The following is a 72,089-nucleotide window of genomic DNA, read 5'->3' as shown; positions in this document are numbered from 1 at the left end:
ATACTGATCCATAAATCTGTCCCACTACAGAATCCAAATATAGTTAAGGACCCTGCAGGTAGATATATCATGGTCCAGGGCACTTTATTGTCCGAAAGTATACATTTGATAAATGTGTACAATGACGATGACCCTAAATTCTATGATAATTTATTTCTGACTATTTCAAATCTCCCTGGGCGATACATAATAGGTGGCGACTTTAATTGCACGTTGGATTCATTAAGAGACAGATCAACTGGTTTAGATGATACTCATATCAGGTCGAGAAAGACAATACAACATTTTATGAAAGAATTGAATTTATTGGATATTTGGAGACATGGTAGACCAAATGCAATAGAATATTCCTGCTATTCCAGCACTTATAAAACTCATTCACATATAGACTACTTTTTGGTTTCAGCCCTACTTCTTTCCAAAATTGATGAATGTCAATATAGCAGCATAGTTTTATCTGACCATGCAGCCGTATCCTTGACTTATAAAGTGAAAAAATTAGTGAGTGATCCCCAAGATGGCGCTTTCAGTCGGGATGGCTTATGGACCCCACATTCATCGATTTTTTTAGATGAACAAATTGATTTGTATGTTGAATGTAACACTTCCCAAACATCTGCTAGCACGAGATGGGAGGCATTCAAGGCCTTCATTAGGGGTCAAATCATTTCTTTTACTAGTTCAAAGAAAAAGAAGGCACAACTTGAAATGAAGACATTAGATGAGGAAATAAAAAAAATTGAAATGGATATCTACCATAACAAACATATCTCTATAGACAAACATACAAAATTACTCCTACTACTACTTAATATAATGAATTGTCAGCTAATAAAGCAGCTGCCGATTTACTGAGACTCAAGCAGTCCTACTATGACCAGGGGGAAAAGCCCGGAAGACTCCTAGCATGGCGTATTAAACAACAACAAACAGAAAGGTCTATCAACAGTATTGAAGCTCCAAACGGTAAAACTATAGTGGACCCTACAGAGATTAATGAGGCCTTCAGAGTCTTCTATGGGAAATTGTATAGCTCTGAGTGCTCTTCTAACCTGGATATGCAGACGCAATTCCTAAACAACCTTAATATTCCCAGAATCTCTGAAGAGGAAAGTAGAGCATTAGACAGACCTTTTACAAAGTTGGAAATTGTTGAAGCGATTGGCTGTATGCAAGCTGGCAAAACAGCGGGTCCAGATGGTATCCCTATAGATATTTATAAAAAATGTAAATCCAAATTACTTTCACCTCTTATGGTGATATGATGATGGTTTCTCCCCCAATGAATGAATCAATCGAAATCACCAAGGTCGGCTCAGGTTGGACAGTTATTTAAGATATTTATTTATCTGATCAGAGATCCACATCTTCCATGCACCAAATGTGAATGAGTCTTCTCTCCTTCGTGCACAGTTCTTATGGCCCAAATTACTGCTGAGTTAGCCATCAGCTGTTCAGTGTCAATCATGATTCTGCTGTCAACTCACTAACATGAGATTCCCTTTTCTCCCCCTTTACCCCTTAACGGGCTGTTCTCCCTGGCAACCTCAGTCATACGATTCCTACCTTTCCCTAAATATATTGACCTCTTGACCCACTCTCCTCGCTGGCCCCTTGACCCACTTTCCTCGCTGAGCAACAATTCTCCTGACACACACATGGGACAGACTAGCTGGCAGTTTCACAACATATAGCTGACTAGTGAGTTCATGCTTAATGTCTACAATTTATCTATGCACACTTGAAAACACATCATAACATGTGGAGATGTTTCAGGAATCCTTCGAGAATGGTCTTCTCCCCACATCCATGAGGGGCGCCCTAATCACATTACTTCCAAAACCAGGAAAACCAAATACTAAATGTGAAAACACAGAGCTGCCAAGTCTCACGCAATCGCCGTGAGACTCACGCATTTCAACCAGTTCTCACGCTCTCACGCCACACCTCTATTTCTCACGGCGAGAAATAACAATTGTTATACGGGACTTTTATTTTTTAAATTCCTTGAAAGAAAGCTACCGGACATGAGTTTCGTGGCATCTTTCTGCACGCGCGTTAACTTGAGTCTACAATCGAAGCGGCAGGCGAGCGCTGATGGAAGAACCTGTGTTCACTCAAGCTGCAAGAACGTAGCAAGCAGTGTTGCCAGATTGGGCTACTTTTGGTCACACTGGACGGGTGGATTGGATTCGGCAGCTTTTAGACCGGTTGGGCTGGACATTGTCAATTCCGTCTGGCAACCGTGGTAGCAAAATATGTGCATACATTACAACATCGTATCTGGTAGCCTACTGGACTGGGTTGCACCAATTTGGCGTAAGTCATTACTAAATGCAGGCATTTAGTAGTTACTAAACCCCTAGTTGTTACTAGCTAGTTTCAAACTAGTTGTTTACTCATTTCGGTTGCACCACGACAATCTTTTGCCAATCTTAGCTAGTAAATACTCCGTTTTGGTAACTGTTTTTTGTTTCTCTACTGTAACATAACCAGGTACATTAATAATAATAATAAAAGTTAATAATAATTACAATTTACGATACAAATACAACAATTGGGAGTCACTCCCAAAAAATTTGGGCGCGCGCACAACATCAACCAACAAGCCCTTATTCTGACCTAGGAAAAACCCTGGTATGTACTGTATAACATGATAGCCATCTATGAGCAATGCACTGTATATAAGATGATGATCAAGGGTCTTTCTGCTGCTGACCAAGGGGCTGTGTCCTGTTGATGGGGCCCATTTTTCTTTTAGAGTCTGTAGGCTACTGTATTTGTTTATAAAGATTTCATAAATATGATATATTGTCTGAATTTTTTTCTTGTTTTATAACATGTTAATTATTTTAATTTCCTGTGCTGGTTTATTATGAACAACATGTAAAATTGCAGGAAACTAGCACAAATAACTTGATGGGAGAGAGGGGCCGCCGTTGCCAAAACGCGCACAGTTTTGGGTCGCTCCACCGCCAAAAAATCTCACTCCAAACTTTTGGTGAAACTTGGCAGCCCTGTGAAAACATGAGGCCAATTAGTCTTTTAAATTCAGAAACTAAAATTCTCTGTAAAGTTCTTGCAAAATGATTAGAGGGCTTGCTTCCTCGGGTGGTGGGGGAAGATCAAAACGGATTTATTCAAGGTAGACAAGCATTTCATAATGTCAGACGAGTGCTCAATATTTTGCACAGCCAGAAGGGGGCGACATATACGGCATTACTCTCACTTGATGCTGAGAAGGCCTTCGATCGTGTTGAGTGGCCGTATCTGTTTGAGGTGCTTACCCGATTTGGCTTTGGAGATACATTTTGCAAATGGGTTAGATTGCTTTGTACTGGGCTTACTGCAGAAGTCTTGACTAATAGTATGATTTCCAAACCTTTCAACATCTCTAGAAGTTGCCCGCAAGGGAGTCCTTTATCTGTGATAACTGGCCGAAACACCCAATGAGGTCGGGGACCACAACTGAAGATGTGTCGTACTGGTGGCACCACGTGATCATTGCCAAATTCCACTCCAACCAAGAGGACATCTCCAACTCCACTCAATTGTTGTGCTGAATATTTAGGGACTTTAACAACCAGTCCTATTAAGAATCCATTGCTTTTTGTCCTTGCAATAGAACCATTTGCTATAGCGGTGAGGATGCACAGTGACATCTGTGGAATTTGTATAGGTCATTTGGAACATAAAATGGCACTCTTCGCTGATGATGTAATTTTGCTTCTAAAGAATCTACAGAGCTCTGTCCCCGCACTTCTAGGTCTTATTGAAACTTTTGGGAAAATATCCGGGTATAAAGTGAATCATTCAAAATCATCTATAATGTTACTTAATGAATCGGAGAGGAAAAGTAACCATGTTTATGCCTCTACTTTCAACCCTACAGATAACTTCACATATTTGGGAATAAAGATTGTCCCTGAGGTGAATAGGATTGCGCAGATAAATTATGACCCAATTTTGGAGGCTAGTATACCATCAGTAGAACGTTGGACATCTTTACCTATTTCAATGATTGGCAGGATAAATATTCTAAAAATGAACATACTCCCTACATTTCTTTATTTGTTCCAGAATATCCCCCTGCCCCCTCCCTCATCTTTGTTTACTAGAATCAAGAAATTATTTACCAACTTTATTTGGCAAAATAATCGGTCCAGATTGCGTCTAACTTTACTTTATCTACCATATGAACAGAGGTGGCCTTAAATGCCCAAACATCCAATGGTATTACTGGGCAGCTCAATTGCGGTCCATTATGTTTTATTTTTCATCTAGAAGCCCTCCTGCTTGGATGGATTTGGAATCCTGTTCTCTTACACAAAGCTTACCACTGCACTTATATCTGTATTCAGCGGAGCGTAAATATCTGAAGAAAAATACAGACAACCCTATTATATTGAATATGATTGATGTTTGGTTTGATACATGCAAATATTTTAATATAACCTCTTCCATGTCACGTTTCAGTCCTATTTGGGGTAATGCCACTTTTAAACCGGGGACAAGTGATACGGGATTTCGAATATGGGCTGGAAAAGAGTTAAGGAAAGTACAAGACATGTACAGTGAGGAGGAAGTATTTATGTCCTTTGCAGAAATATCAACCAAATATGACATTCCCAAAAATATTTTTTTCAAATATCTTCAAATTAGGAGCTTTATATCCTCATCACAAAATCATTCGTTAGATATACCTGTCCTTTCCACATTGGAGTTAGCAGTCACAAGACATTGTTATGAGAAAATTAATTAATTTCAACTATGTATAACTTGTTTGTGTCTGGATCTGATGAATCGTCAGAATCAAAACTGAGGTTATGGAAGGAAGACATAGAGGAGGAAATATCTGTAGAAGACTGGAGTGAGGCATGTAATAGTCCTTGGGCCAAACCATTTTTCATTACCAAATTCTGGGCAAATTTTAGTGTGATTTTCCCTAGATTATGTTTTGATATGATAGACCTTTTGGTTTGGCAGTTTATTAGTGGTTATCACCTCTTAAAGGTATGGAGTGCTTTTCTTCAAAACCGGAGGTTTTGGTCTCTACTTGTTCAGGAGACCCAGGCGCATAAAGGACATCTGGCTCATGTCTCTATCACAAGCACAGCCCGAGCTACGTGCGACTCACGCGAAGGGGAGCAGAATATGGCAGGGGACTTTTTGATGGGTAAAACATTTTACCTAATAGATATCACCATGAAACTTCCCCAGTTGATTACTTACATTGAGACAATAATTTTTTGTATTACAAGTTTTCAGAAATGTTCTGTTTAAATATGCAAATGATGCATTATCTACTTAAAATATGAGTTAATTTGCATATCTTTAAAGAACATTTGGACCACAGATTGGATAAAGACAGTAATTAATTACTATACATCCCTAGATTATTATTTGATGTGATAGACCTTGTTGGACCTTGTTGTTGGTAGTTTAATACCTTATCCCCTCTTAAAGTATGGACTACTGTCATTTAAAATGTGTGTTAGCCTACGTTCTGTACGGGAGTGGACCCGAATGCAGGACACTGAGGCGGAGGCAGATGAACAGTTACATTTATTTAGCCCACAAGGCAGTGAAAGCTGTAGGTGTATGGAGTCCGGTGGTAGGTGTGGTCCAAAATTGGGAGATGTTTTCTGATTTCTGCCACCCTCAACAAAGTTCTCCATGAGTCCAGGTTTTGGGGTGACACCAGGTTTGAGTTGGAGTCATCATCAGAGCAGTGGATGATGCTGTCCATCATCAGAGCAGTGGATGATGCTGTCCATGATCAGAGCAGTGGATGATGCTGTCCATCATCAGAGCAGTGGATGATGCTGTCCATCATCAGAGCAGTGGATGATGCTGTCCATGCCGCTTTCTTGGCAGGTTGCTGCTGCATTCACCTGAAGTTGGATCCATCATTAGACTTACACTTACTGCTGATGATGTGGGTCTCTGAAATAGAGGAATACATCTAGTTTGACATTAAATTACCAACCTTATTCTAAACTAAAATATTGTAATTGGGGCAGATCTCATTGCAATTTAGAGGGGCTACAAACAAGGAATCTTCTTTTTTGTCTAGTTTTAAGATATATTTTACTTGAATGCTGGTCCTTCCGGTCGCGAGTGAACGCTGGCGCGATTAGCTGCCGCTGCTCCGGTTGTTTTGAATGTTTTTATTATTATTAGTTTGCAGCAGATCATCTACTCCTGGCGAACGTGGTACCATTGGTCTCTACCCTGGGCTTACTGTCAAATCGATCTGTTTGTCAGTATTGTGTTTGTGTTTGCTCAAACGTTACCTAGCGTGTTGACGCGCCACTCACCCAGCCTCTGCTGCCGCTGTTCGGTGAACGTAACGTCTGCCAGTTCATCATGTGGATCTACAATCTCGCTGTGAGCTTTATGCTCCTGTGGACTGTCCTGTCCTTCTTGATATACCCAGCGTCAACTCTGATCCAATACATGAGTGCGGAGCTCCACCAACTCCGTTCCTACCAATCTGCTCCCCCGTCTGTGCTGCATCGTTTTCCGGACGTCGCTCGCCTTCCCCGTCGGAGGTACATCCATCGAGGAGCCGGACGAAGCTACCACATCGACGACTCCACTGCAATAAGCTCCATCTGGTCCTCCACCCGCCGCCACCCTCCGAGAAACACCTGCAGGAGAGTGGACCGTGGCGCGCTGGCTGGCCTGGCCAGGTCGGCTAGCGTCGGCTTCTCCAACCAGCACTCCGATCTCAAATTTGGTTTAATTAACATCCGCTCCCTCACTGGCAAGGGACAACTACTGCAGGACCTCCTCCTCGACCGCAAGTATGACTTTCTTTGTTTAACAGAGACTTGGCAACAACCCAATGACTTCTCTCAGATGAACGAGTCTACTCCACCTGGGTTTGTTTACAACTGCCAGCCCCGTCTCACCGGCAGAGGGGGGGGTCTCGCGATAATCCACCGCGAGTCCTGGAAGGTCTCTCCTGTCACTCTGCCAGTGTCTCATTCTTTTGAGTCTGTGGCTCTACAACTAAATGGACCTACCCCAACTGTTTTAGTTAATATCTACCGCCCACCCAAACCAAACAAGGATTTCTTTGATGAATTCAACACATTTCTCACCCACATCTGTTCACTCTCATCCAACATAATTCTGTTAGGTGATTTAAATATTCACATGGATAATAGTAATCATGCTCTCACTAAGGACTTCATCTCTTGCCTGGACAGTTTTGGTCTCCAACAATATATTGATTTCCCTACCCATTCTAAAGGTCATATTTTGGACTTGGTCTGTTGCTCAGGTGTCACTCCCCTCAACTGTTCTGCTGTTGACCTCCCCATCTCTGACCACATGCTTGTTTCATTTAACTTAAGTTTGTCTCTATCCAAAACCAAACAGTCACGTACTATGTCCTTCCGCAACATCAAACATATTAATTTAGCAGATCTCATAACAGGCATCGACACTTTCCCCATCATCACCCCCCCATGCACCCCTGATCAGCTCGTCTCTCATTACAATGATGGACTCCAAACTCTGCTGGACTCACTCGCGCCCCTCAAAACCCGGACTGTCTCATTCCCCCATTCTGCCCCCTGGTTTTCCCCTCACCTACGTCTGCTGAAAGCCAAAGGACGTCAGCTGGAGCGGCTTTCAAGAAAAACCGGTCTCACTGTTCACAAACAGATGCACCATGCCCACATCCTCCTTTACAAAGACGCCCTCTCCTCAGCCAAATCCCAATATCTTACAGACAAAATCACTGCTGGTGCTGGGAACACCAGGGCCCTGTTCTCAGTGGTCAACAACTCACTCCGCCCCCCCGACTCCCTTCCCCCACACTTCTACTCCACTGACCACTGTAACTCCCTGATGTCATTTTTCAACTCAAAAATAGCCAACATCCACCAGCAACTGACCCCTCTTATGTCCAGTTGTCCATCTCCCCTATCTCCCCATCCCCCCCTCTCTGTACCTCTCTCCTGCTTCCATCTCCCCTCTGCTGCCGATTTATCTAAACTCATCCGGAAATCCAAGCCATCCTCCTGCCAACTTGACCCCCTGCCCTCCTCCCTGGTCATAGCCTCCCTCCCCTCTCTCCTGCCCCTGATAACTACAATCATCCATTCCTCCCTCACCTCTGGTTCTGTCCCATCATCTCTCAAATCCGCAGCCATAACACCTATTCTGAAGAAACCTGGTTCAGACCCCAACATCTTCAATAACCTCCGTCCCTAGGCTAGGCTAACCATTTAGTAGTAACTTTACCCGGCTGCCCTCGAAAAGGCGGTTCAGGACCATGGCCGCAAGGACAAACAGACTGAAGAACAGCTTCTACCCCAGGGCCGTCCAGGCCCTGAACACAGCAAAGACCTAGGTTCTGGGCCCTGGACAGTCTGGACGGATTGATGGCAGCTGCTGGACTGAAAAAATCAGGTGTAGTGCTGAGGCACAAATATGTACATTTCAAGCCTGCAAACTGCGACACTTTAAATAAATGTGCAATAACACTATGTGCAATATGACAACCCTAGTCGTCTATCTGTACAGTATAGTATAGTGGATAGTGTACATAGCCTTTATTTATGTAAACCAGCTCCTTCCCTTCTTGTGTTTTTTTAAAGTTTTTTTTCTTTCCTAACACCAGGGGAGCCACCCCTCCTAAATGTCGTTGTTTGGTACCTGTACTGTAGCAATGACAAATAAAGACCATTCATTCATTCATAACTATAACGTGCATTGAATCTAATGTTTTACAGTTGACAAGAAGGGTACAAGGGACCTTTGTTACATAGGGAATTCCTAATAAATGATGTGCCTGTCTCTAAATCTTGCCACTTAACCTTCTACCAAGAACCATATTTGATCTGTTCCACCACCAGCACACCTGATTCAACTAATCAAGTACAAATCATAAGAGGGTTGAAAACCACTGCTCTAAACCATAACCCGGCCTTGACCAACCCTCTCAGAGGGTCACGGCTACCTTAAACCCTCTCAGAGGGTCATGGCTACCTTAAACCCTCTCAGAGGGTTACCATGGCTACCTTAAACCCTCTCAGAGGGTCATGGCTACCTTAAACCCTCTCAGAGGGTTACCATGGCTACCTTAAACCCTCTCAGAGGGTCAAGGCTACCTTAAACCCTCTCAGAGGGTCATGGTTACCTTAAACTCTCTCAGAGGGTTACCATGGCTACCTTAAACCCTCTCATAGGGCTTTCACACCGGCAAAGAACCGTGCCGGTTCGCGTTCGCGTTCGGAAACCTCTGAACCTTGGTGCTGTCTGGCGAACGAGCCCGCGTTCATACCAGTGTAACCTGAACCATCCGCGTCATCAACGCTGGGTGATGAAGGGGCGGGATAAACAAAACAATTTGATTGATTGATTGAAAACTTTATTAGAAGATTTGCAGAAGTAGGTACATGAAAGTACATATTACATACAAGGTCAACTAACAGGATAAAAACCCAAGAAAGCCACTGGCTTATTTCAATTGGGGTCCTTGATACTCAATTCATCGTTACATGTAAGAATTCACAACTAGATGGCAGCTACTTCACTGGAAAAGAGGATAATATCTTCCACTACTACAGTATCTGAAATAAACACAATTTTCTGTGAAACAAAACAAAAGACACTTTCTATATGCGTTCTTTTACTAATCAGCTGCTCCATTACTGGAATAGAAATGGCTTACGAAATTCGCGTTCGCGCATGTCCGCGCGCGTGTGCGTGTGTGTGTTTGCTGAGCATGTGAGGAAGATAGAGAGAATAATGACACTTTTGATATTGTTTTTGATCACTAATGATTAGATTTAGATTAGATTACATTGTGTCTACTTCCTCCTTGCTGGTCTCTGAAGCCTAGAATAGGACACACCCACTGACGACGTGACTGTTCTACGTTTTGGTTTGCGCTTGAGAACCACTATTTTTTGGTGCCCGCTGCGAACCAACTTTTCAGGTTCCGAACCAATTGAGCTTCGGTCTGAACGCGCCGGCCGGTTCCAGACTTGGTTTGCGAACGCGAACCAGCACGGTTCTTTGCCGGTGTGAAAGCCCTATCAGAGAGTCATCTTAAACCCTCTCAGAGGGTCAAGGCTACCTTAAACCCCCTAACCCTAACCCTAAAACCCTCTCTGGTGATTCTTCAATCCACCCTGATATAGGATTGAATTCACCCTTCTAAATATGTTTTTTTTATTTGTTTTAATTATTTGTAAATATTTTATTCTCCTTGGAATGATACATGCACTCCATACACCGCACAGTCGCATGTAATTCCAAGTTTGTGAATTGTAAAACATCTGGAACATCTGTAATCAAGACACCAGATGTTTCAATTCATAAATACCCTAATAATAATAATCATCCTAATACCTTGTCAAATCATTGAACCCCTCTTGTCAATTGCTCAAGTAATACTTTATTATTCATTAAGTGATGGTAAAAATGCCAGCACATGGATATATAAATATATATCATCCCATAAGTGGGTAAAATGTATAAAAAAAAGAAATTAAAGAAATGAAATAAAATCATCGAGTAATTTAAAAGTCATACTAAATGTTAAAAATAATCATAAAAGGAAATTAAATGAATGACCAACATTGTTCTTCCCATACTCTGCCTATCTGATATACAGTATATACAAAAATAATGGAGAAGTTCGGCTTTGACCGATGCCCTAATTCCTCCTTTCAGCCACCAGCCTGTATCCTCAGAGTTGAAATCGGCCCTCGGCAGAGCCTCGTTTCACTTCCCCAATACAAGTGAAGGCGGTTCCAAAAATAATCCAAGGCTGAGACCAAGTATCATTCAGTACGAAACGTTTTACAGCCCAATTGGCTGGGATCACTCCAAACTATAAGCTACTAGCTAAAAAGAGGAAGTTCTCCTCTCCCGGAGACCATCTGGTCAAGAAGGGGAAAGTTACTTGCTCTTACGCCTAGTGAGCTTATTTTAGTAAAAGGGGAACTCCTTTGTCCTCAAGCTCTGTCCCTAGTTCAACATAAGACATTGTTTTAATCAACATCAAGCACACATCCTATCTCAAGTCTCAGCTACATCACATTGGTCCTATCTCACATTTCTTATACATCTTGCAACACAATCAATCCCATTCTAGTGGGTATCTTGGATATGTTGATTTCTCTCAGAGTGTATGTGTTCAATGTTTCACTTCCTGATTCTATTCCTATGCAAGCAGGTCTACGTTTCATAGCAAATCAGTCTGGCAGATCATGGCAGAAACATTCATCATAATAATAATAATAATACATTTATTTTATAAGGCGCCTTTCATGGCACTCAAGGTCGCCGTACAACATAGTTACAAAAATACAGTAAACAGTTAAAAAATGACAATCAAACAATTACAAATTACAATATAAAAAGCAGCAGCAGCAGGGCATTCAATAGTCGGGAGGGTGGCTCAGAGATAAGCCTGCCTGAAGAGGTGTGTTTTGACGTGTGTTTTGAATGGGTTTATGGTGTCAATGTTCCTAATGTCGGGGGGGGGGGGGAGTTCCAGAGGCGAGGGGCAGAGCGGCTGAAAGCTCTTGCCCCCATGGTGGACAGACGGGCAGGGGGGACAGTGAGGTTGATGGCGGAGGCTGACCTGAGGGACCGGGTGGGAATGTTGAGGTGGAGGAGGTCGGACAGGTAAGGGGGGGCGAGGTTGTGAATGGCTTTGAATGTGTGGAGGAGGATTTTGTAGTCAATGCGTAGTTTAATGGGAAGCCAATGGAGTTGTTGTAGAACGGGGGTGATGTGACTGATGACAGGGGTTCTGGTGATTATACGGGTAGCAGCATTCTGGACCAGTTGGAGCTTGGAGCTTGGAGGAGTTTGTGTGGGAGACCAAAGACAAGGGAGTTGCAGTAGTCTAAGCGGGAGGTGACTAGAGAGTGGACCAGGATAGCAGCGCTGTTGGGAGTGAGTGACGGGCGGAGGCGGTTGATATTTCGAAGGTGAAAGTAGGCGGACCGGATGGTGTTGTTGATATGGGTATGGAAAGATAGGGTGCTGTCGAGGACGACACCCAGACTCTTAACCTGAGGGGAGGGAGAAACTAAGGAGTTGTCAATAGAGAGAGTGAAACTGGGTTGATTGGTGAGGGAGGATTTGGAGCCAATGAGTGCTATCTCGGTTTTGTTGCTGTTAAGTTTGAGAAAGTGGGAGGGGAACCAGGATTTGATTTCCTGTAGGCAGGCACAGAGGGAAGAGGGTGGGAAGGTGGATGAGGGTTTGGAGGAGACATAGAGCTGGGTGTCGTCCGCATAACAGTGAAAATGTATTGCAGAGTCATTGGTGGTAAAGCCAGGTTAATCATGTGGAACAGCTCGATGTCATAGTTCAAGTCCAGACCCAATGCTGGCATTGAATCCTCCTCGGACGGAGGTGGGGTCTGCTCATCGTTGCCCTCTGGTGGTGTTATAATGACCTGTGGCAGGGTGGACTGCTCGATGCCTCCCTCTGGTGGCAAGAACCGTGGAGTGATCTTCAACAACCACTTATCCGGTGTGGTGAACATCACACTCCTGCAGATTCTTCCTCTCTGATGCTTCTTCAGGCTCATGCACATGTGCTCCTAGTGAAAAAGGTTAGCGTAGAGCCCTGGGTGTGGTGAACATCACACACTCCTGCAGATTCTTCCTCTCTGATGCGTCCTTAGGGTATCTGCCCAAGTGAAACTCTTCCCACACTCTGAGCACTGGTATGGTTTCTCTCCTGTGTGTATTCTCTGGTGTGCTTTTAGGTTTCCTGCTTGACACAATTGTTACCTATGAGGAACTACAAACAGAACATACACACAAAGTCAAACCAAGAAATGGAACACGGATGGTGTTCCTAGTGCTATCCAGTTACCCCTAAACGCTGACCTTTCCTCAGTACCAAATCTTAACTCAGTAATGCAATACTGACGGCATCCTCTCGTGTTCCCAGTAGACTTCATATCAATAGGGTTTAGCTTTGTCAACAATACAGGGCAGTTCTACAAACAAGCCAGAGGATATACATACTGTATATGAGTAAATTAACTATACTTCATAAAATGTATTTTTCTTTTCTTTTTGCTCACACAATATATTAACAATATAAAACTCATAAGTAGTCACTGCAGCCGTTATCACAAGCTGCGCTCTTCTGTGTTCACTTACTTTTCCCAAAACTGACTTGTAAATCTAAGTTGCCTAAACCAGATTGTCTACTTTTAAAAGGTCAGAGGACGGAACAGGTTTATTTGTTTATTTCTTTTATTGACAATCCGTGGCAGCTAGGAAGGAGGTAGGGTTGAATAGATAGAGGGATGGATGGAGGGCGGACGAGGGCCCTGGAGGAACAGCTGGGGGACGGCCGTGGTGCTCAGGTATTGACAGGCCTGCTGTCATTATCAGCTGGACTCCTTCCCCTGCAGGAGAGAGAGAGAGAGAGAGAGAGAGAGAGAGACAGAGAGAGAGAAGTTGACAAGACCCTGGCCTGTACCGACGTTAACGGATCCTAACGCACCTGGACTGGTTCATTAAGATTGTGCTCAAGAGTCTGGAGGGGGTCAGGTTTATGTGACTGTGAGGACCAACCGTTTCTCTCTGTCTTACCAGCTGTAGAACGAGGTGGAGGAATGGCTCAACCTGTGTGTGTTATGGGGTACTACCCGGGGGGACCAAAGAGGCGGCACAGAGCGAGAATCCGTTAGCCCGTGGGCGTGTTTATTCACAGGATTTAGGGAGGGGGTATGCGGGAGAATGTGTGGTGTGCTGATAGTCTTGGAGTATGGGATATGTGGATACCTATGTGTAATGCGTAGTCAAGACTATGTGTGTGGTCTACCGTGGGTGCGGGGTGACGTAGGCGGGCAGGGTGTTGTCAGTGTGTGCGTGCGCCTGGCAACAGTACAGTCCGAGAGTCCAAAAGGGGATGTCCAAGGGAGGAGGCGAGGGTGGTACCGGGAGATCCGTCCAAGGGTGTCCAGGGGTTCGGGGGTGGCTCGAGGGGTTCTGAGGGTCCGTGGAGACAGGGCAGGGATCCGCGGGAATGCGAGAGCCGGGGCCGGGGAGACGCGAGGGAGGGTCCGTGGGAATCTTGGGAGAGAACACAAACGGGGTAAGGCAGGGTTTGGAAAGAAGGCAGGTTACTAGAAAAACACAAGGAGCAAGATAGTACCGTGAACATAAGGCTACGATCTGGCGATGAACTGCAGGTCTGGCAGGACCTCACTCTTTTTAGATTTCTCCTTGATCCACGCACCCACTACCATTTTTACCACAGCAAAGCTGGCACCAAAAACCAACCCAAAAAATACCTTTCAATATCTTCCCTTTTGCTTCATTTCTTTGGCAATCTTCCGGTCAAATTCCTCCCTTTCACTGAAATAGTAGACATAAAAATCACAACTTTGTTGACAGAAACGTTGTCAACAGTAAAAAAAAAAAAAAAAGAGTACATCAATAACAATAATCAACATAATTCTTAAGGTATTATGTAACAGTAAATAGGGCGATAAGAGTTCAGGGCATTCTGTAAAAAAAAAAATATTTACTCTCACCTCTGATGTAAACATGGACCATCAAGGAAGAGCTGTTCAGCCTGCCGCAATGTCACATTTTTGAGGAGGGCAAGGCCATGAATGATAGCCTACCAAAAAAAAGTAAGTAATTAAATTTTTACGATTTTTTATATCTGATCCAGTCTACCAATACAAAACACAAAGCCATTATATGGGTCCATACACAATGGCACTATTGCAGGCAACCTCTTTATATGTTTTGAAAGTGCAGGACCAGCAATGATTATCCCTACCTCCGGAAACAGAACATCCAGGATGAACTTCACTTCATCCGTGAATTGCACCAGACATGGTGTTCTGTGTAATATTTCTCCAAGATGGCCGAAGAGGGTTTCCTGGTGTTCCTTGGTGCAGAGGTAGACAGGCACCTTAGGGGACTTCTTTAGAAAGTACTTCGCCTTCCCATTGAGTACATCCTGACAACAATTTTGCGACAGGGGAGAGGAGACAGAGGAGAGGAGACAGGGGAGAGAGGAGACAGAGGAGAGGAGACAGGAGAGAGGAGACAGAGGAGAGGAGACAGAGGAGAGGAGACAGGGGAGAGAGGAGACAGAGGAGAGGAGACAGGAGAGAGGAGACAGGAGAGAGGAGACAGAGGAGAGGAGACAGAGGAGAGGAGACAGAGGAGAGGAGACAGGGGAGAGGAGACAGGGGAGAGGAGACAGAGGAGAGGAGACAGAGGAGAGGAGACAGAGGAGAGGAGACAGAGGAGAGGAGACAGAGGAGAGGAGACAGAGGAGAGGAGACAGGGGAGAGGAGACAGGGGAGAGAGGAGACAGAGGAGAGGAGACAGAGGAGAGGAGACAGAGGAGAGGAGACAGGAGAGAGGAGACAGAGGAGAGGAGACAGGAGAGAGGAGACAGAGGAGAGGAGACAGAGGAGAGGAGACAGGAGAGAGGAGACAGAGGAGAGGAGACAGAGGAGAGGACAGAGGAGAGGAGACAGAGGAGAGGAGACAGAGGAGAGGACAGAGGAGAGGAGACAGAGGAGAGGAGACAGAGGAGAGGAGACAGAGGAGAGGAGACAGAGGAGAGGAGACAGAGGAGAGGAGACAGAGGAGAGGAGACAGGAGAGAGGAGACAGAGGAGAGGAGACAGAGGAGAGGAGACAGAGGAGAGGAGACAGAGGAGAGGACAGAGGAGAGGAGACAGAGGAGAGGAGACAGAGGAGAGGACAGAGGAGAGGAGACAGAGGAGAGGACAGAGGAGAGGAGACAGAGGAGAGGAGAGAGGAGACAGGGGAGAGGAGGAAACCCATTTTGTGGAAATTGGATCAGTGCATTGTGTGGTGGTTATGTGAATCAAAACAGGCATGAAATGTCACTTACATTCATACATTCATTCAAAAGATACAGTACAAGAAATGAGTCATAGTTAAATGATGTAAGTTGATCCTATTCCTAAAGACCCTAGGTGAAGCTTTACTTTGAGATCAAATATGAACATTTGCAAAATACCAACAAATGCTGTTCAGCCGCCTGTGATTGGACAATGAGGTCCACCAGTCTCTTCTCCTCTGCAGAGTGGTCAATGGCTGCCTGTCCTTACATTGTAACCCACATCTGTGAATGGTATACCCTATAACAGAGCATAGAATTGTAATATTACTATTGATTATAATGATCCTTTTTAAAGTGTTACCTTATTATTCTATGATCATTTGTCAATTGAATATGCTACACAACATCTAAATCATATACCTCCCACAAATGTCACAGAAGGGTTAGTTTTGATTCATTGCTCAAATGGAATTGGTCTCTACTGCAACTCCATTTGCATTTCCCAGATAATGTTGGCCAACTTTACCTTCATGGAAAACTGCCCGGTTGAAATGGCCCTCCAAGTGCCTCTTCACCTTACTTAGAAGTGTTGGCTTGAAAACCGTTGCATCGCAGAAAGGACAGTGAAACTGCTGGCAGCAGGTGCTGCATCTTTTCAGCTCTGGCAACGACCTTTCTCTCTGACATGTAATATGCATCTAGAAAAAGAAAGGGCCTAATTGGTCAAATTGAACGTTCTTAGATGATTCCACAGACATAACTTTGACCAGAAGACTCTGGATTACCCCCCTGACAAACCCACATATAGCTCATAGTCATACCTGCATATAGCAGAGTTCATGTACAATACTGTAAAATAGCTTATAGACATAGCCTACCTGCATAGAATATAGTCATGTATAATACTGTATAATATTGCTGTTCATCTCCTATACACATATTTACCCTATACATATATTTATATTCACCATTCCTCTTATTTACCATCTGTACATACCTGCACATACATAGTATATGTTATAATAGTAATAGTTAATATAACATAATAGTTATATTTGCACTCCGGTTACATGCCAAACTTATTTTCGCTGTACTGTACATTGACAATACATTTGAATCGAATCTAATCTAATAACTAAGGCAATTGAAATATAACAGAACTTTAAACTAATGTTGGGCTAACAATTCGTTTTGCAGGGCTGCAAGTGAATACTTAAAATAATGGCACAGTAGCTCAAGTTTACATTGACTATTGCACATTTACACAATTACACAATTGTGTAAATTACACTATTACACAATCCCTTGCGGCTTCATATTGTTAATTTTGTTGTCAAATTCCATAAAGCCTGGGCTAGGGTTAGGGCTAGTCACATGTGCTGCAGACTCAGCTAGCTACGTAGCAACCTCAGCTAACAAAGGCCGTTAGCACACTAACCCAGCTAGCTAGGGATGTTAAACTATGTTTGTCACATGTAATGCAGACTCAGCTAGCTACGTCGCTAACCTCAGCTAACAAAGGCCGTTAGCACGCTAACCCAGCTAGCTAGGGATGTTAAACTATGTTTGACAAAAGCAACAACATTCCCACTGCTGAGCAGTCTGATAACACACCGCCACACAGTCCTAACCCTAACCCTAGTCTCACCTGATCTCCAATTTATATCGCTTTTTAAATGTTAAGTGTTAGTTACGCTACTTACTTTTCTTCCTTCGCGAAGTTTTTCAAACTGGTCTAGCTGGCAAGTGCTGACGCTACAAGTTCGTGCTAAACACGTGAAAGGCACATTCCATTCCGTCCTCGAAGGCACATTCCTTTCCGTCGCACATTCCTTTCCGTCCTGCGCTGCAAGGCTGCAGCGAGACCCTTCTCATCGAGACGGCAAAACAGGGAAATGTTTGTCTCAAAAATACATACGTAAATCCAAGCAGAGCAAAACACGGTTCACAAAACACGGTTCACGAATGGAGAGATATTTGCGGGTCGATAGCAGAAAACGCTTGCGTGGATCTGTTCACGCACGCATGAATTCTTTTTACGGCACACGACTCGAGAGATGTGTGCGGATAGATAGCAAAACACGGTATTATACTTTCGTACGTGTGTATTTATGATATAAATCTATCTCCATACCATTGTATCTAGCAGCTCTGTACTGACCATTGTATCTAGCAGCTCTCTGCTTCATTCATCAATCACTCCAACTCCTACCGTCAGGTCGGCGTCTCCGTTGTTGTTCAAGCTAGTGTCGCTTTCCCAGTCTTTGTGTAATAAGTGAACATGTTGTAATGTTTGCCCTCTAGCACAGTTATAAACTTAACTCATTGACTGCCATAGATAGATTCTAGATTATAGAATAGTAACGTTGACTGCCAAAGACGCCAATTGGCGTCTTATAGATTTTTTTTTCTTTCCCGCGGGGATCGCGTTATTGACATGTTCTACACCTAGCGAGTGAATTTCAGACTTGGGTGTAATGTATTTCGGTCCCAGATGGGGGCAGTAGTTCGATAAAAGCCTGGAGAAGGAAGTGGCTTGCTGTGGGTTGTAGTAATGGCGAAACGGATCAGGGTATGTGCCAAACGCGGCGCGGAGCATTGCGGAGCATCGCGGCCATCGCGCGACTCTTCAAACAGTTCAGAGTCGGATGACACAGAAAAAGTGCAGAAAAAATAAAATAAAATAAAAGTTCTGCAGAAAAAGCTCGTTTTCTCTGTTTATTGGTCAAAATCAGGTGTTTTTGCTGAAACCACCCTATGTTCTACGGCCGATTTCTAAACACTCAAAGAGGCTAGAAACAAACTTTCTTTTTCTGATGAAAGAAGAGAGTCTAAAGTTTTGGTAGATATGTTCAATGTTTATGTAGTCCGAAAAGTCAATATTTGGTGGGTCTTCAAAGTTCAGCGAAAATGCCCCAAAAGTCTGGCAGTGTGGAGCTCTCCGCTCTGAACATGGCTGGCAGTCAATAAATGACTCGTGTTGTCTTCAGTCTCAGCACTGTGTGCGTTTATTGACCCGCCATTTTAGTTTCACGTCCCGTTTCACATCCCGTTCCCTGGTCTCGCGAGAATAGCTGACGTCTATCCTAAGGCCAGTGGTGAGGTATTATGATTTATAGTATATCAGATGCGTCAGATGTTACAACTCCTTTTTTCCCCAAAAAGTGCTGCCATACACAATAATAATTAGTCTAACAGGTGGATCAATAAACCCACACAGTGCTGAGACTGAAGACAACACAAGCCATTTATTGTGTGTGTGTGTGTGTGTGTGAGTGCGTGTGTGTGCGTGCGTGTGTGTATAAGCATATGTTGAGTGTGTATTGTGTGTGTGAATGTGTGCATTGTTGTTATTATCATTATTAATGTGTCTTTCTCCTTTGTTGCCTGTTAGTTCGTTATGTGTCTTCAGTGGTATAGTCTAGTTTTTTCTAGTGGGTATACTGTGATTTTGCCCTCCCAGTCAGAGCGACACCTGTCCCGTAGCGACACCCCATAAGCACCACCACACTCACTTATGCATACAGTATGCATCTACACCAGTGTTTGCTGCCTTGGGGGGGGGGGGTGGCATGGACTGTACTTGTACATCAAGCTGCCTTACGCTACAGAAACAGGAGATAGGCTCCTGCCCCCTAAGGGCCGTTAGTCTCAAGGCTACTTATGTGGTCTTGACTACGGGTGAATCCCAATTCACCCCTCCGGCTCCGTTTTCACCCCTAATCTCCGTTTTGCGCGTTCACGTGTAGCCGTAGTGGCGTCCCAATTCATTACTCATTTAGGGTTAGGTTTAGTGTTAGGGTTATCCATGGCTCCGTTTGGAGAAAATCTTGACCCTCGTTCGATTCGGAGCCATGAGACTCCCTTCCGGCATGCATTGCGAAACAGTGTCCTCTATATGCATTTATTGGTGGCGGGCCGCCACGAATGAATTTCCTCCGCCACTAATTGATTCAGTCCACTAAAAAAAATAATAAAAAAAAAATATCCACCCTCTGAACATTTTAGCTGATTAAAATATATATATCTGATCCTAGATCAGCGCTATAATGGATGTTGACTAAAAGTGCACCTAAATCCATGCCCATCTCTCTCTAACCGCTGATCCAAAATCAGATTAATGACATTAAACATTCAGTTGACGACGTGACACAAGGGCTACTCCTGATTGGTCTAAATGTGAACCATCTAAAAGATACAAAAAGCTGATCTAGCTAGCTAGGTGCACAAATAAGATATCACGTTAAATAACTTCGAAAAATTAAACGAAAACAGCGACAGATGGATGGATTTTTCAAGAAAAAAGATGTCCCAGACACTTCAAACATTGCTGAAGCTAGCAGTGGCTATGAGCGATCCGAAACGGCATGGCTGGCAGGAGCAAAGGAGCTAGTTGGTGGATCAGCTAACAACGTTTATGGCGGGGTACCACCACCACCACCAGCTACAACTACAGCGGGAGAACAAGCAGCAGCTTCTGTGCGCTGTGGTATGTACACCAACATATATTACTTTCGTTTGTTACTTTTATTTGGACTTTGGATTTTAAGACCACTTTAATTCATGAAAAGGTCCAGAGTTTCTTGTTGCAAACGGAGGAAGGACAAACAACAGGTGCGTTGAAACCAACACCCAAGCATGCCAGGACGATGGCTAATTTGATAATTTTGACAGACATGATAGACATGATAGACATGATAGCCATCACATCTAGTTGAAAAACTGTCGCAAGTTGAAGAACTCGCGCAAGTTGGAAATACTCGGAAACTTTCGCCAAGTTGGACATACTTTTCCTGTTGTGTTTGAGACGGAGCCAGACTGCTCGTTTGGAAGGACATTGGATCCGTGAGTAACGTAAACCTTCAGAGCTGATGGATGGAAACCGGTATCACAAGTTTATATTCTGTATATTATTTTATTTTTTTGCCATCCTCCCTCGAGTTTTGGTTGAAATTAGGTCGTTGTTTTGAGCGCGCGTGCGCGTGCACGCGGACAGGGCTCTCCGCCACTAATGTAAAAATTCCTGGAGGAAACACTGGTGGAGCTGCGTTAGTGATACAAGATCATTATTACATACTTATAACTTCTGATCGCCTGTATTTGATTCACACTCTACTGTGTCCCAGATGTTTCTTACAAATAGGAGGTGGCCTGCAGAGATAAAATGCTGGTGGAAACCGTCACTTATTCTTTTTGTATCCATATGATGTTAGACTGTTGTCCATGATGTGGACAGGGAGAGGAACTATTGAGTTTCAGTGATTTAACTGCTTTCCAATATGTAGTTGGATCACCACCAGAATCAGAGATGGTGTTTAAATAGTAACTTGGTTTAGACTCCATAATCATGGCAGAAGGCTACATCTATTTCTGAGCTGAAGGATAGTGTAGTATATTTTACTTAACCACACACGTACATGGACTGTATGGGCCTGTGCTCCTGACAAGGGGGGTTTTATGACACCTTGTAAACACATCCTTTGTCTTAAGGGCCATATGTTTTTGCCTCAGGAAGTGCTGTCCATATATGGGCATGTTAGAATGACTTCCTGTGAATCTGACTTGAACTTTAACCTGGAATGACTTTTAGGCCAGGGTGACATCATATTGGGGTCTCCTACTCTTCACACCTCAAGCATCTATACAGTGAAGGTGATAGGCCTATGTTTACAACTGTTTACATACTATTGTTTATAAATAAGGGAGTGGGCCCGAGCCCGCTCTCTCTCTTCTCTGGACCACGCAGCTCTCTCTCTCCTCTCTCTCTCTCTCAGACGGCCAAGACCAGAAACCAGCTCAACATTTTTGTACCTGTACTTTGTTTCAATAAATAGTCTTAAACTACTCAGAATTATATTCTTCATTTTAGTATCCAACAAGTAACTTAATAAACAACAATAGTCTATCAGTAGATCTGGCTTCAGGACAAGTGTGGTTTCTTCCTGAATTAATTCAGAGAGCTCAGTAAAGTACCATATATTTCTACCTTTTAACTGGAGACAGCTTACCGGAATACACAAAGAGGGGAAAAGTGCTAGCTCAGCATCAGGAATATAGGAAACACTAGGTAGATCACACAGATACTAGGGTTGGGCGATTTTACGGTTGTACCGTAAACCCCGGATTTTGAAAATAGCAACGGTTTTTGTCAATACCACTATAAAACTGTCATAAATCGTTCTATATAAAATAAACACCGTAATAAAAAAGAGCCATGTATTTTACACACGTTGTTCTCATTACCGTAATTCCTAAACAAAATGGGCTATTGTTGTAGAATTAATCGAACCCCATGTAGATATGTAATCAGAATGAGCACAGGATCACTGAACCAGTGTATACCGTCTTGGTTTATTAAAGAAGTTGAGCAGAGTTAGGCCTACATGTTATCAGCCAAGCCAAGCTCCCTCTCTCTATCTCCCTGCATTCCATTATATGTCAAACATCTTCCCCTCCTCCCAGTGACCTTGGTCTTCTTAGGAGACAAAAACAGGAAAGGCCTACTTGCCAGCCATACATAAATAGACCAGGGTTTCCGTTAGAAAAATTTGCCGTCGGACATCGTGTCCGGGAAGAATTCGATTTACCGGACAAACGTGATATATTCCGGTCATCATATTAAAATATAATAAAATTTTTTTTTTTCAAAATCATATTTCTTTTTTTCAAATCTAATATAGCTGTTTGTCGCGGTGATTACTGTTGTGTAGCGGCCTATATATGCCATTTAATGTCTATTTCTCATCCGATACGATTAGATGCGAGCTATATAATATATAATAATATAACATGATTTGACGCATGCGCGCTATGCCATGCGTCAAATCCAGCGCTGAACGGGCGCCTCACTGGGAACTGAACAGACAGCATCGATCAATGAACGGACTCCACATTACGTTAACTGAAGTTTGTTAAATTGTTTGGGATTAATGTGAGTTTTCTATTTTCTCTTTCCAGTTTTACCCTTTTTTTTTTAAATCAATAAAACAACGTCATTTCTATAACCAGGTCTCGCTGGTTGGGAAGGCATTTCGTTTAGCTCGGGAGTATGACAATGGGGAGAACATAACTGTTTATTGAGAAACAATTGATAGGCAGTCTGGGATACGTATATAAAGAAATACCACAATGTCTAGATGTATAACATTTTATTGAACAGTAACAGTGCAAGCATGTAGGCTTCTGGCGTGACACGGCTAGCCTAATTTCCGTTCATATGCCTTTTATCAGATAAAATAAAATAGAATAAAACTCTTTGAAAATAAATAGGCTTTAAATTAACTTGCAATGCGTATAGGCTAATTTCCGTTCGATGTTACAGCCTAGGCTATGCCTTTTCTCAGATAGATAGCAGCCCTGTAAGCTCATACGGGTCTGTATGTCGTCCTGAAGACCGGCTGTTAGATCATATCGCTGAAGTTTGTCTCCATCTTAGTGTAAATGTTGTCCGTTTTGTTTGTTATCCTTGTTATTGTGCGATAAAGTTAAAGCGCTCCGCTTCGGGACACCATTTTCAGCTGAGCACCAAACACACACACACACACTCGTGTAACACTGCCCGAGAGAGAAGGACCCGCCCCCTTTAGTTAGCCTATAGCCTATAGGCTAACTAAAGGGGGCGGGTCCTTCTCTCTCGGGCAGTGTTCTGTGTGTGTGTTTGGTGCTCAGCTGAAAATGGTTAGAGGGAATTATTTTCACCGGACATTTATGTCCGACGAGTTTTCAACTTGTCGGACTTCCACTTATTTTACCGGACAAAGACCGGTAATTACCGGTTAACGGAAACCCTGAAATAGACATTGAAAATGGTTTCATACGTTTTTCTCCAACCTACACTATCAAAACAATTCCCATGGTTCCATGTAGGGTAATACGGTAATTCAAAGCACGTAGGGTATTTTCCTTTTGGTCTCTTGAAAAAGAGGAGGCTACATTAAAGAGCTGTAATTCCTACACCCTTTCTCCAATTTGGATATTAATACCCTCAAATTAAAGACGGTATTTGAGTCTGCACTTAAGGCCATATTCATTCTATAACTGTACGTTTTGAAATATGTATGTTTTACTAAACAGCTTAAATAACAACAATTCTGTCAGAGTCCAAATATATGGACCTAACTGTAGCTTGGCTACTGTTTTCCACTTCTGATGATTACTAATTACATTTCTTCACTCTTGTTTTAATATTTTGATTATCTTTATTCGTAGGATTCCCTGCACTGTGAACTCCCCATCTGGGCAATGATGGATGCTTCTGCTTATTCAGTGTCAGAGAGCCAGAGGACACACCTTGGGTCCCCTGATGCAGAGACAGAAGGACAGAACCACCGGAAGGACAATCTTATTAGGCTCCAGCCACCACCACTACCACCACCTCCCATCCACAGTAGGAACCATCACTCTCCCAGCATTAAAGAAGAGTACGACACACCGTGGGATATGTTTTTACGGAACTACATCAAAAACCAAAAGGCCAAAGATGAGATGCTCAGCACAAATGCATCAGGGCAAGATGCACATGCTCTTAAAGAGGGGCATCGACTATCTGAAGCACCGAATTACATGGATAGTGACAGTAACGCCAGTTCAGCGGTCAAGACTAGAGGTCAAGAGGTCGAAGAGCGCTATGGTAGGAATGACTACATGCGCCAGTGCGGGAAGAAACTAAACATGGCGGATATTGTGAAAATACGGCAGCGAATAAGGAAAGGAGGACGACACCATTGTGGTACAACTGACAAGTAAGTCATACACATGCTGTGAATCCTGTCCACAAGTAGCCTATTGTGTTCACAGGGTTCGACAGTAACGCTTGTCCGGAGCAAGTAAAACATTTGCCGGGTTTGTTTGTGCGAGCCCGATGACGCTGCTGGATCCTGGATACTTTTAACTGTGTGCAGGAAGAACAACAGACGGCATAATAATAATATCTTCACTCCACGATCATCTAGTCTGATCTGGCGCCTGCGCGGTCTGTTGTTCTTCCTGCACACAGGTAAAAATATCCAGGATCCAGCACCGTCATCGGGCTCGCACAAACAAACCCGGCAAATGTTTTACTTGCTCCGGACAAGCGTTACTGTCGAACCCTGGTTCAATAATTCACCATAGGGTGCCAGGTGTACAGTATGCTAATGGTGGTCATTGAATTGATATGATGAATTATACTGCCAGGTGCATAACTATAATCTTAGCCAAGTCATTGTATTAGCTCAGTACATTTCAGCAGTAGCTAAACAGTTGGTAATTAAAGGGCAGAACTATAAGCACATCTAATAGATGAATGTCATGTATGATAACGCAGCAAGCTTGCTTGGAAGGGAGCTGCCAGTCAAGCGTGCAAAGTCCACGCCCATACAGCCCTCTGTCTGACCAGGAAGTTGAGCCTAACTAGAAGGTTATTGTAATTTTTTCTTGGACACAAAATACAATTGGAACCGTTTAATGTCTACTTTCCAGACCCTTTTTTTGGGCTGTCAATTGACCCTGCACTGTTTGTGCCTCCATTTTTTCTAGCTGCAGGTCCTCTTCAGCTCATGTAACCATGTATGAACCAGAGTCCACAGAGTCCCCCGGATCTGGCTGTGGTTCTCCAGCCCTGAAAATCACATGGTGGGGTCCAGAGATAGTGGCAGTGAAGCTGGAGGAAGAAGATGTAGAGGAGAATGGTGTGATGGTGAAAGAAGAAGTGGAGGAGAAGAGAGTGATGGTGAAAGAAGAAGTGGAGGAGAAGAGAGTGATGGTGAAAGAAGAGGACGGAGGAGAAGAAAGTAGGGAGGAGGGAGGGATGGTGAAACAAGAGGACAGAGGAGAAGTGGAGATGGAAGACAGTGAGATGGATGGTAAGTCTTTGTTGTATAGTGGTGAGGGTCATTGCACTGCTGTAAAATCAATGCTGCCAGTGCACTGTAAGTCAGTCAGTACCTCCATTGTGTGACAGTGCTGGTCTCTCCCAAGAACTTTCCACTTTTTGGTCCTTAAAAGTCCCTAGTTTCTATGGCAGCCTTGCATTTCCTTGACACCTCTTTGGTCCTCATGTTGACAGACATCACATATTTTGCACCTGCACATCATTTCTTTATAATGTAGTTTTCCTACTAGACGCATGATTCCCTCTAAACCAACATATGGAATTGGTAAATATAAACCTGTTATGTCAGATAAAAAAGACCGGTTATGATTAAATAAAGATTTAATGGTAAAAAATAAATATATATATATATATGTTACGGTACATGTGGGAATACGGTACATGTGGGAAAACTAGGGCTAGGGTGACTTGGTACATGCTGGCATGTCTAACCCTAACCCTACCCCTAACCGTAGCACCCTAGCACCTAACCCTAGTTTTCCCACATGTACCGTAACATATACAGTATATCCATAATTGCACAAGGGGTTCACATACTTTCAAGCAGCACTGTGTTTGTCACCACCCGGGTGCTCAGTGACATACCTCCAAACACACAAGACAAACAGAATGAATGACGACACCTTTAATTCAGATAACACCCTTTAGGGGACAGGTATACTATTATATATTAAAAGTGACTATGTTATGAATTGTATTGGTCTGAAAGTTAAATTGGAGAAGGTGGATAAATCACCGTACCTGCATGGCTCCAGCAGTGTTTCCAAGTTTGCCAGCCTGTCATATTCAGCTGAGGCTCCAGGGCTCCCTTGGGGGTCTTAAAAGTCTTAAATATGAGTGTGTAAGTCTTAAATATGAGTGGGTAAGTCTTAATAATGTATTCGGATTAGGAAATTGCGATAACCTCTCTCTATCGCTTTTAAATCGCTTTTCCCGTTCTGAAACGTAAGTAGTATGGTAATTAGCAGTATGGTAATTAGCCTATCAGCTCCCCCCCGACGCCCCCAACAATAGAATGGAAATAAACTGGAAACAACACACACTAGTTTGCAGCCCCCGGTGAGAGCTTTTCGGCGAACACATAGGTAGCAAACAAGGTGGTGCTGTGGGCGCTACATACCGCAGCCAAACATCAATCCTACCGCAAAGATGGCATAGGTGAGCTTTTAAAAAACATGTTCCCAGATCCCGATATCACAAAAACGTTTGCGTGCGGTGGTGACAAAACATCATACGAAGGGCACATCAAGAGAGAACTTGGCTGCGTTCGTAAATTCGCTCTGAGAGCGCCGGAGGGCACACTGGGCTCAACGTCATAAAGGGACCAAGTCATTTGATTGGACAAGATGCATTCCAAGACTGCTGATCAGATTTCCAGAGCAAATTTAGGAACACAGCCCTCGCCGTTGTACTGATGATGGACATGCAACAGCGCGGGACTTACAAAGTAAGTAATGATATATTGATAATTAAATATGTATATTTATTTAGCAAGTATTGGTATTAGCATTAACAATGCTGTGTGATCTGTTCTGTTACATATAACAGTTGCATATAGAACAATGACAATGTAAATTAGCCTATTCTATACATTTCTTGATTCATTTCTATTGCTTATCAACACAATACTAGATATAATAGAATACATTACAGAATTCTTTCTCGGGAGTGTGTGAACCAACTTAAGTAAATGTTTATTTATTAGCAAGTATTACTTAATTTTGACTGTCCCATTCATTGATTCTTTTCATTAGCAATGCTATGTCAAAGTAACTAATCAATAGATTATTGGTCATTAAATGTTTATTTAATTGTTTAAACTAGGCCTGCTTGGAGGTGCTCAGCTTGCTGCCGTGGGGAGCTGTGGACTCCACACATTACACAACTCTGCCAAACCTCAAAGTCAATGGGGTACCAGTTCTGTTTACTGTCATGTTTGTTCTTATTTGATCATGAATACATTTACTGTTATGTTCGTTCTTATGCTGAACATTAATAAACTTACTTGGTAAGTAATTCTGGTACTTATTTCTTCTTTCCTTCATACTTATTTTTTTTGCCGGTATGGCTGTGAAATAAGTATACAATTCTATTAAAAGGGGTCTTAAAAAGGAATTTTAAATTTGACTTGTTGAAGCCTGGGTTAGGAACCTTGGGTTAGCATGGCTAAGTTTTGCTTCTGCTGTGCCAGCTTTGCCTTCAGTGGGTCTTTGTTGTGTTGGACCCGCGTTATCATTAGAGAGTTGAGTTCCAGCGTGTTGGTGCATCCTGGACCAGTGACACCACTTCTTGCCTCGCTTGTTGAACTTTCAGCTCTGCTGTATTTGCAGGACTGTGTCGGCCTGTGAGGCCGTGTTCACACGGGACTTCACCGCCTTTTGAGCGCTTCTGCGCGAGTATTCTGTTTAGTTTTTTCCCCAAATATATTTATTGTTTTCCTTGAGAGTAGAACAACACAACATCCAACAAGAATGACAGACACACATTAATACCCACATCACAATCTAGAACAAAAAACAAAAAGCAAAACAAAACGGAACGAAACAAAAAACAACACAAAATGCTGAAAAAACAAACACAAACAAAAAACACAGAGGTGCTACCAGAGGGCAAGACAAACAAAATACATGTTTACAATATTCTGATCAGGTAAAGATAGGGCATAGGTTGGTTGGGATATGTTACAAATAGAGCACCTTGTCAAAAGTGTGAGTGTACATAGAGCTCTCTGTATCACCCAGAGTTCCCCATGTTAGCTAATAAGTTCCCCACATCATTTTGCGTTATCATACATTGTATAACGTATAACGTTATCGTCTACTTGTTCAACAAGTTGTGTATACTGTAGCATTTAATAATGGCGAATAAAATGCAACTACTTCCCTTAGCTTTAGCGTTTGAGGAGGAGGAGGTTGCTCCAGAACAACCAAGGCGCTGTTTATGGATGCATGACATCCTCCGCAATAGGGAGTCGCAGGGGGCTTTCCGCAACCTGGTCCAGACTACGTCGTCATGACTACAAAGATGCCACTTGAAATGCATGAAATCCAAGTTGATGAAATCAAAGTTTATTCATTATACACACATGTTCGCCTAGTATTTGACTGCCTGTAGCCCAGTCGGGTAATTTGTTTTTATACGGTGCCATTTGGACTTCATAACTTGTGAAAAATAAATTGTTGATTTATCTATATTTTAATGTTCTATTATATAATGGACACATCTAGCTTGCTGAAAAACATAGTGGTCGGGCTCAGGCACCTACATTTTATTTTATTTAGAATACCCTCTGTAGTTGAATAGGGTGAGTGTCTCCAGAACAGAGTGGACACATAACAGGGTGGACACTAACAGGGTGGACATTTTGAGTTAAAGTTAGCCTTTAGCCTGCTTGTGTTAGCATAATGCCTAGAATGACCATGAATACTTGATGAGGAATCTAATTTGCACTAAATACTTTTTTTTGAAATTATTCAATTTGATTGATCTCCTCAATATTTAGTAGGGATGTCCCGATCCGATATCGATATCGGATATCGCTGCGATATTGGTCCTGAATGCTGGATCGCAGATCGCACCAGAAAAAAAATAGGCTTCGATCTGCGTGGCCGATCTGGCGTGTCACTCACGTGATGACAACAGTAGAGTTGGCTAGTTGCTACCTGTTTGTAATGAGTCTGACAATGTCATGATGCTAGCTGGTGAAATCATAAACCATTTGCTTTAGTAATTTTTCGGTTATTTACATAGTCTGAAACTACAGATGGTAAGCTTTCAAATGATGCGTCATACATTGAAATCGGAAAAAAATTCAAGGTGACACGAGTATTTGAATGTTGGTGCACCGAATGGGAATGCGACAGGAGAAAAGTGACTCTGACCAAACCACAACAACAAACGCTGCTAGCGGCTAACAGTGGTACATCGCTACAAACGTCTAACTGCGTTTTTATAACATCACAACATACTGAGAGAACATGGACATGCTAAAAACACACACATAACTAGATGAACACACAGCCCTTGCTTTTGAACACGTCCTAAAACGAGAGTATGTTTACAAGTCATTATCACTTACTGGTAGCCTCCGAAAAACGAGAATAGTTAATCCAATCCACAGATTATAACTGTTTTTTATTATATGGACTGGGTACTTAAAACTTGAGTTGAAAAAAAAAGAAAACCAGATATTGTTGACACCCCTTCGATTTCTGGTCTCACCAGCAGCGTCACTAGGCTACACTTTTAAAAAGGGTCCTATAATTGATTTGCCATTTGTAAGAGATAAATAGAATAAAAACCTGAAGGCACTAAAACTAGAAATCAGACAGTAACTAAATTGTTTTAACCAGTTGGTCACTGAGTACTGCAGAGTACTGTTTTTGTTGCTTGAATAAAGGCTGGCAGTCTTTAATAGCCAACTGTTGTTGTGGACTATACACTGGGGAAGTATTTGTTATTATTCAGGAGTAAAACAATAAATACAAATATCGGATTGGTATCGGTATCGCAGATACCTGAAGCCCAGGTATCGGTATCGAAAAAATGGGATCGGGACATCCCTAATATTTAGGCATAACATAACATTAAACTCACTGGATAAAAACATACAAATCAGATGGTAAAAGAGGTAGAAAATCACACAGCTTACCACATTTGAAATCCCCTCCACTGATGTGATGTCACCTCATGAGAGTGATGTGATTGAGAAATATGGTTTTCTTTTAAAAGGGACATTAACACAGCATAACAGGGTGGACAGTGATCGCAGGGACAAGCAATATTGTAAGCAAAACCTTAATTTTTTGTACAAAATAAAAAAATAATGGATAAAAACTATATTTGAATTCAATAGATATTGATCAGGAAAATGAAATAAGAATAACATATTTGGAAATGTATATGTTTTTAATAGTTATTTTTTGGATTGAAGTTGAATGAACAACACTGGGGACAGAGGGAGTCGGTACAGAGTCTTAATTGGGACGCCGCCCGTTTATTACAATGAACAGAAACAAACCTCAGCACACCCCTGACAGGTGTGCTGGAATAATAACAGTCCGGTTTCTCTCCTGTGTGTACTCTCTTATGAATAGTTGGGTGCTCTGCCCGAGTGAACATTTTCTTACACTGGGAGCACTGGTACAATTTCTCTCCAGTGTGTATTCTCTGATGCTGCTTCAGGTCTCTTGCGTGACTGAAACTCTTCTCACATTGGGAGCAGTGGTATGGTTTCTATCTAGTGTGTATTCTCTGATGCTTCTTTAGTGTGCTTGCATTGCTGAAATGCTTCCCACATTCTGAGCAAAGGTATGGTTTATCATCTGTGTGAATAATCTGATGTCTTTTTAGGTGTTGTTCCCGATTGAAACTCTTCCCACAATGGGAGCACTGGTATGGTTTTTCTCCTGTGTGTAATCTCTGGTGTATAGTTCAGGTCTCCTGCCTGAATGAAACTCTTCTCGCATTGGGTGCACTGGTGTTGTTTCTCTCCTGTGTGTATTCTCTGGTGTGTCTTTAGTTCTCCTTCTTGAATAAAACTTTTCCCACACTAGGAGCACTGGAATGGTTTCTCTCCTGTGTGTATCATCTGATGTAACCTCTGGTGTATAGTTAGGCTTCCTGCATATTTGAAACCCTTCCCACACTGGGAGCACTGGTATTGTTTCTCTCCTGTGTGTGTTCTTTGGTGTGTCTTTAGTTCACCTTCTTGAATGAAACCTTTCCCACACTGGGAGCACTGGAATGGTTTCTCTCCTGTGTGTATCATCTGATGTCTCTTAAGGGATAATGCATGACAGTAGCTCTTCTCACACTGGGAGCACTGGTATGGTTTATCATCTGTGTGAATAATCTGATGTCTTTTTAGGCTTTGTTCCTGATTGAAATTCTTGCCACAATGGAAGCACTGGTATGGTTTCTCTCCTGTGTGTATTCTCTGATGCTGCTTCAGTTCTCCTGTCCGATTGAAACTCTTCCCACACTGGGTGCACTGGTATGGTTTCTCTCCTGTGTGTATTCGCTGATGCTTCTTTAGGGTGCTTGCATCGCTGAAACGCTTCCCACATTCTGAGCAGAGGTATGGCTTATCATCTGTGTGAATAATCTGATGTCTTTTTAGGTGTTGTTCCCGATTGAAACTCTTCCCACAATGGGAGCACTGGTATGGTTTCTCTCCTGTGTGTATTATCTGATGTCTCGTAAGGGATAATGCATGACAGAAGCTCTTCTCACACTGGGAGCACTGGTATGGTTTCTCTCTTGGGTGAATCCTCTGGTGTGACCTTAGGTTTTGTTCCCGATTGAAACTCTTCCCACACTGGTAGCACTGGTATGGTTTTTCTCCTGTGTGTATTCTCTGGTGTATAGTTAGGTGTCCTGCTTGAGTAAAACTTTTCTCACATTGGGAGCATTGGTATGGTTTCTCTCCTGTGTGTATTCGCTGATGTTTTGTTAGGTTGCTTGTACAATTAAAACTCATCCCACACTGAGAGCATTGGTATGGTTTCTCTCCTGTGTGTATTCGCTTATGTTTTGTTAGGTTCCTTGTACAGGTTCCTGATGTGGTGGACCTGGGCTCGCTGTCTGAACTTGGGTTGGAGCTCTGCTGATCTGTAAGAATAGGAACATATACAGGGTTTTTGTACAAAAAAGTGAGCAATGTTGCCACAAAGAATAATATACAGAAAAATAGATCGGAGATAATCGACTCGGCCAATTCGGCCCCTGGGTAAGGTAGACACGTCAGGGGTGCAAACTGGTGATGGCCCAAAAAGGTGACACATTTTTTTGGGCGGCTAACCTTAGGGGGGGATACCGCTAGCACTAATGGTGTTAAATAGATACCGCTAGCACTAACGGTGGTCTAACAATGATGCATGTGTAAGTAGCGGCAGCCCTGACCTTAACACCTGCAGAATTACTTCGAAAACAGTTTACTGTGACTGTGTTCTCTATGCTGTCTGGAATTGTACCTAGCTGCCTGAAGCTTAAGGTTATTTCAACAGCAACAGAGTTCAGCAGACAGGGAGATTAGTTAGCTCGCACATCATGTGACTTGGATGAGACTTAGACCCCCCCCCCCACCCACCCACAATATTTTTTTTGCAGATCTACACAATTCAAATGGATGACATATTTTGAGATAAAAACGGCTAATTTAGCAGAAAGGTGACAAGTTTGCACCCCTGCACGTGGTCTTCGCCAGGGGGTGCATCGGGGTGGCCTTGTGATCACTGACTTGCCCCTGACCTAATGTAACCCCCTCCCGGACAGCCAAGAACCATGGAGTGATCCTGGACAACCGCCTATCCAGTGTGGAGAACTCAAGGTGTCGGAGGCATAGGGGGAGTCATTGTATTGATATGTGGGGGTCCAGCACAAGGGGACATTTGTTTGAGCTGTTCATGTGGATTTCCTTCACTCAAAGCCTTCCTGCTACGACTGGTGGATTGATGATTCACTTGCTTAGTATTCAAATGTATTGATTGTAAGTCGCTTTGGAATAAGGCGTCTGCTAAATGCCACAAATGTTAATGTAAATGCAAAGGCCTCTGTAAGACCTATTTGGTTCAATTGGGCAAAACATATTTTTTGTCTGCTACACCAGAAATATGAACAGTTGCACACGTGGATACAGAATGAACAGCCCTCCCGTCTGTTTCTGCAAGTAACTTGAAATGTATCAATTCAACTTGTCGTTTTATATCTTTGACTCAGGGTTTGTCCCCTGTCCATTGTCCTACTGCTACTGTATGCATACTACTATTATCAATGTTTCTATTACATTACCAGGCTATAAAGCTGAGTGAATATGTTTTTAATCGTGCAAAAAACATTGAAACCTATAATTTCAGGCACTTGTAGTTACACGCATGGATCTGGGATATCCAGGGGAATGTCAGGACATTCCAGTAAAACACAGAGTTCGCTTATCCCGTCCCAATGCGCCACACGAAACACAGACGTCGGGGGGTAATTTCTAAATTACGAAGGTCACCACCTAAATCCACCTAAATCCTGTCCGAATAGGGCTTTACAGTGCATTGGTAGCATTGATTTTACAGCAGTGCAATGACACTCACCACTACACAACAAAGACTTAGGCCCAATCCCGATTCCCTTTTCTACCCCTATGGCTCGTTTTCGAGTGTGACTCGATTAGAAGCCAAGGCCTTCGAACAGAGCCACAAGCCAGAGGGGTTGAACAAGTCATCAAATAAAAAAGAACAATGCTTCATTATCAGACCATGACAGAATAACGGCGCTCTAACCTGTATGAAACCTGTGCTCCTACCCTGCCAGTCTGCACTGATTTAGGACAACAGTGCAACAACTTCGCGGCTGAACTTTAGTTAAATTTACGGCGTCATATACCATCAATGGGAAACATGGAAAAATGCATGACTTACATATTTAATTTTATGACGTTCCGACATCCGAAGTGACAGGAACGCTGGAGAAACAGCCGCTGTCCACTGCATTAATTAACTACATGTCCTTGATGAGTCTCCCGCTCACTGCCCTCCATCAAAAATGTCACATCCATCAATAATATTACATAATAACAACTGCTCGGATTAGTTTGCGAGTTGTTTTGGTATATGAGATACGAGTGCTCCGGTAGTCTAATGGAAGTGATCAGGCATAACAGCGATTTTTTTGTTATGCTTGTTATAAAGAAAAGGTCTATAATGCATTGTTATGACATTAAACTAACGTTTGATTGATAACTTTACATATGTGTACCATCATCCGCTGTCAAACGCCACAGGTAATAATTGATTGTACATCTCTGAAATGCTCGACTGTCATGCAGCCTGTAACGTTAGACACACAGCACATCGGCATAATAACGTTTTGTTGTTGTTGTGCTTGTTATAAAGAAAAGGTCTATAATGCATTTAAATGAATGATACAACCCATTAATAATATTACATAATAACAACTGCTCAGATTAGATTGCGGGTGCCGCTACATGGAAATAGGTAAAAATGTGCATCATGTACAAGTCAGCCGAACGTTTGATAGATAACTTTACATATGTGTACCATCATCCGCTGTCAAACGCCACAGGTAATAATTGATTTATGATTGTACATCTCTGAAATGCTCGACTGTCATGCAGCGTTGCGTTACTGTAACGTTAGACACAGCACCGACATAAAAGCGATTTTTTTTGGTTATGCTTGTTATAAATAAAAGGTCTATAATGCATTGTAATGACATTAAACTAAGATGGTTATCATAATTTTTTAAATCTTTATTAATAAGTAATTACAGAGAAAGTAAAATGACATTTCCGCATTGAATAGAGCGACATAACATTTCTGTAGATGATTCGCAATGCATCCTGGGATCAAGGGGTAGCGTACCCCTATGGCTTCGAAGCTAGTCTGGTTCTGAAATCGCTCGAAATGAAGCCATAGTTAGCCCTCGAAAGGAAGCCATGGCTCGATGAAATATGAATTGGGATAGCCCTCCCCCTAAACGTGAACGCGCAAATCAAGCCATAGGGGTGAAAACGAAGCCGTAGGAGTGAATTGGGATAGGCCCTTACCATCCGTGTCTTCAATCTCCACTTCTACTTCGCCCTCTTCTTCTTTCTCCATCACACCATTCTCCTCTACATCTTCTTCCTCCAGCTTCACTACCACCATCGCTGGACCCCACTGTGAGCTTTTCAGGGCTGGAGAACCACAGCCAGATTCGGGGGACTCTGTGGACTCTGGTTCATACATGGTTGCTGCTCTGAGGAGAAACTGCAGCTAGAAACAAAAGAGGCACAAACAGGTTAAACTATAAATGAACAGAAGCCAAATACCTGATGGTTCTGCGAATGGCCAATATACCAGATTATATATCTACCTATATAACCACAGTATCAGAATGACAGTTGGGACTTGATTTCCCAATTATGAAACCACATTAGCAGATAATCTTAAAGATGCCGTGCCTTAAGTTTTACACAGTTAATATCCAAACCAGTGTTCATTTTGGCAGGCTATTTTACAACCATAACCCTAAAATACACATTAGTCTTAGTCACATTTAGTCATTTTCATCCTTCTTAGTTTTAGTCAACAAAAACTAAATTATATTATATTTGTATTTGATGTTTTATATTCAAATTAATTCAACTAGGAAATTGGAAGCAAATTGTTAAAGCGACATTTAACTCTGTTAACCCTTTTATTTGTGTGACCGTAGCTGGATATCTGTACCCTAGCCTCTCTCTCCCATCGACTGTGTTGTCCTCGCTACTACTATGTAGGGATGTCCCGATCCGATATTGATATCGGATATCTGTGCGATATTGGTCCTGAATGCTGGATCGCAGATCGGACGGGAAAAGAAATAGGCTCTGATCTGCTTTCTCGATCTGGCGTGTCACTCATGTGATGACAACAGTAGTAGTCTGTGGTCACGTGCATGAGAGTTGGCTAGTAGCTACCTGTGTGTAATGAGTCTGACAATGTCATGATGCCAGCTGGTGAAATCATAAACCATTTGCTTAAGTAATTTTTCGGTGGTTTACATAGTCTGAAACTACAGATGGTAAGCTTTCAAATGATGCGTCATACATTGAAATCGGAAACAGATTCAAGACGACACGAGTATTTGAATGTTACTGAAGTGACTGATCAAACCACAACAAATGCTGCTAACAGCGAGCGGCTAACAGTGGTACATCACTAGGAACGTCTAACTACGTTTATATAACATCACAGTCATTATCACTTACCGGTAGCCTGCGGCAAACGAGAACAGTGAATCGAATCCACAGATTTTTGTTCCAAGATGGCGGCGCGATCAGACGCGAGGCTGGAGGGGCTACCGACGTCGGTGCTTTTTAGTGTTTTTAAGTACATTTGTATGTAAATTTTTATTATAGTACTTATAGGGAACGGTTGTGTAAATAGTACCTACAGCAGACTAGACTTACTAGAAGTTGGTGCGCAAAACGAGAGGACTGTAACAACGGAATTCTTGAAACAGCAGCAGATCCCACTCGACATCGCTCGAACACCGGGTGAAAAATGGTATACGATCCCAACCCTAAGGTGCAAGCGGCGGCGTCAAGATCGCAAGCAACGCCGAGGCCGCAGGGGAGGCTTGCTAGCTAGGCTGAGGAGAAGCCCGAATAAGCCTGCTTTGCCGAGTATCTTTCTCTCCAACGTCAGGTCTCTGGCTAACAAGATGGACGAACTGAGACTGCAGGTTGCTTCCAATAACAACGTGGGGGACAGCTGTGTGATTATTCTCACAGAAACCTGGCTCAACGATTCCATCTTGGACTCCGCGGTCGGGCTAGAAGGCCGGACTTTACACAGAGCGGACCCGACTTTGCTTAGTGAGAAGACGCGCGGAGGCGGCCTCATTATATCTACGAAGGACAGCAGGTGCTTAAACACAAAAACTGTAAGTAGCCACTGCTCCCCAGACCTGGAATACTTGACTGTTAAATGCCGACGCACATACCTCCCGAGGGAATTCAACGCGGTGTACATAACATCTGTTTATATTGCGCCTAGCGCGGATGGTAGCTTAGCATTGGCGCGGCTACATGACGTCATCAGTAGTGGACAGAGCGCAGACCCACAGGCAGTTCATATAATCGCCGGGGACTTCAATCATGCTGACCTGAAGGTAGTACTACCGAAGTTCTATCAGCATGTTAAATGTGCAACAAGAGGAGAAAAAACACTGGATAAGGTATACACCAACATCAAGCTTGCTTACAAGGCTAGACCGCTAGCTCATCTAGGCATGTCTGACCACGTGTCAATCCTCCTGATCCCAGCCTACACTCCCATGAGGAAAAGTGCTCCCATCACCACTAAGACTGTCAGAACCTGGCCAGCAGGGTCCGCTCCACTGCAGATCTGCCTGAATGACACCTCATGGCAGGAATATGAGCATGAGGACCTGGAACAGTTCACGTCGTCGGTTCTGAACCACATAGTGAACTGCACCAACTCAGCCACCGTGGACAAACGTGTCCGGGTCTATCCCACACCTCCACAGCCCCCCGGAGGTAACCACAACACAAACACCACTCTCTCCAGCTCTCAGCAGCCTCACCCTCACAGAGCATGAAGTGAGACACGTGCTGAAGGCGGTGGACCCCAGGAAAGCCTCAGGGCCGGATGGCGTCCTGGGACGGGTGCTGAGGGACTGCGCCGACCAGCTGGCCGGGGTTTTCACCAACATCTTCAACCAGTCCCTGTCCCAGGCCACCATCCCACCCTGCCTGAAAACCTCAACTATCATCCCAGTCCCGAAGAAAAGCACGGTGAGCTGCCTAAACGACTACCGCCCGGTGGCACTCACACCAATCATCATGAAGTGCTTCGAGAAACTAGTCCGGGCCCACATAGTCACACGCCTCCCACCCAACCTGGATCCATACCAGTTCGCCTACAGAGCCCACAGGTCCACAGAGGACGCCATCGCGCCGACTCTCCACTCCACTCTATCCCACCTGGAGAGGGGAAACAGCTACGCGAGACTGCTCTTTTTGGACTTCAGCTCTGCCTTCAACACCATCCTTCCAGACAGGCTAGTGACCAAACTACTAGACCTGGGACTATCACACTCTATATGTGCATGGATCAAGGACTTCCTGTCTGACCGCCCCCAGAGGGTGCGGGTGGGCTCCCACACCTCCACAGCCCTCAGACTCAGCACTGGGTCCCCCCAGGGCTGCGTGCTAAGCCCCATCCTCTACAACCTCTACACCTACGACTTCACCCCTGTCCACCCCAGCAACTCCATCGTAAAGTTTGCAGACGACACCACCGTAGTGGGCTGCATCTCGGGGGGGGACGAGGCGGCGTATAGGGATGAGGTGGAGCAGCTGGGCAAGCTGTGCAAGGTTAACAACCTGCTGCTGAACCAGTCAAAGACCCAGGAAATCATCGTGGACTTCAGGAGGAAAACATCTGAGGTCCAGCCCCTGCTCGTCGATGGAGGGAGCGTGGAGAGAGTCTCAACCCTCCGATTCCTGGGGGTGCACATACAGGATGACCTGTCCTGGAAGAACAACACAGCAGCCATCAATAAGTAGGCACAACAGCGGCTCTACTTCCTGAGAGTCCTCAGGAAAAACCACATCGGACAGGAGATGCTTGTGACCTTCTACCGCTGCGCAGTGGAGAGCATCCTCACCTACTGCATCTGCGTGTGGTTCTCCAGCTGCACAGCCGCAGAGAGGAATGCGCTACAGAGAGTTGTGAGATCGGCCCAGAAGATCACCGGCGCCCCCCTCCCCTCTCTGGAAGAGCTGTACAACACACGCTGCCTCAGGAAGGCCTCCAAGATCTCCAGAGACCCATCCCACCCTGGGTACGAACACTTTGCTCGGCTGCCCTCGGACAGGCGGTTCAGGACCATGTTCGCAAGGACAAACAGACTGAAGCTCAGCTTCTACCCCAGGGCCATTCAGGCCCTGAACACAGCAAAGACCTAGGTTCTAGGCCCTGGACAATCTAGACAATTTGATGGCAGCTACTAGATTGAAATCAAGTGCAATACTGAAACACAACTGTGAACATTTCAAACCTGCAAACTGCGACACTTTAAATGAATGTGCAATAACACTATGTGCAATATGACAACCCTCGAGTACATAAGGTTCAGAGAGAGGAAATGTTAGAATAGGTATAGCATAGCATAGAGTACAGCACAGTGTTTTATTTGTATAGTATAGTGGATAGTGTACATAGCCTCTATTTATGTAAACCAGCTCTTTTCCCTTCTTGTTTTTAGTTTTTTTTCCTAGCACCAGGGGAGCCCCCCCTCCCAAATTTCGTGGTTTGGTACCTGTACTATATCAATGACAATAAAGACCATTCATTCATAAGTATTTAGTGATCGTTAAACTGTTGTATATTATATCGAGGGGTACTTTAAAACGTCAAAAGAAAACCAGATATTGATGACACCCCTTCGATTCTGAGACTGGTTTATGGTCTCACCAGCGGGCATCACTAGGCTACACTTTTTAAAAGGGTGCTATAATTGATTTGCCATTTGTAAGAGAAGATGATAATAATAATAATAATAATAATAATAATAATAATAATAATAATAATAATAATAATAATACATTAGACTTATATAGCGCTTTTCTAGACACTCAAAGACGCTTCACAAACTGAAAAGACCGAGTAGTAAAATAAAAAGAAACCAAAAAAGAAATAAAAGTATAGGGGTCTAATTAATTTTTAGATAACTAAATCTAAATCTAAGTGTCTTAGTAGGACAATCTACTCTGTATACTGCAAGTATATCTAGATTTTGGGCGGAGAAGTGGCGAAAAAAAGCAGCGCCAGCCTCCTCTCTCGACCCACATTTTTTGAAAAGTGAAAAGTCTTATGAGTATGATAAATGTAATGTTAGCTAGCTACCTCTAAACATGGATTTGGCTGAGCATAAATTAGTTAATTTGAGGTGGTAAACACAGTCTGGCTATCTCATCTGTCTGGTTAACTTATCTGTGTAGTTGTGAGGTTCTCTCCAGAGCCATAGACAGATGTCTGTACTGTAGCATCTGAGAAGCGGCAAACAAGCAACGCCAGCCTCCTCTCTCGACCGACTACTAGTAGTATAGGGGTCTAATACATTTTTTGATTACTAAATCTAAATCTAAGTGTCCAATATTGTAGGACAATCTACTCTGTATATCTAACTCTGTATATCTACTGCAAGTATATCTAGATTTAGTCTAGAACCTAGAATGAATGAATGAATGCAGATAAATAGAATAAAAACCTGAAGGCACTAAAACTAGAAATCAGACAGTAACTCAGGGACAGAGACTGTGCACCCACTGCACACACAATGAGGTGGAAACAGAGCTGCACTTTTTAACTAACTGCCAACTGTACAAAAACATCAGAGAAGGTATGAAAGGAAAGGGAACGGTTTAATTATTCATCCTCAGAGAGAAAGATGCCCCAAGGCTCACCAATGGGGCATTACAAGGTTATTCAAGTCTGTGGGCAAAACAAGAATCTACTGTCATCACTTGGTGGAGGAGGCCAAGATCTTGGCTCCCAGGCTTTGGAATACTCTGCCCTTGGATCTTAGATCAGCTGGCTTGGTCGAGGTTTTTAAAAAAACAGCTAAAGACTGTCTTGTACAGACAGGCTTTTGGATAGCCCCAAGGGCCTGTCTTTCTGTGTCCTGTTGATGTTGTTGTACACCTGTTGTCTGTTACTTGTTTTTATTTTCACTTGTTTGCCTGTTTTAACCTGCTGTGGCTTTCGCTCTTGTATTATGTACATTTTTGCGTTGTGGATAGGCACGCCCCTTTTAAAACCACTAGGATAAAAGATAGGGTAGTGCCTTGGTTTTCTCATGAGCTACGTACGTATCTACCCTCTTTAATAACAGTAATAGTGCCTGGTCCCGTGCCAGACGTACTGGTGTCCCCCAACACTGGCTATACTTCAGGCAGCTCAGAAATGGAAAGGAATGGACTTTATTTATTTGTCATTGCTACAGTACAGGTACCAAACAACGAAATTTAGGAGGGGTGGCTCCCCTGGTGTTAGGAAAGGGATTTATTTTTTTTTTTACTTCAGGCAGCTCAGAAATAAGTGCACTTCAGCCTTAAGGAAGGCTAAATCCGAATATTTCCTGAATCTGATAACCACCTCATACTCTAACCCTGCCAAATTCTGGAATGCAATGAATTTGACTAAAAATCGTCCTTCCAGTGCTCTCCCCCTTAGTATTACTGTTAATGACTCTGTGATCTCTGATCCTAGCGACATTCGCCTTGCTTTTAATAAACACTTCTGCGAAGCTGGTCACCTATTTGATAGGTTGTACCCTGGACACCCCTCTATGGTGGTTTCTAATGATACTGCCCTTGTGGACCGTGTCCCCCTTTTTACCTTTCAACCATTTACTTCCGCGGAGGTCCTCAAGGTTTTAGAAACTATTGACCCCAAATCATCCACTGGTGAGGATAAACTAGACTCATTTTTTATAAAATTCAATTTTATAATTCAATTTCCTCTGGTGTATTTCCGTTGGTCTGGATGTCTGCGCGAGTCATTCCTTTACACAAAGGGGGTGATAGGGCTGATCCGGATAACTATCGACCGATCTCCACTCTCCCATGCCTGTCTAAAGCACTTAAGACCTTGGTCAATTCTCAATTGAAACGCTTTCTATCAATCCACTCAATTCTTAGTCCCCATCAATCCGGTTTCAGACCAATCCATAGTACCATCTCTGCTATCACACTTGTAACTAACGACATAGTCTCGGCCTTGGACAAGAGGAACCACTGTGCGGCCCTCTTTGTCGACCTCTCGAAGGCATTTGACACGGTCGATCACCACTTGCTCCTAGAACAGCTATCCAATATTGGATTAGATTTAGGTGCTTGTGCGGGGTTCCATGACTACCTTACCCTCAGGCGTCAGTGTATAAAATCTTCACTTGGCAATTCAGATTTTATAACGGTTACAAAGGGTGTCCCTCAAGGTTCGGTGCTGGGCCCTGTACTTTTTACCATCTATATTAATGAACTGGTATCTTCGCTAACCGGTTGCCACGTCCATTTATATGCCGATGATACCATTCTTTATAGTACAGCAGATTCCCCACATGCTGCTACTATCAACTTGCAGCTAGCCTTTAACTCACTGCAAGACGCCCTCTCGAGGCATAAGCTAGTCCTCAACTCGAAGAAAATGAAATTCATGTTGTTTACTAGGGCTAGAAATGTGGACCTTACAAAGCTTCTTATATCCAGTTGACGGCTCCTCCATTGAGAGAGTTACCGACTACAAATATCTTGGGCTGTGGTTGGATGAGAAGCTATCATTCAAAACGCATGTCGACGGCCTCGCCTCCAAACTTCGGCAAAAGGTGGGCTTTCTTTACCGTAATCGGTCTAGCTTCCCCTTGCTTTGTAGGAAGAGAGTTGTCGAGGTGGTATTCCTGTCCGTATTAGATTACGGTGATGTTATCTATAGGCATGCAGCTTCATCTACATTGAAACAATTGGACTCAGTTTATCACTCAGCTCTAAGGTTTATTACCGGGGACAGTTATGACACTCACCACTGCATACTTTATGACAAGGTTGGCTGGCCCTCTCTTTCTCTGAGGCGCAGTTACCACTGGAACTTGTTCGTTTTTAAGGCCATCTGTGGCAAGCTTCCTCCTTATATCTCATCATTATTAGACTGGAGTCTTGGTACTTATGTGACCAGATCGAATAGTTGGCTTTCTTTTCGGGTTCCGTATGCGCGTTCAGACCTGGGTAAAACAGCCTTTTTTATTGATGCCCCTAATACATGGAACACTCTGCAGCAAACTCTCCGGTTGGAGGTCCTCCCCTCTGCCTCTACCTTTAAACTCCTGGTGCAAAAACTATATTCTAATAATTGCAATTGTTTTTAGTTTTTTTCTTTTTTTCCCTTTAATCCTGTCTTGCTCACTGTTTGTTTGCCCATCTATATAAATGATCACTATTCTATTGTACACTCGACGTCACTGTAAATGAGGGTGACCTCAGTGCCTATCGAGTTTTAAATAAAGGTTTGAAATGAAATGAAATTATGTTTTATTGTTTCTTCCTTGTTATGTAAAGCACTTTGTGACCCTTGGTCTGGGAAAGGTGCTGTATAAATACATTTTACATACTTACTTAGTTATTTCTCACATTGGAGAATATCAGGACCCGACTTAGAAAATGATGTGACAATTATGAAGACTGTTGTAAGTTTTGTCTTGTCTAAAATAAATGTTATTGTTTGGTACATAAATGATATATTTTGTTGTCACATCCACATAAAAAAACGTGATCCCAGTGACTTCTGATTGATTCAGGTGACATTACAAACGTGTGATTTGAAAATGTTCCAAAAAGATGGTTTCCAAGTCTCCATAGACAGCTCATTCCAAAACGTTTGTTGTTGTTGTTGTTGTTGTTGTTGTTGTTGTTGTTGTAGTACTGACCTCATCCCTCATTTCATCTCCTCCGTCCTCTTCTTTCACCATCAGACCCTTCTGCATTACATCTTCTCCTCCATTTTCTTCTTTCACCATCGCACCATTCTCCTCTACATCTTCTTGCTCCAGCTTCAGTGCCACCATCTCTGGACCCCACTGTGAGCTTTTCAGGTCTGGAGGACCACAGCCAGATCCGGGGGACTCTGTGGACTCTGGTTCATACATGGTTGCTGCTCCGAGGAGGACCTGCAGCTAGAAACAAAAGAAGCACAAACAGGGAAAACTATAAATTACAGCCAAACATCTGATGGGACAAGTTCTGCAAAGGGGCAATACCCCAGTATCAGAATGATAATTGGGACTCGATTTGCCAATATACCAGATTATATATCTACCTATATAACCACGGTATCAGAATGACAGTTGGGACTTGATTTCCCAATTATGAAACCACATTAGCAGATAATCTTAAAGATGCCGTGCCTTAAGTTTTACACAGTTAATATCCAAACCAGTGTTCATTTTGGCAGGCTATTTTACAACCATAACCCTAAAATGCACATTAGTCTTAGTCACATTTAGTCATTTTCATCCTTCTTAGTTTTAGTCAACAAAAACTCAATTATATTATATTTGTATTTGATGTTTTATATTCAAATTAATTCAACTAGGAAATTGGAAGCAAATTGTTAAAGCGACATTTCACTCTGTTAACCCTTTTATTTGTGTGACCGTAGCTGGATATCTGTACCCTAGCCTCTCTCTCCCATCGACTGTGTTGTCCTCGCTACTACTATGTAGGGATGTCCCGATCCGATATTGATATCGGATATCTGTGCGATATTGGTCCTGAATGCTGGATCGCAGATCGGACGGGAAAAGAAATAGGCTCTGATCTGCTTTCTCGATCTGGCGTGTCACTCATGTGATGACAACAGTAGTAGTCTGTGGTCACGTGCATGAGAGTTGGCTAGTAGCTACCTGTGTGTAATGAGTCTGACAATGTCATGATGCCAGCTGGTGAAATCATAAACCATTTGCTTAAGTAATTTTTCGGTGGTTTACATAGTCTGAAACTACAGATGGTAAGCTTTCAAATGATGCGTCATACATTGAAATCGGAAAAAGATTCAAGACGACACGAGTATTTGAATGTTACTGAAGTGACTGATCAAACCACAACAAATGCTGCTAACAGCGAGCGGCTAACAGTGGTACATCACTAGGAACGTCTAACTACGTTTATATAACATCACAGTCATTATCACTTACCGGTAGCCTGCGGCAAACGAGAACAGTGAATCGAATCCACAGATTTTTGTTCCAAGATGGCGGCGCGATCAGACGCGAGGCTGGAGGGGCTACCGACGTCGGTGCTTTTTAGTGTTTTTAAGTACATTTGTATGTACATTTTTATTATAGTACTTATAGGGAACGGTTGTGTAAATAGTACCTACAGCAGACTAGACTTACTAGAAGTTGGTGCGCAAAACGAGAGGACTAACAACGGAATTCTTGAAACAGCAGCAGATCCCACTCGACATCGATCGAAAAACCTGAAGGCACTAAAACTAGAAATCAGACAGTAACTCAGGGACAGAGACTGTGCACCCACTGCACACACAATGAGGTGGAAACAGAGCTGCACTTTTTAACTAACTGCCAACTGTACAAAAACATCAGAGAAGGTATGAAAGGAAAGGGAACGGTTTAATTATTCATCCTCAGAGAGAAAGATGCCCCAAGGCTCACCAATGGGGCATTACAAGGTTATTCAAGTCTGTGGGCAAAACAAGAATCTACTGTCATCACTTGGTGGAGGAGGCCAAGATCTTGGCTCCCAGGCTTTGGAATACTCTGCCCTTGGATCTTAGATTAGCTGGCTTGGTCGAGGTTTTTAAAAAACAGCTAAAGATTGTCTTGTACAGACAGGCTTTTGGATAGCCCCAAGGGCCTGTCTTTCTGTGTCCTGTTGATGTTGTTGTACACCTGTTGTCTGTTACTTGTTTTTATTTTCACTTGTTTGCCTGTTTTAACCTGCTGTGGCTTTCGCTCTTGTATTATGTACATTTTTGCGTTGTGGATAGGCACGCCCCTTTTAAAACCACTAGGATAAAAGATAGGGTAGTGCCTTGGTTTTCTCATGAGCTACGTACGTATCTACCCTCTTTAATAACAGTAATAGTGCCTGGTCCCGTGCCAGACGTACTGGTGTCCCCCAACACTGGCTATACTTCAGGCAGCTCAGAAATAAGTGCACTTCAGCCTTAAGGAAGGCTAAATCCGAATATTTCCTGAATCTGATAACCACCTCATACTCTAACCCTGCCAAATTCTGGAATGCAATTAATTTGACTAAAAATCGTCCTTCCAGTGCTCTCCCCCTTAGTTTTACTGTTAATGACTCTGTGATCTCTGATCCTAGCGACATTCGCCTTGCTTTTAATAAACACTTCTCCGAAGCTGGTCACCTATTTGATAGGTTGTACCCTGGACACCCCTCTATGGTGGTTTCTAATGATACTGCCCTTGTGGACCGTGTCCCCCTTTTTACCTTTCAACCATTTACTTCCGCGGAGGTCCTCAAGGTTTTAGAAACTATTGACCCCAAATCATCCACTGGTGAGGATAAACTAGACTCGTTTTTTATAAAATTGGCTGCGCCAATTATCAGCGCGCCGCTAACTTACATTTTTAATCTTTCAATTTCCTCTGGTGTATTTCCGTTGGTCTGGATGTCTGCGCGAGTCATTCCTTTACACAAAGGGGGTGATAGGGCTGATCCGGATAACTATCGACCGATCTCCACGCTCCCATGCCTGTCTAAAGCACTTAAGACCTTGGTCAATTCTCAATTGAAACGCTTTCTATCAATCCACTCAATTCTTAGTCCCCATCAATCCGGTTTCAGACCAATCCATAGTACCATCTCTGCTATCACACTTGTAACTAACGACATAGTCTCGGCCTTGGACAAGAGGAACCACTGTACGGCCCTCTTTGTCGACCTCTCGAAGGCATTTGACACGGTCGATCACCACTTGCTCCTAGAACAGCTATCCAATATTGGATTAGATTTAGGTGCTTGTGCGTGGTTCCATGACTACCTTACCCTCAGGCGTCAGTGTATAAAATCTTCACTTGGCAATTCAGATTTTATAACGGTTACAAAGGGTGTCCCTCAAGGTTCGGTGCTGGGCCCTGTACTTTTTACCATCTATATTAATGAACTGGTATCTTCGCTAACCGGTTGCCACGTCCATTTATATGCCGATGATACCATTCTTTATAGTACAGCAGATTCCCCACATGCTGCTACTATCAACTTGCAGCTAGCCTTTAACTCACTGCAAGACGCCCTCTCGAGGCATAAGCTAGTCCTCAACTCGAAGAAAATGAAATTCATGTTGTTTACTAGGGCTAGAAATGTGGACCTTACAAAGCTTCTTATATCCAGTTGACGGCTCCTCCATTGAGAGAGTTACCGACTACAAATATCTTGGGCTGTGGTTGGATGAGAAGCTATCATTCAAAACGCATGTCGACGGCCTCGCCTCCAAACTTCGGCAAAAGGTGGGCTTTCTTTACCGTAATCGGTCTAGCTTCCCCTTGCTTTGTAGGAAGAGAGTTGTCGAGGTGGTATTCCTGTCCGTATTAGATTACGGTGATGTTATCTATAGGCATGCAGCTTCATCTACATTGAAACAATTGGACTCAGTTTATCACTCAGCTCTAAGGTTTATTACCGGGGACAGTTATGACACTCACCACTGCATACTTTATGACAAGGTTGGCTGGCCCTCTCTTTCTCTGAGGCGCAGTTACCACTGGAACTTGTTCGTTTTTTAAGGCCATCTGTGGCAAGCTTCCTCCTTATATCTCATCATTATTAGACTGGAGTCTTGGTACTTATGTGACCAGATCTAATAGTTGGCTTTCTTTTCGGGTTCCGTATGCGCGTTCAGACCTGGGTAAAACAGCCTTTTTTATTGATGCCCCTAATACATGGAACACTCTGCAGCAAACTCTCCGGTTGGAGGTCCTCCCCTCTGCCTCTACCTTTAAACTCCTGGTGCAAAAACTGTATTCTAATAATTGCAATTGTTTTTAGTTTTCTTCTTTTTTTTCCTTTAATCCTGTCTTGCTCACTGTTTGTTTGCCCATCTATATTAATGATCACTATTCTATTGTACACTCGACGTCACTGTAAATGAGGGTGACCTCAGTGCCTATCGAGTTTTAAATAAAGGTTTGAAATGAAATGAAATTATGTTTTATTGTTTCTTCCTTGTTATGTAAAGCACTTTGTGACCCTTGGAAAGGTGCTGTATAAATACATGTTACATACTTACCTAGTTATTTCTCACATTGGAGAATATCAGGACCCGACATAGAAAATGATGTGACAATTATGAAGACTGTTGTAAATGATCATTTGGTTTAAGTTTTGTCTTGTCTACGTCAATACGTCGACTTGCGTAATGTGCGTCGGTGCGTCGTAAATGTAAAAAAAAAACTACTTTTTATTTTTATTTTTTATAAATAAGCAAAAGAATAAGCAAAAATGAAATGGCCTATCACAGCAGTACGTCTGCAATGAACGAGCACCTCAAGCGAAAGCATCCTGGAGCTCTTTGTGAAGACAGCCGCAAGATAGCACCACCGTAAGTCACCGTTGTATTTCTGTTCACTTTTCCGGCCGTGTATGAGTGAAAAATTGATAGCTACTAGCTAATGTTACACTAGCAATGTAGCACACCACAGTTTGTATGTCTTGTCTTCTGGTGTTAGTAACGTTAGTTATGTAGCTGGCTAGCTACGGTAGCCTATTGTCATTGTGGTGCTCGCACCTACTGTACGTTATCTAGCTCGTAGCTCGCATGCTACGTTAGCATCAATTTAGCTAATCATAACATAGCAGCGAGAGTAACGTTAGCTAGCTATGTAGCTACTAGCTAGCTATGTGTTGTGGTGATGGACAGACTTCTAAATGGCCATGTTGGCATTCAAGTTGGCTAAACATAGCAGTGAGGTGGAAATTAAGGGGCCTACACATGATAATATTATTATTATATATATATATTTTTATCGAACAGTAAAAAAAAAAAAGTTTAATTAGTCGTTAGACTAATCGGAAAAATAATCGCTAGATTAATCGTTAGAAAAATAGTCGTTTGGGACAGCCCTAGTCTAAAATAAATGTTATTGTTTGGTACATAAATGATATATTTTGTTGTCACATCCACATAAAAAAACATGATCCCAGTGACTTCTGATTGATTCAGGTGACATTACAAACGTGTGATTTGAAAATGTTCCAAAAAGATGGTTTCCAAGTCTCCATAGACAGCTCATTCCAAAACTTTTGTTGTTGTTGTTGTTGTTGTTGTAGTACTGACCTCATCCCTCATTTCATCTCCTCCGTCCTCTTCTTTCACCATCAGACCCTTCTGCATTACATCTTCTCCTCCATTTTCTTCTTTCACCATCGCACCATTCTCCTCTACATCTTCTTGCTCCAGCTTCAGTGCCACCATCTCTGGACCCCACTGTGAGCTTTTCAGGTCTGGAGGACCACAGCCAGATCCGGGGGACTCTGTGGACTCTGGTTCATACATGGTTGCTGCTCCGAGGAGGACCTGCAGCTAGAAACAAAAGAAGCACAAACAGGGAAAACTATAAATTACAGCCAAACATCTGATGGGACAAGTTCTGCAAAGGGGCAATACCCCAGTATCAGAATGATAATTGGGACTCGATTTTCCAATTGGGAAACCACATTCATCAAGATATATGTTGTGCCCGAAGCTTGACACAATTAATATCCAAGTCCACACGCCATCATTTGGAAAACCCTAGGAAATCTACCCTGCTTGACATTCTATTGACTAAGGGCCAATCCCAATTCACCCCTACCCCTTCGTTTTCACCCCTATGGCTTGATTTGCGCGTTCACGTTTAGGGGTAGGGCTATCCCAATTCATATTTCATCGAGCCATGGCTTCATTTCGAGGGCTAACTATGACTTTGTTTCGAGCGATTCCAGGACCAGACTAGCTTTGAAGCCATAGGGGTACGCTACCCCTTGATTCCAGGATGCATTGTGAATCATCTACAGAAATGTTATGTCGCTCTATTCAATGCAGAAATGTCATTTTACTTTCTCTGTAATTACTTATTAATAAAGATTTGAAACATTATGATAACCATGTTATTGTTAGTTTAATGTCATTACAATGCATTATAGACCTTTTATTTATAACAAGCATAACCCAAAAAAAACGCTTTTATGTCTGTGCTGTGTCTAACGTTACAGTAACGCAACACTGCATGACAGTCGAGCATTTCAGAGATGTACAATCATAAATCAATTATTACCTGTGGCGTTTGACAGCGGATGATGGTACACATATGTAAAGTTATCCGTCAAACGTTCGGCTGACTTGTAAATGATGCGCATTTTTACCTATTTCCATGTAGCGGCACCCGCAATCTAATCCGAGCAGTTGTTATTATGTAATATTATTAATGGGTTGTATCATTCATTTAAATGCATTATAGACCTTTTCTTTATAACAAGCACAACAACAACAAAACGTTATTATGCCGATGTGCTGTGTGTCTAACGTTACAAGCTGATTTGTGCATGACAGCCGCGCATTGACATTATGGCATATCTAATGGCATATGACACGCGAAATGTAACTACAGTTAAGGATACGCGTAAAGGATGATGATCTATCACCGTTCGACTCTACTGAGAAATGTTTCCGCCTATTTGTCATCTCTCCTTCACGGGCAAATGTGGCCCGTGGAGATCCCCAAGAGATCCTCTTTCTACGTTTTTGACCACGACTACTATGATGGATTGATTTTTGGATTCTTGACGACGAATTGTTCTGAGAAAGGCGCTTGGTAACGTGATTTTTGTACAACGCTTTATGACTACTGATGGACTCGTGTGTATGTGGTGGCTGAGGATTGAGTCACGGGTATCTTTGGAGGAACATCGTGCGCTGACAGATCTGGTTAATACTCTGTGTTTTGGTTGGAGTCATTCATTGTCATTATTGCGATGTCCACAAAAAAGACATCGTTGACGGAAGAGACTAAAAAAGGAACGTCTAAACACGACAGTGTGTTGATAACAAACGAAAAAAGATTTCACACAACAGAAATAAACACAGCTGAAGGCATTGCGAGATGTGAGAATTCGCCGGCAACATAACGCGTCACCCGTACCGCGTCTATTTAAACCACTGTTGATGACGTAGCCGCCGTGAAGGGCCCTCCCAATTCATAGGGATAGATTTCAAGGGGTATGGCGTGTGGCTCTGTTCGAAGGCCTTGGCTTCGAATCGAGTCACACTCGAAAACGAGCCATAGGGGTAGAAAAGGGAATTGGGGTTGGCCCTAATAGTCCCTACAATATAGACATATATATTTTTTATAAAAGTGATCACTGTTCCATTGTGTGTCAGAGATGCTTATTTGCCTGTCAGTCACATGTATATTATACGGTAACCTATGTTCAGTGCTGTATGCGCGTTCCGCATGTTCTGCTGCAGCTGTAGGATATCTTGGTATTTGATCACCTTCTATATAAAATCACCTGCTCGGCTTTAATGGCTTAACCGCAATTAAAAACCAAAAAAAATGTTGCCATCCTCTAGTTTTTGGTGAAATTACGTCTTTGTTTTGAGAGCCAGTGCGCGTTTCATGCGAAAACTGACCACCCCGCCACTAATGTGAAAAAATCCTGGAGGAAACTCCACTAGTTGTTACGAAAACCACCACTGTAGCTTGCTATGAACAACTAACTACATTTGACTGATTGCATTTGATTATAATGAATAAGAATGTAATGATGATCTTCAGAGCTGCCAAGTCTCACGCAATCGCCGTGAGACTCACGCATTTCAACCAGTTCTCACGCTCTCACGCCGCATCTCTATTTCTCACGGCGAGAAATAACATTGTTTTACGGGACTTTTATTTTTGAAATTCCTTGAAAGAAAGCTACCGGACATGAGTTTCGTGGCATCTTTCTGCACGCGCGTTAACTTGAGTCTGCAATCGAAGCGGCAGGCGAGCGCTGATGGAAGAACCTGTGTTCACGCGAGCTGCAAGAAGCAAGTAGCAAGCAGTGTTGCCAGATTGGGCTTCTTTTGGTCACACTGGACGGGTGGATTCGGCAGCTTTTAGACCGGTTGGGCTGGACATTGTCAATTCCGTCTGGCAACCGTGGTAGCAAAATATGTGCATACATTACAACATCGTATCTGGTAGCCTACTGGACTGGGTTGCACCAATATGGCGTAAGTCATTACTAAATGCAGGCATTTAGTAGTTACTAAACCCCTAGTTGTTACTAGCTAGTTTCAAACTAGTTGTTTACTAATTTCGGTTGCACGCCAATCTTAGCTAGTAAATACTCCGTTTTGGTAACTGTTTTTTGTTTCTCTACTGTAGCATAACCAGGTACATTAATAAGAATAATTATTATTAACAATTACAATTTACAATACAAATACAACAATTGGGGGTCCCTCCAAAAGAATGTGGGCGCGCTGTGCGCGCACAAGATCAACCACCAAGCCCTCATTCTGACCCAGGAAAAACCCTGGTATGTACTGTATAACATGATAGCCATCTATGAGCAATGCACTGTATATACGATGATGACCACGGGTCTTTCTGCTGCTGACCAAGGGGCTGAGTCCTGTTGATGGGGCCAATTTTTCTTTTAGAGTCTGTAGGCTACTGTATTTGTTTATTAAGATTTCATAAATATGATATATTGTCTGTTTTTTTTTCCGTGTTTTATAAAATGTTAATTATTTTTATTTATTGTGCTGGTTTATTATGAACAACATGTAAAATTGCAGGAAACTAGCACAAATAATTGGGTGGGAGAGAGGGGAGTTTTGGGTCGCTCCACCGCCAAAAAATCTCACTCCAAACTTTTGGTGAAACTTGGCAGCCCTGAGTATGTAATAATGATCTTGTATCACTAACGCAGCTCCACCTATAGGTGGTGGGCCGAACGTGTTTATCGCGAAGTTTATCTTTTTCCATCTACAGAGTAAACGATCTCTTACATACGATATTAAGTAATTCTCTCAAGTCTATAACAATTTGTTGGCAGCTGTATTTATGTCGGAGATTTTCACACTTATTTTTTAATCGTCTGTCTGCTCAGGGACATCGCTGGTCGCTCTAGTTGATAAACCAATCAGAATTCGAGTACGGCTTCATTAGGACCCCGAAATGTAAACACTGGCTGTTAACCCTAGCAACTGACTGGATGTTAACCCTAGCAACTGCGGGAAAATAACGAGATGTGATGAATTATGGAGTGTTGTAGATAGATAGATAGATAGATAGACTTTATTTGTCATTGTTACAGTACAGGTACCAAACAACGAAATTTAGGAGGGTATGCATTTAACAAACCGAACGGACAATATTATAGCATTTTCAGATGCAAGTTGGACCAAATTTGTACATTGTTATCTACAGTGGGCGAATCTTCACACTGCAGAAAGCCAAATTGCAGAAAGAGCTGTAAAAATATATAACCTAGTAGTAGACAGTTACATTCCAGATGTGGCAGCTAATATTGGCTACCATAGACAATGCTATATGCAGTATGCCAACATACAAAACATTGAAAGAGCCCTCAAGAGAAGGGAAAAATCAGTACAGGAGGCTGCAGGTGTGTTTTATAGCAATCTAAGTTATTTATAAGAACAATATGATATAAACAAGCTAAGATTAATATGACATGATATGAAACTATTTTTTTTTCGCCGACCTCCGCTGCTTTCCCCCCCGCCATCTCCCGCCTCCACTGCCGGACTACAGTACTCACCGCCTCCACTGCCGGACTACAGTACTCACCGCCTCCACTGCCGGACTACAGTACTCCCCGCCTCCACTACCGGACTACAGTATTCACCGCCTCCACTACCGGACTACAGTGTTCACCACCACCACTAACCCCATCACTGGACCCCTAACTCCCACTGGATTCACACTTCTTGACACCATCGTTCCTGTCCCCCGGCTCTGTGTTGCTGACCGACCCGCTGCGCGCCGCTCTCAGACATCGCTAGCCTGGCCGTGCTGTGCTACTACCCTCGTCCTGGGAGGTAGCCACCACTCCCTCCCCGGTTTGGGGGTTGCCATCTCCGCAGGTGAGTGTCAGTCCTTCCCAACCCTCACTCACTCACTACTGCGGGATTTGGTCGCTGGCTTGGCACGGCTAGGCTGGCCGGCCGCGCGGGTTCGGTCCCAGGCTGGCAATACAGATGACAACGGCAACGGCGGCACCGCGCTGTCGCTCTTGTTCACTGCCATGCTTACACGGCTCGCTGCCCACCAACTGCTGGTCGCTCCCAGCCTATCCACTGACCTGCTCCCACCTGTACTCTGGTTTCATCTTCAGCTTGGTTTCGCCCTCCTGCTGCTCCTGTCGTTTTGCCCTGGACTCCCGGCCATCTCACCTGCCCCCCACCTCCCCCTGCCCTTCTCTCGTCTCACCTATACTGCCACTCTGACTCTGTGTTCCATGTTACTTGTTGTTTTTGTTTTTCCCATATCCCCTATATTGTCAGCGTCTTTGAGCCTTGGAAAAGCGCTATATAAATCTAATGAATTATTATTATTATTAGGGATGCACGATATTATCGGCACCGATATTTATTGGCCCGATAATGGGAAATTAATGTTTATCGGTATTTATCGGTTTTATAAAATTTTAGCCGATATTTAACCGATAATATGAAGCCGGAAATATTTCTGCTTCCGGTTTCCGCGCTCATGCTGCTGCGCCTGCGTACAGGCACGCAGTGTATAGACGAGACGAGAGCGAAACATGCCTTCCCCGGTGTGTCTGACATTCTGCACAGTTTCTGAGGCAGATAGTGCGTTTGCAATTTGCAATACATGTTCGACAAAAGTTCGGAGAGGAGGGCAAAGGTCTACGAGTTACAACACAACGAATCTCATAAGTCACCTTAAGATTCACCATTGCAAGCACGCTGTATGGAAGGAATATCAAGCACTAGGTAGCCTAGCCTTCAGAAGGTAGCCTAGCCTTCAGAAGGTAGCCTAGCCGCGGTGGTAGCCTAGCCTTCAGAAGCAGTAGCCTAGCCGCGGTGGTAGCCTAGCCTTCAGAAGCAGTAGCCTAGCCGCGGTGCCTATTGAACACGCATTTGAAAACTGTAGGAAGACAGCAGACAGCTCAAAGGCTCAAGCAATCAATGAAAAAATAATGGAGTTGATGGCCCTCGACGACCAGCCTTTCTCTGTAGTAGAAGATAAAGGATTTCGCCAGCTAATTTCACATTTAGAGCCCCGGTATACACTCCCAAGTCGCGGCTATTTTGCAGACGTGTGCCTGCCTGCTCTGTATGATACAGTCGCCACACACATCCATAGTCTGATCGATACTAGCGTAAGCCAGATAAGTTTTACCACGGACATATGGGGCCGGTTTCATAGACCAGGCTTAAGCCTAATCCTAGACTAAAAAGCATCTTCAATGGAGACTAATCGAACCATCTAGTAGCTGGTTCCCTCCGAAGTTTCCCTCAGGATAGCTGGCGCTCGAAGTCTCGCAGTTTTATCTGGTAAAGCGAATGATTAGAGGTCTTGGGGCCGAAACGATCTCAACCTATTCTCAAACTTTATTGAAATTGTGATTCAGTCCAGGACTAGGCTTAAGCCTTGTCTGTGAAACCAGCTCATGGACTTCTGACGTTAGTCCAGTCAGTATGCTTAGTTTGACGGCCCAGTGGCTGGATGAGGACTTCAATATGAAGACACTGCTGCATGCGCAGGAGTTCTCTGGTTCGCATACTGCGACAGCCATCCGCGGGGCTTTTGAAACCATGTTTGGAGAAGGCTTAGGTGAGCCTTTTTTGTTTCATAAAAGGAGGCCAGATCTTGGCTAAAAAAAGCATTGTGCACTGTCTATAACAGATTCTGTTTGTTAGAGGAAATAATAAATGAACATTTGAAGAGTCAGAAGTGTTCTCTTTGTTGTGTTAACAATAGTGATGTAAGTTAGATTTGGTGAGATCACTATGGAATATTAAATCATCAATCTTTGCTCACTACATAGCCTTTCTTACCTTCAGGTGTGCATGAACTACAGGTTATCAACTGTGAAATTATATCTGTTCTCATATCGGTTATCATATCATGTCCATGTTTGAATGAATGAATGAATGGTCTTTATTGTCATTGATATAGTACAGGTACCAAACAACGAAATTTGGGAGGGGGGGCTCCCCTGGTGCTAGGATATATTTTTTTATATACTGTATATATATCGGTTATCATATCGGTTATCGGCCACGAGAAGCTGGTAAACATCGGTATCGGTATCGGTTGGGAAAAATGCATATCGTGCATCCCTAATTATTATTATTATGAACATTATTAACAATATGATATAAACAAGCTAAGATATGACATGAACATTATTAACAATATGATATAAACAAGCTAAGATATGACATGAACAAGATATGAACAAGGCATCAATGGGTCAGGGTCTGCCCTGTCAGATGTGCAGTGCAGTCCAGGGCTGAGCATCTGGGGTTACCTGGGGAAACAGATTAGGAGAGTTGTAAATAAACTAGGCTATAACTTTGGAAGCATTACTATTACAATGCATAGAGTATCATATGTCTCTCTCTCTCTCCCTCCCTCCCCCCCCCCCCTTACAATGTAGTAGAAGCAGAAGGTCAAACTGAAAATGATACACCACCAAAGCCTAGACTTCTCCGCTCAAAGGCTACCACTACGTTCAGCCTAAATAAAAAACCACATCTTCTTCCCGCCCAGTGCATAATATGCAGACGGGACAAATATTTCACACTTCACCACAGCCGGAAGAGAGTCAAGGAGAATCTTCAACTGTGTGAAACACTGACAGCTGGTAAGCTGCTTGCTGCAGCAAAGGCACGTGAAGATGAAAATCTGCTCATCCAAATAGGCGGGATGGATCTTGTTGCCTCAGAGGCAATGTACCATTTCCGATGTTACCGCAACTACACACAATTTATGTACCTAAAGAAAAATGTGACACCACATGTAGTCCAAGATGAAGTTGCCACAGCTGGATCATCATCATCAGATGAAGACAACACAAACAACGACACAAAAACTGAAACAGATGACACAAATCAGACAAGACTGTTGTTCCATGCAGCCATGACACTGAAAGATGTGATAGTGGATGCATGCAAAAGAAACCCCAAACTCACCTGGCCACCAACAGCACAACAACTGACTCGGTCAGCTGCCTCAAATCTAATACCAAATAAGGTCTTCAATTTCATGGCCTGGGCCACAGGCATGTCAACCGATCCCTCTACTGATGACAAAAGAGTGAAGTGAAGAGGCGACTCAGAAGGTTATATCTACTTGCCAGGATGTCATGAACCTAACAATGAAAGGGAGATGGCTCATGCCCAAACATTGTTCGTTAGCCATGGCCGTTAGACACATGACAGGATCAGCTCAGCTGATCAGTGTATTGAATGGTCTTGGTCATTGTTCCTCAAATTCTCAGGTGTTAGAACACGACACAGCTTTAGCACAGCTACAGTTACAAAGAGGTGTCACATACATCCCCCAAAACATCCAAGTAAAGCTGCAAGCAACTCTGGTTTGGGACAATAATGATTTTGGAGAGGAAACACTATCTGGCAAGGGGACTACACACAACACTAATGGATAATATTTCAAAAAATGCATAATTATTCAAAAAAGTATTCCATGTGTTGCACCTACCCCTACTCCTGATCATCAGTATCTACTTAAAACAAGGAAGAGGTCTCTTGATCCACCCCCGACTAATCTTGAGACGTACACCAGAGGAAAGCGGAGAGGCCCACAACTTTTTGGAAAAAAAGTTAATCTAGATTTAGAGAACCACATGCTTACCAGGAAAGCAGCACAAACCTTAGACAGTGCCTACTTCTTAATGAAGACTGCAGTCCATGGCAAAGTCCTTCCTGGATGGACTGGTTTTAACACACTCATTCACGGAGGTCCAGTTCCAACACCAACAAACACTGGGTACCTTCCAGTGATTGATGCAAGTCCTACAGAACTGGGAACTGTAGAAACCATCCTTAAGAGGTCGACAGAAATTGCAGACAAATTAGAACTTCAGGAGATAGCTCTAGTCTTTGACCAAGCCATCTATGCTAAAGCTCAAGAGATACGATGGAGTAGTGAAAGATACAAGGAAAGGCTTACAGTTAGAATGGGGGAGTTTCACACATGTATGGCATTTCTGTCCTGTATCGGCAAACGTTTTGGAGATGCTGGCTTACAAGACATCCTGATCGAGGCTGATGTTATTGCTGCTGGGTCAGTTGGAGGAGTTATAACAGGTCACCAATATAAGAGAAGCATCCGTAGCCACAAGCTGACATGTGAGGCACTACACAGGTTACGCAGGCATGAATACCTTGAGACCCTACCTCAAGACTGCCGTGAAATTGCTTTAACAGTTGCCACTGATCTCCAGAGAGCCTTCCCTGAAGACCACTTTGAAGCCATTGTTGAATCACAGGAGTTCAACACAATCGTTGAAGGCTATGACAAATTCAACAAACAACAAGAAAGTAAGACATTCCAATTTTGGAATTCCTACATTGAAATGGTAGAGGACTTGCTGTCCTTTATCAGGGCTACACGAGAGGCCAATTGGGGTCTGCATCTTTCCAGCATCCGGATCATGTTGCCATGGTTCTTCTCCTATGACAGAATCAACTACAGTAGATACCTATCAGCATACTGGCAGGAGATGAGCATTCTAAAGGATACTCATCCAATAATCTACACACAGGTACAGTCGGGTGACTTTGTGGCACAGAGGCAACAAGCATATGGCTTCTCAGGCACTGCATGTGACCAGGTCATAGAGCAGACGGCTAACAGGGATTCAAAGACCAAAGGTGGGCTTACCGGTTTTTCACTGAACAAGGGTGCAGTCCACAGGTGGACACTGACACAGCATGAGAGAGCAGCCATCACAATGGAGATCAAGGATATGGCTGGGCAGAACACGACAATGAGACAGAGAACAGAATTGGATGAAAAAAGAAAGGAACATGATGAAAAAAATATGTTCAGAGCATAATGTCAACCATACAAAACATGATGAACCCATTCGAACAAACACTTGAAAAAAAGAACCTTTACCATATTACATCAGGTCAGGTAGCATCAGAAGAAGTCTCTTCTGATCTGTTGAGTGCAAAGGAGAGAGGTGAGAAGGCATTTATGAATTCTTTCAGAAACACCTCATAACAGATGAGGTGGAATTTCATGCTCCAATTAAAAAGATGAAACTGAAGACATTTAAGGACACGGCAACCTCAAGTGTAACCAAAGTGAGAGGCCAGGAGATAGCCCTCAAAGCAGACAGAGATCTCTTCGCAAGGCTTATTGTTGTGGGAACAGTGAGGAAGATAGACATAGGGGAAATGCTGGTCTATGCTATAGTCTGGGACCCTTTCCTGCAGCAATTGCGAACATAGATGGCTCTCTTGTGAAAACTGACAAAGCCAAATTAATGCACTTTCTAGAAGGATCAGTAAATCCACCAGCCACAGTTGAAATCCCTGATGGCTCAACCTGGGTGTGGGATGCAATGGCACTAGTACAGGCTATGAAACCCCAAGATACATTTGGAAGATTTGCCAACAGTGCACTAATGTACCTGATCAACACAGCCAAAGTGAGTAAATCTAAAGTGGTGCATTTTGTCCCTGACACCTACAAAACACTGAGTATAAAGAACGCAGAACGAGGTCGACGAGCAACAAAAGGATGTCAGTTGACAACAATATATTCAGCTGACCAGAAGACACCAAGACAATGGTCCAAGTTCTTGGCTTGTGGCCAAAACAAAGAAAATCTACAACAGTTTCTTTTTGAGACATGGTCCAAGTCCAGGAAAGACCAAATTCAAGACATCACTTTGATTGTTGGACATGGGTCTGAGTGTCATGTGATCAGAGTCAACAGCAGTGGCACAGAACTTGAGGTTTTACCACTGCTCACACTGTTCTCAATACAGGAGGAGGCAGACACCCGGCTGTTGCTTCACTGTGCACATGCTTCACAGTATAGCTCACATGTTGTGATCAGCAGTCCTGACACAGATGTGTTTGTACTGGCTATCGCTTTCTGTAAGGAAATAGGAGCAAACCTGTACTTCCACACAGGGAAAGGGACAAACAAACGCACCATACACGTACAGAGAATACACAGCCATCTTGGAGATGAAGTCTCTGATGCGCTAATTGGATTTCACTGTTTCACCGGCTGTGATACAGTGAGTGCACTGCACGGCAATGGAAAAGTGAAGGCCGTAAAAACACTCCTGTCCAACAAAGAGCATTGTGCTACTTTCCAAAAGTTGGGAACAGCTTTTCAACTGCCAACAGAGCTTTATGAGGAAATTGAGGCATTTACATGCGACCTCTACGACCACAAAGGCTGTAGGGATGTACATTTAGCTAGGTGTCAAATGTTTAAGAGTGGGAAGTGCAATGACCGAAGTCTACCACCAAATAAGGATGCCTTGCACAAACATACTCAGCGGGCAAACTACCAGGCAGCCATATACAGGAGGTCCCTTGAGAGCCAGCCAGACATCCCTCCGCCAATGAGCCATGGCTGGAAGATAGAGGGAGATTTCTTTGAGATTGACTGGATGTCACTTCCCCCAGCCCCAGTCGCAGTTTTAGAGCTTGTATACTGCTCCTGCAAAAAAAGTAAATGTGTGAAAGGGAGATGCACATGCAAATCTAACAACCTACCATGTACAGACATGTGTCTGTGTTTGCACTGCGAAAACACACTAGTGTTATAAATGTTCTCTAACACTTGAATCTTTGTCTAGTCTCGTCAATTATAGGCAAGGCAAGTGAAGATACACTTAGTCTTGGGTTTTGTCTTACCAGCTCACCTCGTAAAAGTGAGACGATTGACAATATCAAAAACATGCTTGCACACACATATAACGTACTCACACACAAGTTAATGTTACTGGTCCCAATTTGGCACAATTATTACTGAAATTATTGAAAATAGACATAGTTGACATAGGTAAATTAGCTATTGTACCCTTTAAAGTTAGATAACTAGCTTGTTAATTAATTAGCTTCACAATCGCGGGTGACGTTCGGTCGGATTTTTCACTAAAATAGCATATTAGAACATGTTTGTATTGATACAACATGACATGGACTTGTTCATTAATATGTGATATGAATTAGTATGACATGCAAATCTTACCTGAAACATTACTTGACAGTAAAGTCATCCGAAACAACTCAGTCTTCTCGTCTTTCCAGATAATACATTGTTTACTTCATAGATCCGTATTTTGTAGGAATATCATTGGCAGACGTCAAGTCAGGTGACGCTTTAACGGGTTTTGATTGGTTAGCGGCATAGTAGCCCCAAGCATTCTCCTTATTAACTTATGGATCGTAAGTTTACTTTTCATAAAACGTCGTTCGAAAATAAATCGGCTGCCAACAGACGGAAACATGTTCAAAACATTTTTTTTTAGCTTATATGAAAAAATCAACTAGTCTGTAGCTGTAGATCGATCATTTCACAAACGAAAGCAGATAGACAGCTTCGGCCCACCGCCTACTATGAGCGGCTGCAGCTCTGTACTGACCATTGTATCTAGCAGCTCTCTGCTTCATTCATCAATCACTCCAACTCCTACCGTCAGGTCGGCGCCTCCGTTGTTGTTCAAGCTAGTGTCGCTTTCCCAGTCTTTGTGTAATAAGTGAACATATTGTAATGTTTGCCCTCTAGCACAGTTATAAACTTAATAAATGACTCGTGTTGTCTTCAGTCTCAGCACTGTGTGCGTTTATGGATCCACCATCTTAGTTCCACATCCCGTTCCTTGGTCTCGCGAGAATAACTGACGTCTTTATGACGTCTGAAGTTTATTTGTATAGCATTTTTCATACAACAGGGGCAATTCAAAGTGCTTAACAGTTTTTTGAAATACAATTATGATACACAAACAAAATACAAATATGATGCCTTAGGTTAGGAGAGACGTCAGCTATTCCCGTGAGACCAACAAACAGGTCCACACACAGTCCGGTAGGTGGCGGTAATGCGCCTTAAGTTGGTCGCAAACCGCCATTCAAACTGAGAAGAAGCCCAACGAACAGGATGTCGAACTAAGATGGTGGATCCGTAAACGCACACGGTGTTGAGACGGAACAGTAATTTATTACGTTTATAACTGTGCTAGAGGGCAAACATTACAATATGTTCACTTATTACACAAAGACTGGGAAAGCGACACTAGCTTGAACAACAACGGAGGCGCCGACCTGACGGTAGGAGTTGGAGTGATTGATGAATGAGGCAGAGAGCTGCTAGATACAATGTAGGGTGTTCACACATATAATTTTGCTTTCACTTAAGATTAAAATAAATATGTCCATCTCACAGAGAATTTCATGAGAAAAACAATGGTCCAAACCCCATGGTTCTATCATGTACGGTTCAAAAGTTGTCAAGGTTTACCTCTTTACATACACATGTGAATTCCAGGAATTTATCTCAATAGAATCTAGACCTAACAAGTCTACTTGTTACAAGTACTACTGTACAGTACTGCTGTGCAGTAATGGAACACACAAATTATGAAATTCAACTTTATCTTTTGAACTATTCATTTTTATTACACAAACCTATATATCATTATTTTCAGAATTTTAAGACCAATATTAATAGCAAATGACATTTTTTATCGCACAATTAATATCCAAGATGGCGGATTAAATCCAATATATGGCTGTCGTTAAGACACTGGATACACCAATTATGAAATTCAAATGTATCTTTTAAACTGTTCATTTGTATTAAATAAACCTATGTATCATGTTTTTGAGAATTTTAAGACCAATATTAATAGCAAATAGAAACATTTATCACACAATTCATATCCAAGAGGGCAGACTAAATCTAACATGGCCACCGTAATGTTTTTGTTGTCTTTTGTAAATGCTGTGTTAGGTTTTTGTGTATAAATGCTATGCATACAACTATGCATAATTCAAAAAGAGAGGAAGAGTTATGACCAAGAAATTGCATAAATAATCCAGGTCCAGGCACTAAAGGTAGGTAACAAAACATTTATTCAATGGGACGGGGTGTTGGAGGGTGGGGAGTGATCAGAGAAAGTACAAATCGTGGTTTTTAATATCCTTTAAAAGAGGAAAACACCAGTGTTCCTCACAAACATCATACTTGATGTTGAACAGAGTGTTAATGACTTCCTCTGCTTGAGGCTCTTTAAGTCCACAGACTGTTGCTGGAAACCACTCTACCTTCCCATCCTCCTTGCACAGGTGCATGACCCTCCTGCCAACCAACAGCTCAGGCCTTCTACCGAACTCCTCCAGCCATGACATAGCCTGCTGTATTTTCCCCTTCTGCTCTGCCTCTTTTAATTTAAAGAGCATTTTGGCTCTGCAGTCGCTAATTGTGATTTGCTGCTCTTCCCTGGACCTATATACAAGACCACCAGGCTGAATGATCTGAGGGACACTGACATTAGCCTCCAAGATGGACATGAGTTTTTTTTTAGTTCTTCCACAGAGTATTTCCTCTTCTCCCTTGTTTCCTGGAAGAGATGCCTCTCCCCCGCAGAGTTCAGGACGGTTTTTTGAAATCTTATTTACTTGAGACGTGAGACGCGTGCTGAAGGCGGTGGACCCCAGGAAAGCCTCGGGGCCGGATGGCGTCCTGGGACGGGTGCTGAGGGACTGCGCCGACCAGCTGGCCGGGGTTTTCACCAACATCTTCAACCAGTCCCTGTCCCAGGCCACCATCCCACCCTGCCTGAAAACCTCAACTATCATCCCAGTCCCGAAGAAAAGCACGGTGAGCTGCCTAAACGACTACCGCCCGGTGGCACTCACACCAATCATCATGAAGTGCTTCGAGAAACTAGTCCGGGCCCACATACTCACACGCCTCCCGCCCAACCTGGATCCATACCAGTTCGCCTACAAAGCCCACAGGTCCACAGAGGACGCCATCGCGACGACTCTCCACGCCACTCTATCCCACCTGGAGAGGGGAAACAGCTACGCGAGACTGCTCTTTGTGGACTTCAGCTCCGCCTTCAACACCATCCTTCCAGACAGGCTAGTGACCAAACTACTAGACCTGGGTCTATCACACTCTATATGTGCATGGATCAAGGACTTCCTGACCGACCGCCCCCAGAGGGTGCGGGTGGGCCCCCACACCTCCACAGCCCTCAGACTCAGCACTGGGTCCCCCCAGGGCTGCGTGCTAAGCCCCATCCTCTACAACCTCTACACCTACGACTTCACCCCCGTCCACCCCAGCAACTCCATCGTAAAGTTTGCAGACGACACCACCGTGGTGGGATGCATCTCGGGGGGGGGACGAGGCGGCGTACAGGGATGAGGTAGAGCAACTGAGCAAGCTGTGCAAGGTTAATAACCTGCTGCTGAACAAGTCAAAGACCCAGGAAATCATCGTAGACTTCAGGAGGAAAAAGTCCGAGATCCAGCCCCTGCTCATCGACGGAGAGAGCGTGGAGAGAGTCTCAACCCTCCGATTCCTGGGGGTGCACATGCAGGATGACCTGACCTGGAAGGACAACACAAAAGCCACCATCAAGAAGGCACAACAGCGGCTATACATCCTGAGAGTCCTCAGGAAGGAACACAGCAAGCAGGAGATACTGGTGACCTTCTACCGCGGCGCAGTGGAGAGCATCCTCACCTACGGCATCTGCAACTGGTTCTCCAGCTGCACAACCGCGGAGAGAAATGCGCTACAGAGAGTCGTGAGAACAGCCCAGAAGATCACCGGCGCCCCCCTCCCCTCTCTGGAAGAGCTGTACAACACACGCTGTCTCAGGAAGGCCTCCAAGATCTCCAGGGACCTAACCCACCCTGGGTACGAACACTTTACCCGGCTGCCCTCGAAAAGGCGGTTCAGGACCATGGCTGCAAGGACAAACAGACTGAAGAACAGCTTCTACCACAGGGCCGTCCAGGCCCTGAACACAGCAAATACCTAGGTTCTGGGCCCTGGACAGTCTGGACGGATTGATGGCAGCTGCTGGACTGAAAAAATCAGGTGTAGTGCTGAGGCACAAATATGTACATTTGCCTGCAAACTGCGACACTTTAAATAAATGTGCAATAACACTATTGTGCAATATGACAACCCTAGTCGTCTATCTGTACAGTATAGTATAGTGGATAGTGTACATAGCCTTTATTTATGTAACCAGCTCCTTCCCTTCTTGTGTTTTTTTTTAAAAGTGTTTTTTTTTTCTTTCCTAACACCAGGGGAGCCACCCCTCCTAAATTTCGTTGTTTGGTACCTGTACTGTAGCAATGACAATAAAGACCATTCATTCATTCATCTTATCTGGGCCAGGAGCGCCTCCCTCCACTCACCAGAGCCTATCTCGTTGAGCCGCGACTGCACCTCCTCCTTGGACCATGGCCCCCCCAACTTGGTGACACCTTGTGTCAACTGAATTTTTGTGGTCCAAAGTGCGGCATCTTTAGCTTTTTTTTATTCTATCTTGCTCGCCATCTTCTCCTCCAGAGCCAATTGTAGTGTAGCCTTCTTTTCCTTCATTGACAAAATGAAGGAAGGAACTTGACGCCTTGCCTCATCAAGAACCTTTGTTCTCTCAGCAGGGCTCAGGCTCTCCAGATAATTGCTGGGCTTATTTTGCCACGACATGACCAGCGTCTCCAGGTTGTGATTGGAGATGGTGGGCTTGGAACGGAGCAGATCACACTCACCCAGCATGTTGGTCTTGGGGACTGTGCTTGCCATCTGCTGTACTGGAGTGCTGGGGTGCCAGTGTTTCCCCCCTGGCAGCTGGATGGAAGCCTGCCTCTGTAGCACAACCAGCATCTCCGCGCTAATGAGCTCGATGGCGAGCTGAGCTGGGTGAAGGCGCTCTCCTCCGCATTCTCCACCTCTCTGAATATCTTTGCCGTCAGCTCGTTGTCAAGGGGCTGCACGGCGAACACTGAACCCCTCTTCATCGCCATGGAGCCATCGATGGACCACACCTGGAGGGAGGAGAGCATCCTTTCAAGATCACTGTTCAGATCTAGGATGTTACCAGGCATCTTCAGGATCCTTTCGAAAGGCTCCATGAGGAGAGCATAGACCAGGCCCATGGCCCTGCACCCGGCCCTGTACAGAGGCTCCTTAATGTCATACCTCACTGACTTTACCAGGTCGTTGTCAGCAGCAGAACATAGCAGCATCTTCCCAGTGGAAGTACAGGGCCAGGGCATTTTGAAATGAAATGTTCATTCGGTGGCCATGGTAGGTCACAAGATAGTTTTTTGTCTGCCCTTTGCCTCTCAAAAAAACCTCCCACATGTCGGGTGCCCCAGCAACTGCAGACCCACGCCGTGTGAATAGGGCTGCAGCGGTTCTGATCACTCGTTGTGTCCCTGTCTCCTTACTGTGCAGACTGTGGGGATTGGTGCCCTCAGAGAGTGTGATATCCAGAGCATGGAGAGCACAGGCTGCTGCAGGCTCCATATTCACCAGCAGGTGCATTCGGCACGCAAAGGTCCCCATCTCCACGAGCTGCTGTTGCTGGTCTGTTGAAAGACAAAAACATATTTAAAAAGCTTTAGATTAGATTAATGTGTGTAAAATGTGTTTGCACAAAATAAAACACTACTCACAAGAATCAGAGTTAACAGTTAACTAACTATAATTCTTCTTGTCCTTTTCTCATTTCTTATCAATACTCATTTATTGTTTCTATTAACACACAAAACAAATTGAAGCCTCCTGGTCTTATTGAAATAACTAGCCTAATGCACTGCTATCAAACTCTGGGATTATCTAAAATCACTGCATTATACCTATCAAACGCTGGGATTATTGTTGGCAGTAGCTCTTCCCGAAACTGGGCCAGAAGTCGATTGAAGACCCCGTTGACTGCTGCTTGGTCTGACATCAAGCACTTGATGCTCGACACAAGTGATGCCACGATTACTGACTTCTCCTCCTCAGCTGATGTGATTGCTGCTGCTAGACTGTCTATGCTCTCCTTGAAAGCGGTCAGATAGGTCTCAGCATCTCCTCCTGCTACCTGCCTCAGCCCTAAGGTCAGGTGTTTCCCTGACTTCAGTGACACCTAAAACATACACGTAACCGCTTTTAAACCTCAATCATGTTCATTAATCATCATCATTAATCATCCTTAAGTTCACAATAACAATAAATGCATTTTGTATACATAAATATATTATATATTTTATGTAAATCCAGAATTGCAATCAATGTATAAATTAGTATAATAATTTACTGCCTGATTTAATTGGAAACAAGTACATGTTGTTTACACACACACACACACACACACACACACACACACACACAGACACACACACTTCAGAGGATTATGGTTATTGTTAGAGGGCTCAATGGCAGTACATACCTGCATGCCTTGGTAATGGCTGTGATTAAATGTGGTGGCATCCTGGTGTAGTGTTGTGCCTGCACCACTCTCCGGATCAAAGTCCTTCAGCATTTCCTCAGCAACCTTACCAATGGACACAATTGATTTTATTATGAATTTGCCATAAACATAATTGTGTTTAAATGGGCAAAACATTTTCAAGAAGTTGAGCAATAGACCAATATCATGTTCAGATATATTTTTACCTGCTTACTCGCCACTATTCTGGCCTCCATCATAATACGGCTGCTGAGAAGTGTCTTGCTGGGAAGCCTCTGTGGTACCTTGCCCGTCAGGTTTTTAATTACTGTAGTGAGGACCTTTGGCAGCTTTCGGATGCTCACATTCCCCTCTGTCAGTAGTGTCATGCAGACCTCCCGGATTTCATTTGTGTATCTGCCATTTTCAAATGTGGCAACCTCCTCCCTCTCAGTGCAGTCTATCACAGACTGAAGCTCTCGCTCTCTCCTTTCCAGCTGCTTTACCTCAGCTTCCAGGTGTTGAATGGAGGCCTCTGCCATATCAGCCTCATCCCTCTCCCGCCTGGCTGTCGCCACATTCCCTCTCATCACACTCAGCCTCTTCTGAAGGGCCACCTTCTCCTGCTTCCACTTGTCCTGGAGGCTCAACTTCTCAGTGAGCACCTGTATTACTCCCTCTTTCTCCTCAAGATCCTCCTTGGATAGCTTAATGGTAGTTTTTAGCCGTTTAATTGTTTTGTCTTTCATGTCCAATGCTCTTTTTCTTGGTAAAGTTGCTTTTACTCTAATTAATTGTTGTAGGCAGAGGTCATACTGTTTGGTCAGATTAGAGTTCTCAAGTTCAAATTGTTCCAATTGTAATTTCAATGATTGTCTGTCCAATGTGGCATCTATGCTGGCCTGCTGATACTGTAATATACTGGTCTGGAATTTGGTCTGACTATCAGCTGCATTTTCCTCCATGGCTGTGAGCTGTGTTTGTATTTGAGAGACCTGCTCTTCTGATGACTGAAGCTTTCTGCTTAGGGATAGGTTTTCTTTTTTGAGTTGGGTTTCAATTGAATTTGGGGTTCGGGCCTTTGGTGGAAGAAATTCAGATTGCCAAAATAATTGTAGGTCTTTACACTTGTTTTTCTTAATTTTCTTGATTTTAGAGAGGGCATCATCACATTTTTGTCTGAGGCTGTTTGAGCGTCCATATTTATTAGGAACCAATTTAATTATTTCTTCAGTTAATTCTGCTGCAGTCATCCCCTTTAAACTCTGCTCATAGAGCCAGCCGTTTGTAACGATACAGTGTTTCCTCCAGGATTTTTCACATTAGTGGCGTAGCGGTTATCTTTCGCCGCGATTTTTTTTCCGCGTGCACGCGCATAAAACGCGCACTGGCGCTCAAAACAAAGACGTGGTTTCACCAAAAACTAGTATAGAGGGTGGCAACAATTATAATTTCTTAAATAGCGGTTAAGTCATTAAAGCCGAGCAGGTGATTTTATATAGAAGGTGATCAAATACCAACATATCCTACAGCTGCAGCGGAACATGCGGAACGCGCATTACACACACACACACACACACACACACACACACAGAAAGATCAATGCGAAGTAGGCCTACGTGAGAGTACACGCACAGAACCGGTTAACGTTACTCATTAACTGTTTACACAAGTAAAATCACAGTGTGACAGTCAGATGGAGCATTCGGTAAACAACAACAGCAAGGTAATGCATCAGTTGAGTTAAAGAAAACCAACTCTTACCTTTGATGACACCAACATGAGCCCTGCTTACCCGTACCTCCGCCGTTCTGTTCGTGGTGATTTTAGAAGCAATAGATTATTTTTGCCCCGCGCATATTGCTATGAATAGTTCGATCTCCACACATGAGTTGGCGATGTTGTCATTTAGCCAGCTCTCAGAGAAGCACATCAGGCTGCACTCCCGATACACTGAATGATGCATCACGAGTGCCTCCAACTCGTCACATTTGTTGGGTAAGGAGTTAACATTTCCCATTACGATTGATGGTAGAAACGGCTTGTATCTCCACCGCCTCCTCGATTTAGCTTTTAGCTTCGCTCCAGCTTTGCACCCCCGGTATTTCTTCCGTAGTTCCGTCGGTAATGAGTGTTTGAAACCCTCATGTTTTGCAGTCTCTCTTAGTGCAAAGAGGGCACTTCTGGTATAAACAACTCTGGCTGAGGTTGTAACATTAGACATTATACAACAAAAAACCTCTGGCTGAGGTTGTAACATTAGACATTATACAACAAAAAACCGACAAACATTAAAAACAGAGCAGCGAGACCTGCTGCCGCTCAGAACGGCGCAACGTGCCGACGTCAGCTACCACCGCATTTAATTGACCATGAACATCAGAGACATACATTACGAATGTTCATTTAAAATACTCTATACTGAGCACTGGTATAAGAACATGAACCAGAGAACAGCAGTAAATGCAATAACCCACAGTCGTCGCTGATGATGTTCCGTTTTCGATTAGGATACGTATGGGATTAAAGGCACCGGCGACGGGAGAAGAGAGAGAGAGGAGAGGGATTTCCTGAAATCCAAATGTCCCGCTAAATTCGGACCAATCACAAAACTGTTTTGAAAGCGCGTCGCCTTGCGCCGCGCGCCTGTTGAGAGTCTCGATTGCAGTGCGAACACAAACGACGAGGTTAATTGCAACATTGTAACATATTGTAAATAACTACCGCTAAATCGTAACGAAATGTTGGTCTGGAAGCGGCCTAAATCTAGCTTCAATCTGCTTTTTTTCTGTTCTCCGGTCATAATAACTCGCTGCCTTTCTGCGCAGCCTGAATCAAAGTGGACTGTCTGAATCATTAGTGGCGGAGGAAATTATTTGGTGGCGGCCCGCCACGAATACATGCATATAGAGGAAACACTGCGATAGGTGTCACTTGAGGTCAAATTTGGAGAGGTGACACTTGAGGTGACACTTGAGGTGCGTTTGTGGCCATAGCTAGACTCTGTAAAAATCTAATATGAACTTATCAAAACAAAGAACCGAAATTAGGCTAGTCAGTACTGTGTGTTACATGGATTACATTTTATGTGGACATAAAACAACATATACACTTATCTAGCGATCTACCTATATATTCCAGTTGATTATTTACTATTTACTATTAACCCTTCGAAACCGGAGGGACCATTCACACAAATAGCGTCTAGCGGGCTAGAGTAGGCTCTCGAAATTACAACCGGAGCGGAGTAGACTGTATTTCTAATCAAAAGCCGCTGGATACAAGACAAACATGTAGCTATATGTATATATTTTTAGATAGAAAACAAGTTGAATTGAACAGAAAACCTACCGCGAAGACGATCAGATGTCAATAATGATGAAGATCTTTCAAGTGTCTCCTTAAATTTACCACAGGAAAAAATCCTCCAATGAGTGGAGACTGGCGGAAGACCAATAGGAAGTCAAGATGCCTTAGATACAGGTGACACGTCCATTAAAAGGATTACTATTGGTCAGAGCCGCGGAAATGGCAAGAAAGAGAGCTTGTAAATAGCCGAAAATCACTGGAGGGATTAGAACGGCGCCGCTGAAAGTGCTAGTGAGTAGCAACGGTAACATTGAAATTACATTCTTAAAACAATAAGTACATCGAAAACAAGTACACAGAGCTAAAACTATAATACATATGGACATGTATGTTGACACATGTAAGACAATATCTTCCAAAAATGTATTTTTAATGGTGATTAAGTAGCGCAACCCTGGCAAAACCCCATTTTCGCACGTTCTACGACCAGTGGGTGGACTCCCTATACAATGGTCAGTACAGAGCTGCAGCCGCTCATAGGTGGAGCTGCGTTAGTGATACAAGATCATTATTACATACTTATTCATTATAATACGCTAGTTAGAGCTGCTACCCTCTCTGTACTCTCTGCTATCCTCTCTGTACTCTCTGCTACCCTCTCTATACTCTCTGCTACCCTCTCTATACTCTCTGCTACCCTCTCTATACTCTCTGCTACCCTCTCTATACTCTCTGCTACCCTCTCTGCTACCCTCTCTATACTCTCTGCTACCCTCTCTATACTCTCTGCTACCCTCTCTATACTCTCTGCTACCCTCTCTATACTCTCTGCTACCCTCTCTATACTCTCTGCTACCCTCTCTATACTCTCTGCTATCCTCTCTATACTCTCTGCTACCCTCTCTATACTCTCTGCTACCCTCTCTGCTACCCTCTCTATACTCTCTGCTACCCTCTCTATACTCTCTGCTACCCTCTCTATACTCTCTGCTACCCTCTCTATACTCTCTGCTACCCTCTCTATACTCTCTGCTACCCTCTCTGCTATCCTCTCTATACTCTCTGCTACCCTCTCTATACTCTCTGCTACCCTCTCTGCTACCCTCTCTATACTCTCTGCTACCCTCTCTATACTCTCTGCTACCCTCTCTATACTCTCTGCTACCCTCTCTGCTACCCTCTCTATACTCTCTGCTACCCTCTCTATACTCTCTGCTACCCTCTCTATACTCTCTGCTACCCTCTCTGTACTCTCTGCTACCCACTTCCAAAATAAAAGTCCCGTAAAACAATGTTATTTCTCGCCGTGAGAAATAGAGATGCGGCGTGAGAGCGTGAGAACTGGTTGAAATGCGTGAGTCTCACGGCGATTGCGTGAGACTTGGCAGCTTTGAAGATCATTATTACATTCTTATTCATTATAATCAAATACAATCAGTCAAATGTAGTTAGTTGTTCATAGCAAGCTACAGTGGTGGTTTTCGTAACAACTAGTGGAGTGTTTCCTCCAGGATTTTTTCACATTAGTGGCGGG

The 72,089-nt window shown here is 43.4% G+C and overlaps 1 protein-coding gene and 1 long non-coding RNA gene across 2 annotated transcripts; both read right to left on the bottom strand.

Moving 5' to 3' along the window:
• Nucleotides 1-13,823: 13,823 nt before the first annotated feature.
• On the bottom strand, nt 13,824-61,531 carry LOC308162466 (uncharacterized protein; the record flags this gene model as incomplete). Its single annotated transcript, XM_080536617.1, has 6 exons — nt 61,472-61,531; nt 49,092-49,337; nt 43,699-43,944; nt 35,273-35,480; nt 32,182-32,325; nt 13,824-14,131 (listed from the first exon to the last, which is right to left on the bottom strand). The coding sequence occupies exons 2-6, from the start codon at nt 49,308-49,310 to the stop codon at nt 13,824-13,826; spliced, it is 1,125 nt and encodes a 374-aa protein (XP_080392743.1). The 5' UTR covers nt 49,311-49,337; nt 61,472-61,531.
• On the bottom strand, nt 58,687-60,449 carry LOC308161738. The gene is made up of 3 exons (XR_013937555.1): nt 60,325-60,449; nt 58,924-58,968; nt 58,687-58,775 (listed from the first exon to the last, which is right to left on the bottom strand). It is a non-coding gene; the product is annotated as an uncharacterized lncRNA (long non-coding RNA).
• Nucleotides 61,532-72,089: the final 10,558 nt, after the last annotated feature.

Source organism: Nansenia antarctica (assembly GCF_963989245.1).
Source record: "Nansenia antarctica genome assembly, chromosome: 7".
In the NCBI taxonomy this organism is placed as follows: domain Eukaryota; kingdom Metazoa; phylum Chordata; class Actinopteri; order Argentiniformes; family Microstomatidae; genus Nansenia; species Nansenia antarctica.
This window is presented reverse-complemented; position numbering and strand designations above follow the sequence as displayed.